Genomic DNA, 70614 nt, shown 5'->3' with positions numbered 1-70614 from the left:
GGGCACACTGCTGGCTCATGTTCAGGTGGGTATCAATCAGCACCCCCAGATCCCTCTCTGTCTGGCTGCTCTCAGCCACTCCGACCACTCTCCAGCCATCAGCTCTCCATCTGCAGGGACCCCAGCAGTGCGATTGGGCTGCCTGAGACAGCCCCCGTGGGGAAGAGGTGATAAAAGGCACTGCTGAAAGGGGCTGAGGAGGATTTGTCTGGCTGAGCAAGTGCTATAAAGGATTTTATTGCCACTTGTTGGGGAAGTGCCTTGCTCTTGACAGAGATGGAGTCCTCCTGAGCTGAAGATATTTACCCACAGGGATAAATCAAGACTTATTTTAGTGAAGAGCTGGGGCCTGATCTCAGAGCACAAAGCAACCAAGTGCTGCTCCCTGCTTCCCTCTCACACCAGCTCAAAACCTCCTCAAGCCCCCCCCCCACCCAGGAAAAGGATCTGCAGGGCAAACGACAGCACAGGGAGAGGGTCCTGGTGCTTGCGAGGCTCCAGGGGCAGGACCTCTGCCTTTAAGCCAGAACAGGACAAAGGTAGGAGCCCTTCAGATCACATCACACCAGCTCCTGGCACTTCACTTGCTCTTTTGTCTGCTGCTGATGCAAAGCATAGGATCATAGAAGCATAGAATGGTTTAGATTGGAAGGGACCTCAAAGCTCAGCCAGTTCCAACCTCTCCTGCCATAGGCAGGGACACCTCCCACTGGAACAGGTTGCTCAAGGACTCATCCAGCTTGGACTTGAACATCTCCAGGGAGGTTGTGGAGCACAGAAGCACCCAATGTGATCAAAGATCACATTGGGTGCTTCTGTGCTCCACAACCTCCCTGGGCAACCTGTGCCAGTGTCCCACCCCCCTCAACCTGTGCCAGTGTCTCACCACCCTCACTGCAAAGAACCCTTTCCTAACATCCACTTTCAATCTCCCCTCTGCCACTTCAAACCCATTCCTCCTCCTCCTCCTCTCATTCCCAGCCCTTGTCAATAGTCCCTCCCCAGCCCTCCTGGAGCTCCCTTCAGATCCTGCAAGGCTACTCTAAGGTCTCCTCAAAGCCTTCTCCTCTCCAGGCTGCACAGCCCCAACTCTCTCAGCCTGTGCTCACAGCAGAGCTGCTGCAGCCCTCTCAACATCTTGGTGGCCTCCTCTGCACTGCCTCCAACACTTCCATGTGCTGCTTGTGCTGGGGGCTGCAGAGCTGCACCCAGGAGTGCAGGTGGGGTGTGAGGAGAGCAGAGCCAAGGGGCAGAATCCCCTCCCTTGCCCTGTGCCCACACTGCTCTGGCTGCAGCCCAGCACAGGCTTGTGTCTGGGCTGCACTCACCCTGCAGGCTCCTGTGGAGCTTTGCATCAGCCCAGACCCCCAGGTCCTGTTCCTCAGGGCTGCTCTCACCAGTTACCCACTCAGCTTGGATTGGTACTTGGAGTTGTGCCCACCTAGATGCAGGACTTTACACTTGGCCTTGTTGAATGCCATGAGGTTGGCTTGGGCACAGCTCTGCAGACTGACCACCTCCAGCACCCAGGAGTCCTTGTCCAGGCCAGAAGCAAGAGACTGTCCTGGCCAGGAGGAACAGCTGCTCCTCTGCCCCAGAGCTCAGGAAGAGAACCCAGGAAGGTCCCACTGAGCTTCCTCAGTCCCACTGAAGCAGACTGGTCTCAGGCAGTCCCACTGAAGCAGACTGGTCCCACTGAGCCTGTTCAGTCCCACTGAAGCAGACTGGTCCCAGGCAGTCCCACTGAAGCAGACTGGTCCCACTGAGCCTGCTAAGTCCCACTGAAGCAGACTGGTCCCAGGCAGTCCCACTGAAGCAGACTGGTCCCACTGAGCCTGTTCAGTCCCACTGAAGCAGACTGGTCCCACTGAGCCTGCTAAGTCCCACTGAAGCAGACTGGTCCCATCAATCCTGGTCAAGCCCTCCAAGCCAGGCTGGTCCCACAGAAGCACAGTGTCATCAGGCTGGGAGGTGACTGCTGGAGAGCAGCCCCAAGGAGAGAGACCTGGAGGTCCTGGTGGCTAACAAGTTTCCCATGGGGCAGCAATGTGCCCTGCTGGCCAAGAAGGCCAATGGGATCCTGGGATGTAGTAGGAGGATTGTGTCAAGCAGAGCAAGGGAGGTTCTCCTGCCCCTCTGCACTGCCCTGCTGAGACCTCATCTTGAATACTGTGTTCAGTTTTGTGTTCAGTTGCAGAGGGACAGGGATCTGCTGGAGAGGGTCCAGAGGAGGGCTGTGAGGATGATGAGGGGACTGGAGGGCATGGCTGATGAGGAGAGGCTGAGGGCCCTGGGGCTGCTTAGGCTGGAGAAGAGAAGACTGAGAGGGGATTTGATAAATGTCTATATCTGTCTGAGGGCTGCCAGGAGTGGGGGGACAGACTCTGCTCACTGCTCCCTGGGGTAGGACAAGCAGCAATGGATGGAAGCTGCAGCACAGGAGGTTCTGCCTCAAGATAAGGGGGAACTTCTTGCCTGGAAGGGTCCCAGAGCCCTGGCACAGGCTGCCCAGAGAGGTTGTGGAGTCTCCTTCTGTGGAGCCTCTCAAGGCCTGTCTGGATGTGTTCCTCTGTGCTCTGTGTTAGATAGGATTGTCCTGCTCTGGCAGGGGGGTTGGACTCAGTGATCTCTTTGGGTCCCTTCCAACCCCTAACATCCTGTGAGCTGTGATCTCTGCTCTTTAGACAAAGCAGATTTAGGAGCAAGTCAGAGGCCAGAGCTGCTGAGGAGTTTGAGGCTGCTGTTGCTTGAGAGTCTTGATGCCAAGGACTTCACTGTGTGATATATAACCAGGATCAGACTCAGAGATCTCCACCCTCCTCCTCCTCCTCCTGCCTTCCCCTTCCCCCACTTTGGGGCTGAGACACTAAACTTGCTGAAAGGCAGCAAGTGGCAAACGCAGAAGTGCTGAATTGCAGCTGGAGAAAAGGACAGAGAGTGATTATTGCTGTCCAGGAGGGAAGGATTAATACATCAGCCCAACGTGAGCCTCATATCTCAGGCCAAGTATTTCCATACAGGCAAGAATCTACATCCATTTTCTCAGCTCCTTGACTCACAGAAAAACAGTGCTGAGGAAACAAGGGGGAGAAAAAGAAAACAGAGGCTCAGAGGATACTTTATCAGATGTTCTATTAGTGCATGCCAAGGTGCTGGTGGCAGGCAGGAGCTGGCATCTTGGAGCATGTGAATAAAAAGCACTGAGGATCTGTTGCTTATTCTCCTCTATCTCAGCCCAGCAGGAGAGGGGAGTCACAGAATTAACCAGGTTGGAAAAGACCTTTGAGATCATCCAGTCCAACCTATCACTTAGCACCTTCTCATTAACCCTGGCACCAAGTGCCTCACCCAGCCTCCCTTTAAACACCTCCAGGGATGGGTTTTTAGGATGGATATTAGAAGAAACTTCTTCACTGAAAGGGTTCTCAAGCACTGGCACAGATTGCCCAGGGAGGAAGTTGAATCCCCACCCCTGGAGGTGTTTCAAAGCAGCAGAGCTGTGGTGCTGAGGGCCATGGTTTGGCAGCAGCCTTGGTAGAGCTAGATAAAGGTTGGACTCAATGAGCCCAAAGGTCTTTTCCAACTGGAATGCTTCTGTGAGTCTCTAAGATGGAAGGTTGATGGAAAGTGTCTGGCACAGACCCCAGAAAGGCTGCTGCCATTTCACAGGTTCCACTGGTGGATCTACAGAGGCTCAAGGAGATGTGGGGTAACTGGGGGTATGCAGGGCCACAGCAAGACCTGGAGGTGGGAGAGTGTCATCAAACCAGCAGAATCCCTCTGCCACTCCAAATGCTACTTACACAGATGGATTGGGTGGGAAATGCCTGAGCTCTGTCCTCTAGTGCAGCAGATGTGTGGTTACAGAGTGCCTCAGTTACACTGATGCCCCAGCAGGCATCCACTGCCCTTTGGTGGAGCAAATGACCTTCTACAGCTCAGTGAATCATAGAATGGCATCATAGAATCAAGCAGGTTGGAAGAGACTTCAGCACAGCCTCAGGAGCTTGGGTTTATCATAGAATCAGAGAATCAAGCAGGTTGGAAGAGACCTCCAAGCTCATCCAGACCAACCTATCCCCCAGCTCTATCCAGTCAACCAGACCATGGCACTAAGTGCCCCAGCCAGGCTTTGCTTGAACACCTCCAGGGATGATGCCTCCACCACCTCCCTGGGCAGCCCATTCCAATGCCAATCACTCTCTCTGACAACAACTTCCTCCTAACATCCAGCCTAGACCTGCCCTGGCACAACTTGAGACTGTGTCCTCTTGTTCAGTTGCTGGTTGTCTGGCAGCAGAGCCCAACCCCACCTGGCTACAACCTCCCTGCAGGTAGTTGTAGACAGCAATGAGCTCTGCCCTGAGCCTCCTCTTCTCTAGGCTAGACAACCCCAGCTCCCTCAGCCTCTCCCCATAGGATTTGTGTTCCAGGCCTCTCCCCAGCCTTGCTGCCCTTCTCTGGACACCTTCCAGCACCTCAACATCTCTCTTGAATTGAGGAGCCCAGAACTGGACACAGCACTCAAGGTGTGGCCTGACCAGTGCTGAGTACAGGGGAAGATTAACCTCCCTCATCCTACTGGCCACACTGGTCCTGATCCAGGCCAGGATGCCATTGGCACAGCCTCAGGAGCTTGGGTTTATCACAGAATCACAGAATCAAGCAGGTTGGAAGAGAGCTCCAAGCTCAGCCAGCACAACCTAGCACCCAGCCCTGCCCAACCAACCAGACCATGGCACTAAGTGCCTCATCCAGGCTTGGCTGCAACACCTCCAGGGACAGTGACTCCACCACCTCCCCGGGCAGCCCATTCCGATGCTAATCACTCTTTAGCACTTCGCCTAATAGGAGGAGGGAAGAAGAGATCTGTCGAAGCTGGGGCGATGCTGCTGCTACTCAGCCAGCAGGAGGGTGATGGATGTGGTGGTTGCTCAGAGCCAGGCAGGGTGCAAAAGGGCCTCAGCAACATCTATTAGAGCAATCCATTTCCCCAGGCTCCTCTGGCACTCACTCTTTTGTCACCTCACTTGTTACCTTTCCCTGATGGCAAACGCTGGGGTAGGGGAACTTCAAGGTATCTGAAACAGTCAGAGGAGACAAATCCTCTCTAGGAAGAGAAGTGTAAAGCAGCAGGAGAAATGTGTTGGCCTTACCCTGAGTGAGCATTAAATACACTTCCCATTTGCCTAAGCAGACAGTGAATGGGGAGCTGGGCTCTTTAAGTGAGCAGGCTGAGAGGTTTGGGGCAGGATACACTTCCCATTTGCCTAAGCAGTGAATGGGGAGCTGGGCTCTTTAAGTGAGCAGGCTGAGAGGTTTGGGGCAGGATACACTTCCCATTTGCCTAAGCAGTGAATGGAGAGCTGGGCTCTGTAACTGAGCAGGCTGAGAGGTTTGGGGCAGGATACACTTCCCATTTGCCTAAGCAGACAGTTGATGGGGAGCTGGGTTCTAACTGAGCAGGCTGAGAGAATCATAGAATCATAGAATCAACCAGGTTGGAAGAGAGCTCCAAGATCATCCAGTCCAACCTAGCACCCAGCCCTATCCAGTCAACCAGACCATGGCACTAAGTGCCTCAGCCAGGCTTTGCTTGAACACCTTGAGGGATGGTGCCTCCACCACCTCCCTGGGCAGCCCATTCCAATGCCAATCACTCTCTCTGTGAAGAACTTCTTCCTAACATCCAGCCTAGACCTCCCCTGGCACAACTTGAGGCTGTGTCCCCTTGTTCTGTTACTGGTTACCTGGGAGAAGAGGCCACCCCCCACCTGGCTACAATGTCCCTTCAGGTAGTTGTAGACAGCAATGAGCTCTGCCCTGAGCCTCCTCTTCTCCAGGCTGCACACCCCCAGCTCCCTCAGCCTCTCCTTGTAGGATTTGTGTTCCAGGCCCCTCCCCAGCTTTGTTGCCCTTCTCTGGACACCTTCCAGCACCTCAACATCTCACTTGAATTGAGGGACCCAGAACTGGACACAGTACTCAAGGGGTGGCCTGAGCAGTGCTGAGTACAGGGGCAGAAGAACCTCCCTTGTCCTGCTGGCCACACTGCTCCTGAGCCAGCCCAGGATGCCATTGGCTCTGCTGCCCACCTGGGCACACTGCTGCCTCATCTTCAGCTTACTATCTATCAGCACCCCCAGCTCCCTTTCCTCCTGGCTGCTCTCAGCCACTCTGGCCCCAGCCTGGAGTGCTGCTTGGGGTTGTTGTGGCCAAAGTGCAGAACCCTGCACTTGGCCTTGTTCAGTCTCATCCCATTGGCCTCTGCCCACCCATGCAGCCTGGCCAGGTCCCTCTGCAGGGCTCTCCTACCCTCCAACAGCTCCACACTGCTCCTAGCTTGGTGTTATCTGCCAACTTACTGATGCTGGACTCAATCCCCTCGTCCAGGTCATCAATAAAGATATTGAACAGGACTGTGCCCAGCACTGATCCCTGGGGCACACCACTAGTGACAGCTACCAGCTGGATGTAGCACCATTCACCACCACTCTCTGGGCTCTGCCATCCAGCCAGTTCTTGATCCAGCACAGAGTGAATCTGTCCAAACCAGGAGCTGCCAGCTTGGCCAGGAGCTTCTTGTGGCAGACAGTGTCAAAGGCTTTGCTGAAGTCCAAGTAGAGGTTTGGGGCAGGATACACTTCCCATTTGCCTAAGCAGTGAATGGAGAGCTGGGCTCTGTAACTGAGCAGGCTGAGAGGTTTGGGGCAGGATACACTTCCCATTTGCCTAAGCAGACAGTGGCTGCCACACGACAAGAGCTCAAAGCTTTCACTGCATCCGTGCTGAAGAGCAGAGTCCTGTGTGTGCCCTCCAGCCCCTGGCGAGGCAGAAGGCTTCTGTCCATGTGTGCCTTGCTTTGCAGCTTAGTCCTAGTGCCTCCCTCAACCACTTCTGCTTTTCAAACCGCTGCAATTTGTGTCTGCTGCTTAATGAGAGCATCAGAAAGCAACCCTCCCCCCCCAACCAGGGCTGACCTCCACCCTCCAGCTGCCCACGGTCCCCACTAACAGCCCATAGTGAGGCACAAAGATGCTGAGGCAAATAAGGAATTAATGATGCTCAGAATTTTAGGTCCCACTGCTTTCCAGCAGGGTCATCTTTTCCTTATGTGGGATGTAAAAGTAGGGAATTAGTCTCTCCAAGGATCCTTCTCTGGGAATAAAGGAACAGCCTGAATGTGGCTGAGAACCTTCTGATCCTTCCTCTCATTTTAGCAGCATCAAATATTTGGGGTTCCTGTCCCAAAGCACTGTGAAGGGAGACAAAACCAGAGCTAAGAGCTGTCATTTTCAAGATGGACTCTTTAGAGCTGTCCCACACTGGGACACAGCAGAATCCCCCTAGAAAGGAAGACAGCATCAAACCCCAGAGATGTCTTTCCTGTGCCTTCTCTTCCAAGCCTGCAGCTGTGGTTGCATGACACAGCTGAGAGCAGTGAGTTGCCCTGGCCTGGCCTCACCTCTCAAGCTTGGCAACGTGTCCTAGACATGCTGCAGCCACAAATGGGACACTGCTAGGGGCAAAAAAAAAAGGACCAAAGGAGATTGCTTTTTGCAAATGGCCTTCAGTGGTGCAGAGTTTCAGCTGCCTCTGATTCATGAAGCAGCCTTGGCTGGCTGATGCCTTCCCATTAAACACTGGCTGGGTTCAGGCAGTTGTGTGGGGAAAAAAATAGAGAAAGCAAGGCAGAGGAAAGGGAAATAAATCCAGACAGATCCAACTTGGTCCTGCTCTTAGCTTTATTCTCTCCTATCTGGGCTATGTTTCAGCAGGCAGGCTTGCCAGCAGGCCACTGAGCCAAAGTCTGGCAGCCCTGCTGCTAAAAGATGGAAGGGAAGAGATAAATATTGGGGAATGGAAAGTCAAAGCAGAGGGACAGAAGAAGAGAGGTCAGGAGAGCTTGACATGGGCTGTGAATCATAGAATCATAGAATCAACCAGGCTGGAAGAGAGCTCCAAGATCATCCAGTCCAACCTAGCACCCAGCCCTCGCCAGTCAACTAGACCATGGCACTAAGTGCCTCAGCCAGGCTTGGCTGCAACACCTCCAGGGACGGTGCCTCCACCACCTCCCTGGGCAGCCCATTCCAATGCCAATCACTCTCTCTGGGAAGAACTTCCTCCTAACATCCAGCCTAGATCTGCTCTGGCACAGCTTGAGGCTGTGTCCCTTTGTTCTGTTGCTGGTTGCCTGAGAGAAGAGCCCAACCCCACCTGGCTACAACCTCCCTGCAGGTAGTTGTAGACAGTAATAAGATCACCCCTGAGCCTCCTCTGCTGCAGGCTGCACACCCCCAGCTCCCTCAGCCTCTCCTCATAGGGTTTGTGTTCCAGGCCCCTCACCAGCTTTGTTGCCCTTCTCCAAACACCTTCCAGCACCTCAACAGCTCTCTGCAATGGAGGAGCCCAGAACTGGACACAGCACTCCAGGTGTGACCTGAGCAGTGCTGAGCACAGGGGCACAAGAACCTCCCTTGTCCTGCTGGCCACACTGCTGCTGAGCAAGCCCAGGATGCCATTGGCTCTCTTGGCCACCTGGGCACAAGTGAAGTGAAAATGGATGAAGGGTTTGCCACTTGCAGTCGAGTTTTGGACCAGCAATTTTCTCCTGCTCACAGCCCAGGCTGCCTTTTAGCAAGACTTCATTTGCTGCCTGCTATGAGAGTCTCTCACACTGACAGAGGTTGGATTGGAGGGGCCTGAGTGCACCCAAAGAACAGGAATGAAGGTGATGCTTGAGGGAGCAGCTGCTTGTGTGGACAGGCTTGTGTGTGTGCTTCACTCAAGTGTGTGCTTCATGTTCACCCTGGGCACCTCAGTGTACTCCTCCAGCCAGGGAAAAGGTTCTTCCTAAAACCACTGCAGGATGTCCACAGCTGTCTACAACTACCTGAAGGGAGGTTGTAGCCAGGTGGGGTTGGGCTCTGCTGCCAGACAAACAGCAACAGAACAAGGAGACACAGCCTCAAGCTGTGCCAGGCCAGGTCTAAGCTGGATGTTAGGAGGAAATTATTCCTTCACTTCACAACTTCATCTGCCCCTGTGCTCAGCACTGCTCAGGCCACCCCTGGAGTGCTGTGTCCAGGTCTGGGCTCCTCCATTGCAGAGAGCTGTTGAGGTGCTGGGAGGTGTCTGGAGCAGGGCCAGCAAGGCTGGGGAGGGGCCTGATCTTTGATCACATTGGGTGCTTCTGTGCTCCACAACCTCCCTGAAGGTGTTCAGGACCAGGTTGACTGAGCCCTTGAGCAGCCTGTTCTAGTTGGAGGTGTCCCTGCCTATGGCAAGGGGGTTGGAACTGGCTGACCTTGAAGGTCCCTTCCTTTGTGTGGCTATGAATGCAGTGACCTGGTGGTGCTCTGAAACTGGCCTTTTCCTTTTGGAAAGCCTTTCCTCTGCTGGCTCTGCTGTGACCTGCACATTAGTATCCATTAATGCTTGAGCATGACCTGGGTGGTTTGCCATTAGACCTTGGGCTGAGCTATCCAAAGGGCTCTGTGCATTAGCTGCACTTGGAGCAGCTCTCAGCTGTGCCTATTGACCATTATAATGTAGCCTGAGGATCCTGAGCTTTCAAACCCACACTCCTGAAAAAGAAACAAGCCTGGATACAGCTTCATTTATCTCCCTGCAATGCTCCAGTCCCATTACACCATCCTGACAGGGCCAATTAGTCAGCAGCTCAGTTGAAGTGGTGTGTTATGAAGTCACAGGTGGAAAGGTCTGTGCTCCTGTCTCCCCTGTGCTCAGCACTGGGCAGGCAACACCTTGAGTGCTGTGTCCAGTTCTGGGCTCCTCCATTGCAGAGAGATGCTGAGGTGCTGGAAGGTGCTTGGAGAAGGGCAGCAAGGCTGGGGAGGGGCCTGGAGCACAGCCCTGTGAGGAGAGGCTGAGGGAGCTGGGGGTGTGCAGCCTGCAGCAGAGGAGGCTCAGGGCAGAGCTCATTGCTGCCTGCAGCTGCCTGCAGGGAGGATGGAGCCAGGTGGGGTTGGGCTCTGCTGCCAGGCAGCCAGCAACAGAACAAGGGGATACAACCTGAAGCTGTGCCAGGGCAGGTCTAGGCTGGATGTTGTTAGGAAGTTGCTGTCAGAGAGAGTGATTGGCATTGGAATGGGCTGCCCAGGGAGGTGGTGGAGTGGCCGTGGCTGGAGGTGTTGCAGCCAAGCCTGGCTGGGGCACTTAGTGCCATGGTGTGGTTGGTTGGGCAGGGCTGGGTGCTAGGTTGGGCTGGCTGAGCTTGGAGCTCTCTCCCAGCCTTGATTCTATGATGCTATGATTTCCTTCCCAGCAGCTGGTGTGGGGCTGTGATTTGGGTCTGTGCTGGAAACACTGCTGGCACCACTGGGATGGATTCCTTTCTGCTGAGCAGCACTTAGAGCCCAGGACCTGTCTGCTCCTCTGCCCCACAGCAGGGAGCAGGTGGGTAAGAGAGCTGGGGAAGGGGCTGGAGAAGAGGGCTGGGGAGGAGCAGCTGAGGGAGTTGGAGTGGGTTGGTATGGGGAAAAGAAAGCTGAGGGCAGACCTCACTGGTCTCTGCAGCACCCTGAGAGGAGGCTGCAGTGAGGTGGGATTGGGCACTTGTGTCTAGGATCAGGTGACAGAATGACACAAAATGGCCTGAAGCTGTGCTAGGGCAGGTATAGGTTGGAGATGAGGAGAAATGCCTTAGATGCCAGAGTGGTCAGGGATTGGCACAGGCTGCCCAGGGAGGAGGTGGAGTCCCCAGCCCTGGAGGTGTTAAAGAACTGTGTGGCCATGGCACTCTGGGACGTGGTTTGATGGCCATGGTGGGGCTGGGTTGAGAGCTGGACTGGAAGATCTCAGAGGCCTTTTCCAACCCAAGCAATTCCATGATTCTAGCTGTGCACAAAGACCTGGGAGAGGACACAGCTGACCCCAGCTGAGCAAAGGGCCACTGCAGACCATAGGATGCCAGGCTCAGCATACAAAGCTGGGGGAGGGGGAAGGAAGGAGCTGTGTTTGCCTGCCCAAGTCATCATTCCATGTGGTGCAGCCCTGCTCTCCTGGGCATGGCTGAGCAGCTGCCTGCTGGTGGGGAAGTGGTGAAGGAATTCCTTCCTGTGCTCTGCTTGCACCCCTGCCTTTGCTCTGCCTGTTCAACTGACTTCAGCTCAAGCCATGAGTTGTCTTGCTTTTACCCTTCTGATCCTCTTCCTTTTACCCTTCTGATTCTCTTGCATTTGCCCTTCAGATCCTCTTCCTTTTACCATTCTGATCCTCTTGCTTTTACTCCTCTGATCCTCTTGCTTTTACCCTTCTGATGCTCTTGCTTTTACCCTTCTGATCCTCTTGCTTTTACCCTTCAGATCCTCTTGCTTTTACCCTTCAGATCCTCTTGCTTTTACCCTTCAGATCCTCTTGCTTTTACCCTTCTGATTCTCTTGCATTTGCCCTTCAGATCCTCTTCCTTTTACTCCTCTGATCCTCTTCCTTTTACCATTCTGATCCTCTTCCTTTTACTCCTCTGATCCTCTTGCTTTTTCCCTTCTGATCCTTTTGCTTTTACCCTTCTGGTCCTCTTGCTTTTACCCTTCAGATCCTCTTCCTTTTACCCTTCTGATCCTCTTCCTTTTACCCTTCTGATTCTCTTGCATTTGCCCTTCAGATCCTCTTCCTTTTACCATTCTGATCCTCTTCCTTTTACTCCTCTGATCCTCTTGCTTTTACTCCTCTGATCCTCTTGCTTTTACCCTTCTGATCCTCTTCCTTTTACCCTTCTGATCCTCTTGCTTTTACCCTTCAGATCCTCTTCCTTTTACCCTTCTGGTCCTCTTGCTTTTACCCTTCAGATCCTCTTGCTTTTACCCTTCTGGTCCTCTTGCTTTTACCCTTCAGATCCTCTTGCTTCTACCCTTCTGGTCCTCTTGCTTTTACCCTTCAGATCCTCTTGCATTTACCCTTCTGGCTCTTTTCCCCATCCCACTGAGATGCAGTGAATGAGTGGCAGTGTGGGGCTGAGCTGCAGGCTGGGCTCAAACAGGACCAGAAGCAATGGTAGCAGCTGAGGCAGAGGAAGTTCCACGGCAACATGAGGAGGATTTTTTCCCTGTGAAGGTGCCAGACCCTTGGAACAGGCTGCCCAGGGGGGTTGTGGAGTCTCCCTCTCTGGAGCTATTCCAAGCCTACCTGGATGTGTCCCTGTGTGCTCTGCTGTGTGTGATGCTGCTCTGGCAGGGGGGTTGGACTGGCTGAGCTTTGGAGGTCCCTTCCAGCCCCTGGCACTCTGTGAGCTGTGAAACCACAGTGTAGTGAACATGCATTCAGTTGTTCTGCTCTGCTGTCTGCTATCCATGGTCATTCTAACCTGGCAGAGCTTTCTTACACGTTTTCAGCCTGCAGAAAGAAAGCTCTCCAAGGAGAATCTGTTCCCTCTCCAAGCAGGCTGCTTCCTCCCTGGCAGCAGGTCCAACTTTACAACCATCCAAAATTTGCACCAAACTTCTTTTCACAAACCCTCAGCAAGAAGAGAAATGTGGACAGGATACAAATATAGATGCAGAATGTTCCTGCTTGTAGTTGTCATATGTCTGCCTGGTTCTATTTCCAAACTTGCTCCTTTGCTGCTTCCCTGGGAGCATTTCAGCACAGCACAACAGCTTGAACCAAGAAGCTCAAAGCCAGCAGGGAAACAGAACTCTCAGGGTTGGAAGGGACCTCAAGGATCAGCCAGTTCCAACCCTCCCTGCCATGGGCAGGGACACCTCACTCTATGTCAGGTTGCTCAGAGCCACATCCAGCCTGGACTTAAACACCTCCAGGGATGAGCCTTCAAACACCTCCCTGGGCAACCTGTGCCAGGCTCTCACCATCCTTACAGTGAAGAACTTATTCCTAAAGCCTAATCTCAATCTCCTCTCCTCTAGCTTGGATCCATTCCCTCCACTCCAATCACTACCTGGCACCCTACAAAGTCCCTCCCCAGCTTTCTTGTAGCCCTCTTCAGATACTGGAAGGCCACAATAAGGTCTCCTCAGAGCCTTCTCTTCTCCAAACTGAACAGTCCCAAGTCCCTACAAAGAGGAACTTTGTAGGGGACAGAGGAAGACAACCCCAACACACAGGCAAAGTTCAGACTTTGGCCTTCTGTGACAGTGCAGCTTTGTCTTTTCTTACTTTATGCAAATCACAGAGGCACAGAATGTCAGGAGTTGGAAGGGACCTCAAGAGATCACCCAGTCTAACCCCTCCTGGTGAAGGTCACCACAGTGGGTAACTGCAAACACTCAGCCTGGCCCCATCTCTTTGCTCAGACCACTTGCCATGAGGTCACCCTGGGCTCTGTGAAGCAGCAAAGGCTGCCTCCATCCCTAGTTGGTCTGCTCCTGCTCACCACCACATCCATCCATCCTCTGATCCATCCATCCCCTGAGATGGCCATTCCTTTTGGCCTGGGAAGCTTACTCTAGCCCTCCACACATCCCCCCAGATATGGCAGCAGAACTGGGCACTGCCAGGGCAAAACAACCCCTGCAGACCCATAGAAACAGGTCCAGGTACCTACAGAGGGATCCATGATGATGCCAGAGCAAAACAACTCCTGTGGACCTTTGCATCAGCCCAGACCCCCAGGGCCTGTTCCTCAGGGCTGCTCTCAGCCATTCCCCACCCAGCCTGGAGCTCTGCTTGGGATTGCTCTGACCCAGGTGCAGGACTTTCCACTTGGTCTTGTTGGGTGCCATGAGGTTGGCCTGGGCACAGCTCTGCAGCCTGTGCAGCTCCCTCTGGATGGATCCCTGCCCTCTGGCAAGTCACCTGTGCCACACAGCTTGGTACCACCTGCAGACTTGCTGAGACTGCACTGATTGCTCTGCCCATGGCACTGACAAAGATGCTTCACAGCACTGGTGCCAGCACTGACCCCTGAGTTCCTGTGTGACCTGCCCTATGTGACCCTGCTTGGGCAGGAGGGTTGGACTGGGTGATCTGTGTCCAGAGCAGGGCAGCAAGGCTGGGGAGGGGCCTGGAGCACAGCCCTGTGAGGAGAGGCTGAGGGAGCTGGGGGGGTGCAGCCTGCAGCAGAGGAGGCTCAGGGCAGAGCTCATTGCTGCCTGCAGCTGCCTGCAGGGAGGCTGTAGCCAGGTGGGGTTGGGCTCTGCTGCCAGGCAGCCAGCAGCAGAACACGGGGACAGAGCCTGAAGCTGTGCCAGGGCAGGTCCAGGCTGGATGTTAGGAGGAAGTTGCTGGCAGAGAGAGTGATTGGCACTGGAATGGGCTGCCCAGGGAGGTGGTGGAGTGGCTGTGGCTGGAGGTGTTGCAGCCAAGCCTGGCTGGGGCACTTAGTGCCATGGTGTGGTTGGTTGGGCAGGGCTGGGTGCTAGGTTGGGCTGGCTGAGCTTGGAGCTCTCTTCCAGCCTGCTTCATTCTATGATTCTGTGACTCTATGATCTCCAGAGATGCCTTCCACCCCCTACCACTCCTTGGTACTCTCTCCATAACATGAAGACATCTCAGCAACAACTTTGCTCCACCTTGGCAGAGCAAACAAAACCAAAGCTTCCTGCTGAAGCAATTTTCTGGCCTCTTCCTGGGTGCCTTAAAAGCAGCATCAATGTTGGTCCTGTTCTTTGTTTAGTTATGGGCTGGGGGGGGGGGGGGGGGGGGGGGGATAGGGAGGGGGCAGTGTTTGGGCAGGCTGCAATCAGCCTAATTTAAATTGCTTTGGTCTTTTGCCTGGTGGCATCACCTCAGCAACTTGCTCTGCGACGGGGAGGGATGGTTTGATGAGAGATGCAGAGGCAGACACCTTGGATGCTTCTCAGTTTTCATTAATTTGATTCCTTCCAGGCAAGAACAAGGCTGTAATAATGTGATAAAATGAGAGGAGTGATGACATTTCATATCATAAAAGAGCAGTGAGGTGGGGGGGGGGGGGGGGGGGAGGGGGTAGCTTGGTGGGCTTTAAGTGTCACCAAGCAGATTTTTAGGTGCCTTGCCCAGCCCTGGGGAATCAGAGCAGTGAAATAATCCAATCTTTGCAGGAGAAAAGGAAAGGCTGGGAATAAGTCACTCCATGTCTTAGTGCAGAGAGACTCATTTGGGAGCTCATTATTTATTTGGCAAGTATTTAGCATAACAAATCCATTTCCAATGACACCTCGGCTGAGGTCATTTATACTGAAAGGCAGAAGAAGATGGGGGGTGGGGGGGGAGGAGGGAAAGGAAGCTTCGACTTTGTTGTTTTCTAAGCAGAGAGTGTTTGGGTCTCCCTGTGCTACCCAGGGCTGGCACTAGCAAGGGCAGAGGGGAGCTGGGACACTGCCTGGGGGGGCCTTCCAGTAGCTAAAGGGGTCATAGGATAGCCTGGGAGGGACACTGGGCAAGGGTTGGGAGTGATAGGATGAGGGACAGTGGCTTTGAGCTGGGAGAGGGGAGAGTGAGAGCAGAGAGGAGGAAGAGATTCTTTATAGTGAGGGTGGAGAAACACTGGCACAGGTTGCCCAGGGAGGCTGTGGATGCTCCCTCCTTGGAGGTGTTCAAGGCCAGGTTGGATGAGGCCTTGAGCAACCTGGGCAGGTGGGAGGTGTCCCTGCCCATGGCGGGGTTTGGAAGGAGGTGATCTTGAAGGTCCCTTCCAACCCAAACCAATCTGTCTCAGTGTCTCATTGCCCTCATAGCAAAGAGCTTCTTCCTAACAGAACCATAGAATCAGGCAGGCTGGAAGAGAGCTCCTGGACCATAGAATGATAGAATGAAGCAGGTTGGAAGAGAACTCCAAGCTCAGCCAGCACAACCTAGCACCCAGCCCTGCCCAACCAACCACACCATGGCACTAAGTGCCCCAGCCACGGCCACTCCACCACCTCCCTGGGCAGCCCATTCCAATGCCAATCACTCTCTCTGACAGCAACTTCCTCCTCACATCCAGCCTGAACCTGCCCTGGCACAGCTTGAGCCTCTGTCCCCTTCTTCTGCTGCTGGCTGCCTGGCAGCAGAGCCCAACCCCACCTGGCTACAGCCTCCCTGCAGGCAGCTGCAGACAGCAATGAGCTCTGCCCTGAACCTCCTCTGCTGCAGGCTGCACCCCCCCAGCTCCCTCAGCCTCTCCTCACAGGGCTCTGCTCCAGGCCCCTCCCCAGCCTTGCTGCCCTTCTCCAAACACCTTCCAGCACCTCAACATCTCTCTGCAATGGAGGAGCCCAGAACTGGACACAGCACTCCAGGGGTGTCCTGAGCAGTGCTGAGCACAGGGGCACAAGAACCTCCTGCTGGCTCTGCTCCAGTTTCAAAGGCCTTGCCCTTGTCCTATCACCATTGCCCCTAGTCCCTGCCCACCTCTCCTGTAGCCCCTTTCAGCTCTCCCTGCAGCCTTCTCTTCTCCAGGCTCAACATCCCCAACTCCCTCAGCCTGTCCTTGCAGGAGAGGTTCTTCAGCCCTCTAATCGCCTTTGTGGCCTCAGCTGGACCCTTTCCAACAGATCCAGGTCCCTCTTGTGCTGGGGGCTCCAGAGCAGGACACAGTACTCCAGTAACCTCGCTCAGATCCAGATTTCACTGCCTGTCTTGGCTGACTGCAGCACCCAAATGCAAGACACCCTCCAGCTCCCAGCAGAGTAACCCCCTTAGGGTGGGCAGAGTGGTCCCTGCTTGCCTGCAGGGACCCTGCTGGACTGTGCAGGATGGCAGAGGAGAAAGGATGCACCCCAAAAAAAACCCCCACCCCTGCCTGATCTTGCAGTCTGCAGCTTTGCCTTTGGTTGTTAATTAACAGCCATAAAAGCTCTGCAAACATTTAAACAGCCTTTAAACAGCCATGAAAACACAACTGCCATGTAAAGCATGCCCACCTCATTAATGTAATTAAAGTATCAATTGCCAAGCTGACACAGAGGCATACCACAGCTCCCCCCCATCCCTCTCCAACTGTGCCCAGAGCTCCCTCCCCCCGCCTCAGTCCCCTAAGCACACTCCAGCAGTGCTCACACTGCAGCTCTTGAGGGCTGGCTCAGTGGTGGCAGCCAGCCTGGGTTGCTGGCTTTGGGGATACCCAGCCTGGAGGGGGGCTCTGCTCAGCTGGGCTGTGCTGCTGAAACAGAGAGGCACAGCTCAAGGTCAGGGATTTGTCTCCTCCTCCCACTCCCAAGGGCTGCTGTGCTCCCAGTTTCCCACTCCTTGCCCCTGAGTTGACTTCTCCTTAAGCAGGAGCTGGTGATTGCCTGCTCCTGTCCTCCCCAGGCCTGGTAGTTAGGTGATCATAGAATCACAGCATGGTTTGGGTTGGAAAAGCTCTCTAAGGTCACCCATTCCAACTCCCAACCCAACCCCACCGTGGCCACCAAACCCTGTCCCCAAGTGCCATGGCCACAGCTTTCTTCAGCACCTCCAGGGCTGAGGACTCCACCACCTCCCTGGGCAGCCTGTGCCAATCCCTGACCACTCTTGCACCAAAGGAATTTGGCCTCATCTCCAACCTAACCTTACCCTGGCACAACTAAAGGCCATTTTGTGTCACTCTATCACTAGGGAGCAGAGCCCAACTCCCACCTCACTGCAGCCTCCTCTCAGGGAGCTGTAGAGAGCAATGAGCTCTCCACACCAAACACCCCCAGTTCCCTCAGCTGCTCCTCATAAGACCTTTTCTACAGACCCTTCCTCTGAATCAAGCAGGTTGGAAGAGAGCTCCAAGCTCAGCCAGCACAACCTAGCACCCAGCCCTGCCCAACCAACCACACCATGGCACTAAGTGCCCCAGCCAGGCTTGGCTGCAACACCTCCAGCCACGGCCACTCCACCACCTCCCTGGGCAGCCCATTCCAATGCCAATCACTCTCTCTGCCAGCAACTTCCTCCTCACATCCAGCCTCGACCTGCCCTGGCACAGCTTGAGCCTCTATCCCCTTCTTCTGTTGCTGGCTGCCTGGCAGCAGGGCCCAACCCCACCTGGCTACAGCCTCCCTGCAGGTAGTTGTAGAGGTGCTGTGAGCTGCAGGCAAGCCCTGAGCTTTGCTTTAAGTGCTGCTCAGCAACAAGGAACAGATCCCAACCTGGCACAATTCCAGGCAGTTTCCTCTGGTTCTACTACCTGATAGTAGAGTGAAGAGACCAACCCTCACTTCACTGCAACCTCCTTTAAGGTCAGACTCAAAGATCTTAAAAGTCTTTTCCAATCCAAAGGATTCTGTGGCTCCTTGGGAAGGATCCAAAGCTGCTCCCTTTAGTTCTGAAACCTCCAAATCCTGGGAAAACCTCCAGGGCTGGCTTAGCATTAAATGACCTCTTAATAAATGGGGATGGCCTAGAGGTGCCTCCATTTGTAGTTCTGGTTTTTAGTAGATACATATCTGGAGGTCCCTTCCAGCCTCTAATATTGTCTGATAGTACCAGATATAGATAGATTATGGTTTAGCTTGGAAGGGACCTCAAAGCTCAGCCAGTTCCAACCTCTCCTGCCATAGGCAGGGACACCTCCCACTAGAACAGGTTGCTCAAGGGCTCATCCAGCTTGGACTTGAACACCTCCAGGGAGGTTGTGGGTGACAGAAGCACAGAATGGGATCAAAGATCCCATTCTGTGCTTCTGTCACCCACAGCCTCCCTGGGAAACCTGTGCCAGTCTCTCACCACCCTCAACCTGTGCCAGTCTCTCACCACCCTCACTGCAAAGAGCTTCTTCCTAACATCCACCTTCAATCTCCCCTCTGCCACTTCAAACCCATTCCTCCTCCTCCTCTCATTCCCAGACCTTCTCAATAGTCCCTCTCCAGCCCTCCTGGAGCTCACTTCAGTTCCTGCAAGGCCACTCCAAGCTCTCCTCCAAGCCTTCTCCTCTCCAGCCTGCACAGCCCCAACTCTCTCAGCCTGTCCTCAGAGCAGAGCTGCTGCAGCCCTCTCAGCATCTTGGTGGCCTCCTCTGCACTGGCTCCAACACTTCAATGCCTTCTTGTGCTGGGATTCTGATTCTCTGACTGTGCCTTGGAGAGACCTTTTCCTGTGCCAGCCTGCCCCTAGCAGCAGCAGCAACTGCAGCAGCAGCAGCAGCAGCAGCAACAGCAGCAGCAGCAGCAGCAGCAGCAGCAACAGCAGCAGTAGCAATAACAGCAGCAGCAGCAGCAGCAGCAGCAACAGCAGCAACAGCAGCAGCAGCAGCAGCAGCAGCAGCAGCAACAGCAGCAGCAACAGCGGCAGCAGCAGCGGCAGCAGCAGCAACAGCAGCAGTAGCAATAACAGCAGCAGCAGCAGCAACAGCAGCAACAGCAGCAGCAGCAGCAACAGCAGCAGCAGCAGCAACAGCAGCAGCAGCAGCAACAGCAGCAGCAACAGCAACAGCAGCAGCAACAGCAACAGCAGCAGCAACAGCAGCAACAGCAGCAGCAGCAGCAACAGCAGCAACAGCAGCAGCAGCAGCAACAGCAGCAGCAGCAGGAGCTTTGCCAGCAGCACAGCCCCGTGCTGGAGCAGCTGCTCCCAGCACTCCCTGTGCTAGCAGCCATCACTGTGCTCCAGCCCCCCTGCTCCTCTGCCTTGCCAAGAGCACTTCATGTAAAGCCACTGAACATCCCCTCACAGGAAAAACATCCTTGTGCTCATCACTGCCTTGGATTAAGTTCAGACAGAAGACCTGAGGGACAAAGGCATCAGATTGAACTACCTCAAGTGAAGAAAACTCAGCCCTAGAGCTCATTGTTAGTCATCTGGATCACCCAATCCCTCCCAGCTCTGCAGACAAATCCATCACCCCAAAGCCCCCATGCCCCCCAGCAGGCAAGGGGAAGGGGGTCTGGAGAACTGCCTCAGTGCCATTATCCCTTTGAATCTCTTTGGGATTAAATGAACCTCTCCCATAATACTTTGGAGAGCTCTGTCTCTGCTTTAAGCCCTGTGCTATTTTCTCACTCATGTGTTTATTTGTTCAGTCCTCTAAATTCAGAAGACAAACTTCTGCCTTGGCACAGCCTCTCTGGCTCCAGCCCTGGGACATGGCCAGGGTGACAGTGTCCTGTAGAGGAGCAGAGCCAGAAGCTTTCCTGGGGCTCCATCCTCTGCCTGTGACAGACTGCTCCAGCAAAAGCAGGGCTAAGAAAAGTCCTGCAGATCAGCTCCTGTGCCAAATTCCCTGACAGAGCCAACAAATGCCTCTGACTGCTCTGTTCCACTGCCAGAATTTCCACTTCCCTTTTAAAGTGTGTGGAGCAGTTGGTAACCCCCAAACCTGCACTTCTCCTCCCTCTCTGGTGTCATAGAATCATAGAACGGGCTGGGTTGGAAGGGACCCTCCAAGTTCATCCACTCCAACCCCTCTACAGTCAGCAGGGACATCCTCAACTACAGCAGCTTGTCCACAGCCCTGTCCAGCCTCACCTGGAATATCCTCAGGGATGGGACCTCCACCATCCCCCTAGGCAACCTGTTCCAGCATCCCACTACCCTCATCTGCTGCTGCAGGTCACCCAGGGTGGCTACGTGGTGCAAGAGCCTGCAGAGAGCAGCCAGAAGAGACCAAGGGTTTAGACCTGAGCCAGAAAGGAGGCTCAGCTGTACACTCATTAACCTGCACACACATGGTAATTAATCACAGCAGGCATGAATAATTAAGACACACTAATCATTTGCCTCCTGACAGATGAGCACTCGTGCCCTCTGGGGCTGATTATGCCACCCCTGCTTTGGAGTAGGTGCACTGCCACCAGCAGTGTGACTGCAGGCATAGGCTGACTCCTTCCAGTGCAGTGAGACTGAACAGGGGCAAGTGCAGGGTTCTGCACTTTGGCCACAACAACCCCAAGCAGCACTACAGGCTGGGGCCAGAGTGGCTGAGAGCAGCCAGGCAGAGAGGGAGCTGGGGGTGGTGGGAGAGAGGAGCTGAAGAAGAGGCAGAAGTGCCCAGGTGGGCAGCAGAGCCAATGGCATCCTGGGCTGGCTCAGGAGCAGTGTGGGCAGCAGGACAAGGGAGGTTCTTGTGCCCCTGTGCTCTGCACTGCTCAGGCCACCCCTGGAGTGCTGTGTCCAGTTCTGGGCTCCTCCATTGCAGAGAGCTGTTGAGGTGCTGGAAGGTGTTTGGAGAAGGGCAGCAAGGCTGGGGAGGGGCCTGGAGCACAGCCCTGTGAGGAGAGGCTGAGGGAGCTGGGGGGGTGCAGCCTGCAGCAGAGGAGGCTGAGGGCAGAGCTCATTGCTGTCTGCAGCTGCCTGCAGGGAGGCTGTAGCCAGGTGGGGTTGGGCTCTGCTGCCAGGCAGCCAGCACCAGAAGAAGGGGACAGAGGCTCAAGCTGTGCCAGGGCAGGTCTAGGCTGAATGTGAGGAGGAAGTTGCTGTCAGAGAGAGTGATTGGCACTGGAATGGGCTGCCCAGGGAGGTGGTGGAGTGGCTGTGGCTGGAGGTGTTGCAGCCAAGCCTGGCTGGGGCACTTAGTGCCATGGTCTGGTTGGTTGGGCAGGGCTGGGTGCTAAGTTGTGCTGGCTGAGCTTGGAGCTCTCTTCCAGCCTGGCTGATTCTATAATTCTATGTCCTTCTTGTGTTGGAGGCTCCAGAGCTGCACACAGGACTCAGAATCACACAATTGTCAGGGTTGGAAGGGACCCCAAGGATCATCCAGCTCCAACCCCCCTGCCATGGGCAGGGACACCTCACACTGGATCAGGTTGCTCAGAGCCACATCCAGCCTGGCCTTAAAAACATCCAGGGATGAAGCTTCCACCACCCCCCTGGGCAACCTGTGCCAGAGTCTCACCACCCTCTGGGTGAAGAACTTCTTCCTAACATCTAATCTAAATCTCCCCTCCTCCAGCTTGGGCATTCCTGCTACCTAATACCTTCATCACAGCCCACAGCAGCGTTGTCCAGGCTTTGGGAGTTTGCTCCTTCAAGACTTAAAGAGACAAAATGAATTCAACTCTTACCCTCACCAAGTTGGACTGGATGATCTTGGAGGTCTCTTCCAACCTGGATGACACTCTAGGAGTTCTAATGCCCATCAGGAACCTTGGTGCTGCCTTCAACTCCATCAGTTCACCTTCAAGAGCGTAATGAACTCATCTGGGTTGTGAAATGTTTTATTCAAGGCAGCCTGACAGCATCACTGGAGATGTAAATCCTAAACTAATAGAAGGCCATAATGAAACAGCAATTAATGCACATTGAGGGTAACAAAAATTAACAAACAGCTGCTCAAATATTTATGGCAGGGCAGCTCTGCTGCTTGCACAGCCACAGCGTGCTGCAGGCTGACTTTGAAAGTACAAACAGCACTTGGATGCTGTGCAGAAGGATTCCCTTGGCAGGAGGGTTTGCTGCAGCAGGAGCAGCCTGAGTGACACCACCTGCCAGGATGGGGGTGAGTGGGATCATAGAATCACAGGACCAAGCAGGTTGGAAGAGAGCTCCAAGCTCATCCAGCCCAGCCTAGCACCCAGCCCTGGCTAAATCAAACCATCCCTCCCCGTCGCAGAGCAAGTTGCTGAGGTGATGCCACCAGGCAAAAGACCAAAGCAATTTAAATTAGGCTGATTGCAGCCTGCCCAAACACTGCCCCCTCCCTATCCCCCCCCACCCTCAGCCCATAACTAAACAAAGAACAGGACCAACATTGGTGCTGCTTTTAAGGCACCCAGAAAGAGGCCAGAAAATTGCTTCAGCAGGAAGCTTTGGTTTTGTTTGCTCTGCCAAGGTGGAGCAAGATTGTTGCTGAGATGTCTTCATGTTATGGAGAGAGTATCAAGGAGTGGTAGGGGGTGGAAGGCATCTCTGGAGATCATAGAGTCATAGAATCATAGAACCAAGCAGGTTGGAAGAGAGCTCCAAGCTCAGCCAGCACAACCTAGCACCCAGCCCTGCCCAACCAACCAGACCATGGCACTAAGTGCCCCAGCCAGGCTTGGCTGCAACACCTCCAGCCACAGCCACTCCACCACCTCCCTGGGCAGCCCATTCCAATGCCAATCACTCTCTCTGACAGCAACTTCCTAACAACATCCAGCCTAGACCTGCCCTGGCACAGCTTCAGGCTGTGTCCCCTTCTTCTGCTGCTGGCTGCCTGGCAGCAGAGCCCAACCCCACCTGGCTACAGCCTCCCTGCAGGCAGCTGCAGGCAGCAATGAGCTCTGCCCTCAGCCTCCTCTGCTGCAGGCTGCACCCCCCCAGCTCCCTCAGCCTCTCCTCACAGGGCTCTGCTCCAGGCCCCTCCCCAGCCTTGCTGCCCTTCTCCAAACACCTTCCAGCACCTCAACAGCTCTCTGCAATGGAGGAGCCCAGAACTGGACACAGCTAATCAACTAGACCATGGCACTAAGTGCCTCACCCAGTCTGTTCTTGAACACCTTTGGGATCTGTGGGAGCATTGATTCCCAGTCTTCCTAGCTTTCCTTCTGGTCTTTGCTATCCTAAATATTGAACCTCTTCTCCACTAGAGTTGGGGCAGGGAAATGATTCCCCAGAATGACAGAAGTGTTTCAGTTGGAAAGCTTCTCCTGGATCTGTGAGTCAGGCAGCCCAACACCACCATGGCTCCTAAACCATGTGGAGCTTTGCATCAGCCCAGACCCCCAGGGCCTGTTCCTCAGGGCTGCTCTCAGCCATTCCCCACCCAGCCTGGAGCTGTGCTTGGGATTGCACCCACCCAGGTGCAGGACCTTCCACGTGGCCTTGTTGAATGCCATGAGGTTGGCCTGGGCACAGCTCTGCAGCCTGTCCAGCTCCCTCTGGATGGATCCCTGCCCACACAGCTTGGTGCCACCTGCAGACTTGCTGAGGCTGCACTGATTGCTCTGCCCATGGCACTGACAAAGATGTTGCCCAGCACTGGTGCCAGCACTGACCCCTGAGGGAGCCACTTGGCACTGGGCTGCAGGTGGACATTGTGCCCTTGGTCACCACTCTCTGGGTGCCACCATCCAGCCAGTTCCTCACCCAGCAGTGCTCCACTCATCCCCTCTGTGTTTTGCCAGTTTGTGACCAGGATGCCATGTGGGACAGAGCCAGATCCTTACTCAGGCCCAGGTAGATGCTGTCATCTGCCCTTCCCCTGCCCACTGTTGCTGTGACTTCCCCATAAAAAGCCACTCAATTTGCCAGGCAGGATCTGCCCTGAGTGCAGCCACTGCTGGGTACCACCAATCACCTCTGCTTTGTTTTCCACTTGCCTTAGCAGAGCCTTCAGGAGGATCTGCTCCATGATCTCGAATATATTCATATATTTTCATCTTGAATACTGTGTTCAAGATTGGGCTCCCCAGTTGCAGAGGGACAGGGATCTGCTGGAGAGGGTCCAGTGGAAGGATAGAAGGATGATGAGGGGACAGGAGGGCTTCCTTATGAGGAGAGGCTGAGGGCCGTGGGGCTGCTTAGTCTGGAGAAGAGAAGACTGAGAGGGGATTGGATCAATGTCTATAATTATCTGAGGGCTGCCAGGAGGGGGGGGACAGGCTCTGCTCACTGCTCCCTGGCATGGGACAAGCAGCAATGGATGGAAGCTGCAGCACAGGAGGTTGCAGCTCAACACAAGGGGGAACTTCTTGCCTGGAAGGGTCCCAGAGCCCTGGCACAGGCTGCCCAGAGAGGTTGTGGAGTCTCCTTCTGTGGAGCATTTCCAGGCCTGTCTGGATATGTCCTGTGTGATCCTGCTCTGGCAGGGGGTTGGACTGGATGATCTCCTTGGGTCCCTTCCAACCCCTGACATGCTGTGGTGCTGTGAGCTTGCCAGGCACAGAGGTGAGGCTGCTCTGTAGTTCCAGGATCATCCTTTTTTCCTTTCTTGAAGCTGGGCCTTATGTTTGCCCTTCCAGTCAGCAGGAACTCCACCAACCTGCCAGGACCTTTCCAATATGATGGGCAGTGGTTTAGCAACACAATACACACATAGGTAGATGGACAGATTAATAGATAGATAGATGAAGAGATAGATTGATAGATAATAGATGGATAGATTGATAGATAGATGAATAGATAAACAGATAGATGAATAGATAGATTGATAGATAGATGATTAGATGGATAAACAGATTAATAGATAGATAGATGGATAAATAGGTGAATAGATAGATAGGTGGATAGATAGATTGATAGATGAATATACAGATAAATATATGAATAGATAGATGGATAAATAGGTGAATAGCTGCCCGGGGAGGTGGTGGAGTCGCCGTCCCTGGAGCTGTTCAAGGCAGGACTGGACGTGGCACTTGGTACCATGGTCTGGCCTTGAGCTCTGTGCTAAAGGGTTGGACTTGATGATCTGTGAGGTCTCTTCCAACCATGGTGATACTGTGATACTGAGATAGTTAAATATATGAGTAGAGAGATTGATAGATAGATAGATGAACAGATAGATAAACATATGAATAGATAGATGGATAGATAGTTAATAGATGAATAGAGAGACAAATAGATGAATAGAGAGATTGATATATAGATTAATAGATAGAGAAATAAATAGATAAACAGATGAATAGATAGATAAACAGATAGATGAATAGATAGATTGATATATAGATTAATAGATAGAGAAATAGATTAATAGATAGATTGATAGATGAATAGATAGATAACAGATGGATGGCTTGATAGATGAATAGATAAACAGCTAAATAGATAGATTGATAGATGAATAGATAAATATATGAATAGATAGATTGATAGGTGAATAGATAGATGAATAGATAGACTGATAGATGAATAGACAGATAAATAGATGAATAGATAGATAGATGGATGATCTTGGAGATTCCTTCCAACCTGGTTGATTCTATGATAGATGAATAGATAAATATATGAATAGATAGATAGATTGATAGATAGTAAAATATATGAATAGAGAGATTGGTAGATAGATGAATAGATAGATAAACATATTAATAGATAGATGGATAAATAGATGAATAGATAGATAAACAGATTAATAGATAGATAAACAGATAGATAGATGAATAGAGAGATTGATATATAAATAGATAGATAAATAGAGGAATAGATTGATAGATGGATAGATAACAGATGGATAGCTTGATAGATGAATAGATAAACAGCTGAATAGATAGATTGATAGATGAATAGATAAATATATGAATAGATAGATTGATAGATAGGTGAATAGATAGATGAATAGATAGACTGATAGATGAATAGACAGATAAATAGATAGATAGATAGATAGATAGATAGATAGATAGATAGATAGATAGATAGATAGATAGATGATCTTGGAGATCTCTTCCAAACTGGTTGATTCTACGATAGATTAATAGATAAATCTATGAATAGATAGAGTGATAGATAGTTAAATATATGAATAGAGAGACTGATAGATAAATGAATAAATAGATAAACATATGAATAGATAGATGGATAAATAGATGAATAGATAGATGGATAGATAGTTAAATAGATGAATAGATAGATAGATAGATAGATAGATAGATAGATAGATGGATGATCTTGGAGATCTCTTCCAACCTGGTTGATTCTATGATAGATGAATAGATAAATATATGAATAGATAGATTGATAGATAGTTAAATATATGAATAGAGAGATTGGTAGATGAATAGATAGATAAACATATGAATAGATAGATGGATAAATAGATGAATAGAGAGATAAAAAGATGAATAGAGAGATTGATATATAGATTAATAGGTAGATGAATAGATAAATACATAGATAGATAATAGATGGATAGCTTGATAGATGAATAGATAAACATTTGAATAGATAGATAAACAGATAAATAGATATATGAATAGATAAACACATAGATGGATAAATAGGTGAATAGATAGATGAATAGACTGATAGATGAATAGACAGATAAATAGATTAATAGATAGATAGATGAATAAACACATGAATAGATAGATAGATAGATGGATAAATAGATGAATAGATAGACAGATGAAGAGAGAGAGAGAGAGAGAGAGAGAGAGAGAGAGAGAGAGAGAGAGAGAGAACTAAGCAAGCAAGCAAGCAAATAAATAAATGACTGGGTTTTCCAAGAGGGAAGGAAGATGGGAGCAGAAGGTGAGAGCAAACACCTGCAGGAGGCTGCTCCCAACCCAGCAGGCATTTCTCTCCCTAGCCAAAGGGAAAAGGAAAGCTGGGCTGTCACTCTGCAAGGCAGATGTGTTTCATAATGCATGGCCAGGATATGTTTTATTAATCCTGGGGGTCTGGAGAGCTCTGCTTGCATAAGTTTCAGCCTGCCACGAAGCTGCTTGGCTCTGTGGGTTGGGTGTGGGTTATTTAACAGGATTTTGTTCTTCCTTCCCCCTCTCTGGGATGCTGTTACAGGCTGATGTGAGAGTCTGAGCAGATCCCACAGTGGGACAGAAGCAAAGGGATCCTTGGGACTGAGGTGAGAGGGTTCCAGCCTCGGAAATCAGGTGGTGAAGGTTGCTCTTCTGGTTGTGGAAGGCCTCTAGGTGCAGTCACCTCTGCTAAGCAGCCAGTTTGCAGTGCTCCCTCGATACCAACCTCAAAGCTCTTCCAGGGCTTTTAATATTTGCCTTCAACAAGCCTTTTGGAAGTTGTCATTTGCTTATGAGATCTAACTGCTGAAGGGAAACTAAAGCAGCATGGAGATTTCAGTGCTGCATGCTCCCTGTGCCTGCTGACACAGGTGTGGTGAACCTCAGCTCCTGCTGAGCCTGCTCTGCTCCCCCCACCCCTGCACAGCACCTTCAGCCTGTTCAGGCAGCTGGCAGTGGATCAGACGTGGAGACAGCAGAAGAGAAGCCAGGAAGAGGCACTGATGGGCTCAGAGGAGAGAATTTGGGTGGCTACTCAGCTCCACATGGCCATTGAGCTGCTCTTTGTGCCACTGCACTGCAGCACAGGCTCACACCCATGCATTTCTGGTGCTCCAGAGTTGCAGAGGTGTCCAAGCCAAGCCTGGCTGGGGCACTTAGTGCCATGGTCTGGTTGGTTGGGCAGGGCTGGGTGCTAGGCTGGGCTGGATGAGCTTGGAGCTCTCTTCCCACCTGGTTGATTCTATGATTCCTGTGCTGGGGACTCCAAATCTGGACACAGCATAGCAGGTGAGGTCTCAGCAGAGCAGAACAGCGCAGAGCAGAGCAGCGCAGCGCAGAGCAGAACAGCGCAGCGCAGAGCAGTGCAGAGCAGCGCAGAGCAGAGCAGCGCAAAGCAGCGCAGAGCAGAGCAGCGCAGAGCAGGGCAGAGCAGAGCAGCGCAGAGCAGCGCAGAGCAGAGCAGCGCAGAGCAGCGCAGAGCAGAGCAGCGCAGAGCAGAGCAGCGCAGTGCAGAGCAGTGCAGAGCAGCGCAGAGCAGAGCAGCGCAAAGCAGCGCAGAGCAGAGCAGCGCAGAGCAGCGCAGAGCAGAGCAGCGCAGAGCAGCGCAGAGCAGCGCAGAGCAGCGCAGAGCAGAGCAGCGCAGAGCAGCGCAGAGCAGCGCAGAGCAGCGCAGCGCAGAGCAGCGCAGAGCAGAGCAGCACAGAGCAGACCAGCGCAGCGCAGAGCAGCGCAGAGCAGAGCAGCGCAGCGCAGAGGGGCAGGATCTCCTCTCTCCATCCCTGCCCATGCTTCTTTAGATGCAGCCCAGACTGCTCTTGGCCTTTTGGGCTGCCAGTGCCCACTGCTGGCTCCTGTCCAGCTTCTCACCCACCAGCACCTCCAGGGCCTTTCCAGCAGGGCTGCAAGAGGACTCTCCAACAGCGTTTAAAGCTCAATCTAACTTCTCAGAGAGCAATGCTGGATGACAGCAGCGCTGAGGAGCATGACAGCGGCAGACAGAACAGACCCAAGGCTCCTCCAATGCTCCCTCTCAAACACAAGCACAGGGAGCCAAGAGCAAACCCATTTCAAGGCAAGGACAGGAATAAATAAAGCAGATGGATCATAACATTAATTAAACCTGCAGACAACTTCATAGGCTGAAATCGATGTCCACTGTGCAGAGAAACTTCACCTGAGCAAGAAGGAGGAGTGACAACAGGTTACACAAATCCATCATCCCTGCCAGCCTGTCCTCTGCCTCCTGGTGGATGGGAAATGAAAGCTTCCCTCTACTTGCTCTCAGCCCCACGGTGAGGCAGGGGAGGGCAAAGTCCTTGTCTGTCACAAGAGCTTCCAAGCGTGGCCCTGAGCAGTCAGAAGCTGTTTGAATCTTGGGGTTCTGCACTGCGCTGCGGATGCTGCAGAGGCAAGCAGAGGCTGCAGCTCTCACTGCTGTGAGCAGCACACTTCAGACACTCTGCACAGCTTCAGGATGCAAAATGCTTTTTTCTTTCACTGTTTAGTTTTCTTTTCCCCCTTTTTTTTTGGGGGGGGGAGTTTATTTTTTTTTTCAATGCAAAATCCTCTTGGCTAAGCTACTGTTCTGCCCCTGTGCTCTGCACTGCTCAGGACACACCTGCAGTGCTGTGTCCAGTGCTGGGCTCCTCCATTGCAGAGAGATGTTGAGGTGCTGGAAGGTGTTTGGAGAAGGGCAGCAAGGCTGGGGAGGGGCCTGGAGCAGAGCCCTGTGAGGAGAGGCTGAGGGAGCTGGGGGGGTGCAGCCTGCAGCAGAGGAGGCTCAGGGCAGAGCTCATTGCTGCCTGCAGCTGCCTGCAGGGAGGCTGTAGCCAGGTGGGGTTGGGCTCTGCTGCCAGGCAGCCAGCAGCAGAAGAAGAGGACAGAGGCTCAAGCTGTGCCAGGGCAGGTCTGGGCTGGATGTGAGAAGGAAGTTGCTGGCAGAGAGAGTGATTGGCATTGGAATGGGCTGCCCAGGGAGGTGGTGGAGTGGCCGTGGCTGGAGGTGTTGCAGCCAAGCCTGGCTGGGGCACTTAGTGCCATGGTCTGGTTGGTTGGGCAGGGCTGGGTGCTAGGTTGTGCTGGCTGAGCTTGGAGCTCTCTTCCAACCTGCTTGATTCTATGATTCTTGGCTTCCAGAGAAGCTTAACTAGACCCCTAAAAACAACAAGGTGAGACACTGGCACAGGTTGCCCAGGGAGGTTGTGGCTGCCCCATCCCTGGAAGAGTTCAAAGCCAGGTTGGATGAAGACTTGAGCAACCCGGAGGTGTCCCTGCCCAGGACTGGGGGGGTTGGAACTGGATGAGCTTTAAGGTCCCTTCCAACCCAAATCATTTCAGGATGCAGTGAGTCCAGGAGTCCACTACGAGTCCACTGCTGTGCTCAGCTCCACACCACTGTTCTCTTTAGTCAGAGTTCAGACATTCTTCTGCTCCCAAATGATTTAAAAACCAAATCACAGAACCACAAAATCACTAAGGCTGGAAAAGCCCTCTGAGGTGAGCACAAGGGGCAAGGGTGGAAGCTGAGGCAGAGGAAGTTCCATGGAAAGAGGAGGAGGAATTTTTTCCCTGTGAGGGTGCCAGAGCCCTGGCACAGGCTGCCCAGGGGGGCTGTGGAGTCTCCCTCTCTGGAACTACTCAAGTCCTGCCTGGATGTGTTCCTGTGTGACCTGCTCTGGGTGATGCTGCTGTGGCAGGGGGGTTGGACTGGCTGAGCTGTGGAGGTCCCTTCCAGCCCCTGACTTGCTGTGATTCTGACATCATCAAGTCCAGCCTTCAGCCAACACCTCCATGACCACTGGACCATGTCTTGAAGTGCCACAGCTACTCATTCCTTGAACACCTCCAGGCATGGGGACTCCACCACCTCCCTGGGCAGCCTCTTCCAATCCCTGACCATCCTTGCAGAAAAGAAATTCTTCCTCCTCTCCAATCAAAACCTCCTTTGGTGCAGCTTGAGACCACTTCCTCTTGTGCTGTTGTTAGTTACTTGGGTGAAGAGCTTCACTCCAGCCTCCTTTCAGGCAGCTGTGGAGAGCAATGAGCTCTCTCTGCCTCCTCTTCTTCAGCCTAAACCACCCCAGCTCCCTCAGCCTCTCCTCACCTCTCCTCCCCGTGCCCCTCACCAGCTTCATTGCTCTTCTCTGCACCCACTCCAGCGCCTCAACATCTTCCCTGTACTGCAGTGCCCAAAACTGGAGCCAGCATTTGAGCTGTGGCCTCAGCAGTGCCCAGCACTAGGGCAGGGTCTCTGCCCTGCTCCTGCAGCAGCACAGCTCCTGAGATTTACCCCCAGGCAAGGCTGAGATTCCCCCCAACCAGCCACTCCACTTCCATTTGCATGCTTAAATAAAGACCTTACCTGGACAATCCATGCCCCAAGCATTCTTCTCAGTCCAGGCTGAATCAATCCCTTGGCATTTCCCTGCCTTTCCTTGTGACCTGGTAAGAAAGGGGACCTTGTTTTCACAAGAGCCAGGTGCAGATGGGAACATCTTCCCCCCAGACAGCTTCAGCTGAGCTGTCAGCCACATCCACACAACCATTAACATGGGGATTTAATTTACTGCAAGGGCTATTTGGCAGGTGGAACAGGCATTAACAGCTCAACAGGACTATTTATGTGGTGATAAATGAGAAGTATTGATCAGTGTGGAGTTCCCTTAACAACTTTCTGACTGGTTTTCCCCTAATCTCCTTAAACTTCTGGCAGCTGTGAGAGCTCTGCTGGTGGAGTTGCCCAACAGGAGCATGGATGCCTCCTGATGAGGCTTCATGGGCTTGGTGCTGCCTGAGGAGCTGATGTTCCAACAGCAAAAAGAAGCAGGGAACCAAACAATGCATGAGGCTGGAAGGGACCCTCAAAGGTCATCTTAGCATTGAATCAAGCAGGTTGGAAGAGACCTCCAAGATCATAGAATGATAGAATCCAGCAGGTTGGAAGAGACCTCCAAGATCATAGAATGATAGAATCCAGCAGGTTGGAAGAGACCTACAGGATCATAGAATGATAGAATCCAGCAGGTTGGAAGAGAGCTCCAAGCTCAGCCAGCCCAACCTAGCATCCAGCCCTGCCCAACCAACCACACCATGGCACTAAGTGCCCCAGCCAGGCTTGGCTGCAACACCTCCAGCCATGGCCACTCCACCACCTCCCTGGGCAGCCCATTCCAATGCCAATCACTCTCTCTCACAGCAACTTCCTCCTCACATCCAGCCTAGACCTGCCCTGGCACAGCTTGAGCCTCTGTCCCCTTCTTCTGCTGCTGGCTGCCTGGCAGCAGAGCCCAACCCCCCCTGGCTACAGCCTCCCTGCAGGCAGCTGCAGGCAGCAATGAGCTCTGCCCTGAGCCTCCTCTGCTGCAGGCTGCACCCCCTCAGCTCCCTCAGCCTCTCCTCACAGGGCTGTGCTCCAGGCCCCTCCCCAGCCTTGCTGCCCTGCTCCAAACACCTTCCAGCACCTCAACAGCTCTCTGCAAAGGAGGAGCCCAGAACTGGACACAGCACTCATGCCCCCTCCCTGGAGGTGTTGGAGGCCAGGCTGGATGGAGCCTTGAGCATGCAGAACTCAGAATGGAGGTTGGAAAAGACCTCTAGGATCACAGAGTCCATCCTATCACCCAACCTTTCTACTTAACTAACCCATGGCTCTGAGTGCCATGAGCTTGACTCCCTTTGCTATCTATCAGACACAGCACCACTGCTGTCAGTGAGGCCAGGAGAGGACAGGGTGTGAAGAAGGAGGACTGAGAACCCACCCACCCCTGGCCACATTGTACTTGGCTTGCAGCAGCTAAACAAAGTGCAGGCAGCCACTGCTGCCCATCCCCTGCCTGCTGCCATGCAGCCACACAGGCAGTGGCATCCCCACGTCCTTCCTCTGCCTTTCACCACTTCTCTTGCCTGGGGGAGTGCTGGGAGGGAGGAGAACCTTCCCCAGCCCACTCACTCTTGTGTTCTGATGGCAGCAATTGCATCCAGTCAGCTTCATGCTCAATTTGGCATCATTTAAATGGCTGCAGGAGAAATAAACTGCTTGGAAATCCACCCTTTCCCCTGCCCTTCTTTGCTAACACCACTGTGCTGCACACACAAGGCAGCTCTAAGAGGCAAGCATTCATTACCTGACTTCAAGCTGCAGGATCTTCTGTGCTTATTGCCAGTCCCTTTGATTTCATCACTTTATTTCACTTTGGCCACGAGAGAAGCTGCAGAAAAGCAGCTCTTAATGACAGAGCCTTCAGCTCCCATTTGCCTTCATTGTCTGCCATTTGCCTTCACTGTCTCCCATTTGCCTTCATTGTCTCCCATTTGCCTTCACTGTCTCCCATTTGCCTTCACTGTCTCCCATTTGCCTTCACTGTCTCCCATTTGCCTTCATTGTCTCCCATTTGCCTTCTTTGTCTCCCATTTGCCTTCACTGTCTCCCATTTGCCTTCACTGTCTCCCATTTGCCTTCACTGTCTCCCATTTGCCATCTTTGTCTCCCATTTGCTTTCACTGTCTCCCATTTGCCTTCACTGTCTCCCATTTCCCTTCATTGTCAACATCCAGCCTATGGATCAAACCTCACAGCTCTCCACCACTGCAGCAGCCCCTTCTGGGCCCTGGAGGGTCCCAAGCAGAACACAGATGCAGACACAGTCAGGGAGCTGCTTAAGAGAGTCCAGCACAGAGCCACAAAGATGCTGAAGGGAATGCAGCAGCTCTGGTAGGAGGAGAGGCTGAGGGAGCTGGGGCTATGCTGCTGGCAGAGGAGGAGCTGAGAGGTGACCTCAGCAGTGGTTCTAAAGATGTGCAGGTGAGTGGCAGGAGGCTGAGCCAGGCTCTCATGGGTGATGCCAGGGACAGCACAAGGGGCAGTGGTGGCAGCTGAGGCAGAGGAAGTTCCATGGCAACATGAGGAGGATTTATTTTCCCTGGGAGGGTGCCAGAGCCCTGGCACAGGCTGCCCAGGGGGGCTGTGGAGTCTCCCTCTCTGGAGCTATTCAAGCCCTGCCTGGATGTGTTCCTGTGTGATCTGCTCTGGGTGATCCTGCTCTGGCAGGGGGGGCTGGACCAGATGAACATTCGAGGTCCCTTCCAGCTCCTGACATTCTGTGGTTCTATGATTCCATGAGTCTATGATTCCAAGATTCTATGATTCTATAGTTCCAATATTCTATAACTCCATGATTCCATGATTCTATGAGTCTATAATGCCAAGATTCCATGATTCCATGATTCCATGATACTCTGACTGCTGAGCAGTGCAAGCATTCTCAGCAGGAGGGGGCGAGGGTTGGTGCCTCCAAAGCAAGGCAAGACAAAGGGTCTGGAAGAAGCCTCTTGTGCAGGCAGGGAAAGAGAGCAGAGAGGAATGGTGTGAGCTGGGAGTGTGTTTCCATCTCGGTATCTGCAGCTAAAATAAGAAGCTATTAGCAAGGCTGCCAAACTGAGGAGTGAAGCAGGGAGGGAGGAGAGGCTTGAAGGAGCTGCTCAGAGTAGGAAGCAGCTCATCAGTGAGGAACTGGGGATTGAGTCCAGCAGCAGTAAGTTTGCAGATGACACCAAGCTAGGAGCAGTGTGGAGCTGTTGGAGGGTAGCAGAGCCCTGCAGAGGGACCTGGCCAGGCTGCATGGGTGGGCAGAGGCCAATGGGATGAGACTGAACAAGGCCAAGGGCAGGGTGCTGCACTTTGGCTACAATGACCCCAAGCAGCTCAGGACAGAGTGGCTGAGAGCAGCCAGGCAGAGAGGGAGCTGGGGGTGCTGGCAGAGAGGAGCTGCAGAGGAGGCAGCAGTGCCCAGGTGGGCAGCAGAGCCAGTGGCATCCTGGGCTGGCTCAGGAGCAGTGTGGGCAGCAGGACAAGGGAGGTCCTTCTGCACCTGTGCTCAGCACTGCTCAGGCCACACCTTGAGTGCTTGTTGTGGAGGGCCTGTTGGCCCAAAAGCAGGCTTATCTATGCCAGCTCTGCCTGGCCATGTCTCTCTGCCTGCACCAGGGGTAAAGAGCACAAAGGGGCACAACAGACCAGGGCCATAAAGTCAGTTGCCCAGGACACCTGATGGTGCAAGTCCCCACACGCCCAGCTCCTGTCTCCCTGGTGTAAGCCCATGTGATCCCCATATTTGGGACAGTCCAGGCCTGTGGGTTTTGCCTGGGATGGTGAGGTTTGGCTGATTGGTCATTCCAGTGGCCAATGAGCCCATTAACTCTCTGCCCACAGTTCATAAATAGGGGTGCACAGGCTCACCTGCAGCCTGCCCAGCATCACTTGCTGGGCTAGTTTGAAGCAGGGTGGAATGTTTTGGTGAGAAAAAGTAGATCATAGGCTGTGAAAGGGAAACAATGGTGATGTCTGCTCCCCTCAGAGTGGAGGTCTTCAAGAAAAGACTGGATAAGGCACTTAGTCTGGTTGATTGGATAGGGCTGGGTGCTAGGTTGGACTGGATGATCTTGGAGGTCTCTTCCAACCTGCTTGATTCTATGATTCTATGATTCTATGATTCTATGATCAGAGAGCACTCTGGTCATTTTGTGGCACTCTGCTTTGGGCTTCTGACTGAGCTGCAGCTCCCTGACCTCACCTTCCACTCACCTTTGCTTCTTAACCTCTTGGCTGAACCTCTGTTCTTCTTTGGGACTGGGGTAAGGTTGAGAGGGGCAGGGGGAAGGTGAGAGGTGGTTGAGAGCCCCTCCTGGGGACTCAGGTTTCTGGGAGGGGAGCTGTGCTTCTGTATTACCTTTTCCCTTGTCTCTTTCTGTCTATAACTGTATATACTGTAAATATCTGCTTGTATATGGTGCCAGCTGTAAATAAATAGCTTCATTTATATTCCCAGAGCTGGCTGAGACTAGTCTGAGTAAATTCTAAAGTGTGGGGGGCAGGGAACACCCAAACCATCACACTTGGGGCTCCACCACATGCTTGCTTGCCTGCCTGCATACTCCTGGAGAGAGCAGCCAGCAGAAATCAGCAGCACAGTGTCAGAAACTGCCCTTTCCCCTGAAGCTGGAGGATTCCAGCCTTAAAGTCCACAGGCAGAGACCCTGAAGAATTGGACACTTGCAATAGGCTGAGACATAGCTCTGGAGGGTGATTTCTGATTAATCTGAATTGTGAGTGAACACTTGAATGCCTCTGCAATTTCTGTTACCTCTGTGTGAGAGTCTGAATCCTCTCTCTCGTGTTCATCAATCTTGTTACTTCTGGGACTCACACTAGGTGCTTGCCCAAAGCTCAGGGATGCAAATCAACAGACAACACCTTTGAAACTCCTGGACCTCACCCTGGCTGGAATGCCCAGGAGGCCTACATCTTATCTGAGCTACCCCCGAGGGAAAAGGTTTATGTGTATGCAGGGTGTGGACAGGTACAGCCAGAGAGAGGGTGGAGGCCCTCAGACCCCTGTGAATGCGTGAGAATGCACAGGAAGATGCCCTGGGGGGGGGGGGGGGGGGGGGGGGGGGGGGCTGCAGCTGGACACTGAGCAGAAAACTGTATAAAAAGGCAGGAGAAATGCCTGCCAAAGTGTGGCATTCCCAGCAGACCAAGAGTGGCATTCCCACCAGACCAGGAGTGGCATTTCCATCAGACCACCAGTGGCATTCCCAGCGGACCACCAGTGGCATCTCCATCGGACCACCAGTGGCACCTCCACTGGACCACCGAGGGCAGACCACCACCAGAGCACCAGAGCTGCACATCACCCAAAGAAACTCTGATAGACTCCACAGAAGATCACCCCTGGGCCACGCACCCATCTCTCTCTCCCCTCCATCTGCGACTGAGGGTAATATGATCACAGCTTTTTTCCCTTCCCTGCCCCTTCTTTTCTTCTCCATCGTTCTCTTTATCTTTCTCTCTCCCCTTCTCCCCTCTCTCCCTCTGTTCTGATCTTTCTCTCTCCCCCTTCTCCCCTCTCTCCCTCTGTTCTGCTCTTTCTCTCTCCCCTTCTCCCCTCTCTCCCTCTGTTCTGATCTTTCTCTCTCCCCTTCTCCCCTCTCTCCCTCTGTTCTGATCTTTCTCTCTCCCCTTCTCCCCTCTCTCCCTCTGTTCTGATCTTTCTCTCTCCCCCTTCTCCCCTCTCTCCCTCTGTTCTGATCTTTCTCTCTCCCCCTTCTCCCCTCTCTCCCTCTGTTCTGATCTTTCTCTCTCCCCTTCTCCCCTCTCTCCCTCTGTTCTGATCTTTCTCTCTCCCCCTTCTCCCCTCTCTCCCTCTGTTCTGATCTCTCTCTCTCCCCCTTCTCCCCTCTCTCCCTCTGTTCTGATCTTTCTCTCTCCCCCTTCTCCCCTCTCTCCCTCTGTTCTGATCTCTCTCTCTCCCCCTTCTCCCCTCTCTCCCTCTGTTCTGATCTTTCTCCCCCTTCTCCCCTCTCTCCCTCTGTTCTCATCTTTCTCTCTCCCCCTTCTCCCCTCTCTCCCTCTGTTCTCATCTTTCTCTCTCCCCCTTCTCCCCTCTCTCCCTCTGTTCTCATCTTTCTCTCTCCCCCTTCTCCCCTCTCTCCCTCTGTTCTCATCTTTCTCTCTCCCCCTTCTCCCCTCTCTCCCTCTGTTCTCATCTTTCTCTCTCCCCCTTCTCCCCTCTCTCCCTCTGTTCTCATCTTTCTCTCTCCCCCTTCTCCCCTCTCTCCCTCTGTTCTCATCTTTCTCTCTCCCCCTTCTCCCCTCTCTCCCTCTGTTCTCATCTTTCTCTCTCCCCCTTCTCCCCTCTCTCCCTCTGTTCTCATCTTTCTCTCTCCCCCTTCTCCCCTCTCTCCCTCTGTTTTGCCCAACCTTATCCTTTAATAAACAGTTCCATGGTGGTATCTGGTCTCGTTTGCACCTTAATTCCACAGCACAGAATCCATAAGAGCTGGTCTTGCTCCTCTGGACAGAGATGCTGTTCATCTCTGTTCCACTGGACCTTGACACTCTGCCATAAAGCAGAGAGCAGCTTTCAGCTCAGCTCTGCTGGGCAAACAGTGTAAGACCCCAGGTGGCAGTAAGCCATGGGGGAAACTCTCTCTCTGTTAACAGTTTGAACTGTTTGCTAGTTAGTAATATGTTTCTGTAGATGTCTATTCCCATAATGTCTTCCTAACCATGTAAGAAGGAATATTAATGTTAAAGTTGAGTGGTTGGGGGTGGCAGAGTTGGAATATTGGAAGTTAATAAATATATATGCTTTTATAAACATCCTCTCTCTTTAATTGTCTTCTCCCCTCGGCTTAATCGGCACAGGGCACAGAATGCCTCATCCACTGCATATTTCCCCTGCTGCTGTCTGATGTGAGCAGCAGGAAGTCTGTTCCCATGGTTAGAAGCATGGAATCATAGAATCCAGCAGGTTGGAAGAGAGCTCCAAGCTCAGCCAGCCCAACCTAGCACCCAGCCCTGCCCAACCAACCACACCATGGCACTAAGTGCCCCAGCCAGGCTTGGCTGCAACACCTCCAGCCACGGCCACTCCACCACCTCCCTGGGCAGCCCATTCCAATGCCAATCACTCTCTCTGCCAGCAACTTCCTAACAACATCCAGCCTAGACCTGCCCTGGCACAGCTTGAGCCTCTGTCCCCTTCCTCTGGTGCTGGCTGCCTGGCAGCAGAGCCCAACCCCACCTGGCTACAGCCTCCCTGCAGGCAGCTGCAGGCAGCAATGAGCTCTGCCCTCAGCCTCCTCTGCTGCAGGCTGCACCCCCCCAGCTCCCTCAGCCTCTCCTCACAGGGCTCTGCTCCAGGCCCCTCCCCAGCCTTGCTGCCCTTCTCCAAACACCTTCCAGCACCTCAACAGCTCTCTGCAATGGAGGAGCCCAGAACTGGACACAGCACTCCAGGGGTGGCCTGAGCAGTGCTGAGCACAGGGGCACAAGAACCTCCCTTGTCCTGCTGGCCACACTGCTCCTGAGCCAGCCCAGGATGCCATTGGCTCTGCTGCCCACCTGGGCACACTGCTGCCTCCTCTTCAGCTCCTCTCTCCCACCACCCCCAGCTCCTTCTCTGCCTGGCTGCTCTCAGCCACTGGCCCCAGCTTCTAGTGCTGCTTGGGATTGTTGTGGCCAGAATAAAACCTTAAGATACACTCTTGGAGCTGGCATTTCCATGGCTGCCAGCACCAGACTTGCCCTCCAATGGCTCAAGGATTTAAGGTGTGCTGATTCCATCACAGGGCCTCGAGAGAATCCTGTCCCTGGGTCAGGAGTGGGTTATTTGTGCTCCTGCTGCCTTGCTAAGATATAGCAAGCACTTCTCAGGCTCCCTCTCCAGATTCCAAGCCGGTTCCTTGCCACCCATGGTCACCACAGTGGGCACTGACAGCACCATGGCAGGTTGACAGGGCAGAGGCTCGCCTGGGCCATAGCCACCACGGGGGTGTGCGATGGGCTCCAGCTCATCTAGGGGCACCAAAGCTACCTGCCAGGCTCAGCTTGGCCATGGCCTGGTGTGTGCAGGTGTCCCTGCAGCTGAGCACTTGTCAGCCTGTGTCAGCTCTGCAGCTACCACACAGGGAGCCAAGGAAGAATCACAGAATCAGTCAGAATCAGTCAGGGTTGGAAGGGAGCACAAGGAGCAGGCAGTTCCAATCCCCTGCCATGCCCAGGGACACCCTACCCTAGAGCAGGCTGCCCACAGCCTCAGCCAGCCTGGCCTCAAACACCTCCAGCCATGGGGCCTCAACCACCTCCCTGGGCAACCCATTCCAGCCTCTCACCACTCTCCTGCTCAACAACTTCCTCCTCACCTCCAGCCTCACTCTCCCCACCTCCAGCTCTGCTCCATCCCCCCCACTCCTGCCACTCCCTCACAGCCTCAGAAGTCCCTCCCCAGCTTTTTTGGAGCCCCCTTCAGACCCTGGCAGGCCACAAGAAGGTCCCCTGGGAGCCTCCACTGCTCCAGCCTGCACAGCCCCAACTCTTTCAGGCTGTGCTCACAGCAGAGCTGCTGCAGCCTCTCAGCATCCTCCTGGCCCTGCTCTGGACACTCTCCAGCATCTCCACAGCCCTCTTGTCCCAGGGGCTCCAGAGCTGGATGCAGGACTCCAGGTGGGGTCTCAGCAGAGCAGAGCAGAGGGGGAGAATCCCCTCCCTGGCCCTGCTGGCCACACTGCTGCTGCTGCAGCCCAGGCTCTGCTTGGCTTTCTGGGCTGCAAGTGCACACTGCTGGCTGCTGCTGAGCTTCTCCTCCAGCAGCACCCCAAAGTCCCTCTCCTCAAGGCTGCTTTCCCACATATAAGACCATTATATATCCACCAGCCTCAAGCCCTGGGGTCAATGAGGGCTCTGTGGCAAGTGCAGCAGGCAGAGGCTCCATTCCTCTCACTAGAGGGACATACAAGGCTCATTCCACCTGGTTTTGGAGACAACTTTTTGGCCTGGGTGCAACCAAACTGTGACACAAATGAGCACAGAAATGAGCTCTTGCAGAGTGCCCAGGCTCTGAGGAATTGGGGATTTCACTGCCTCTCTCTGGTGTGGGGGGATTGGTTCAGGGCGTGGTGTGCAGCTCAGGCTGGCAGCTCTTTGCCAGGCAGCACATTCCTCCCCTCCTCCCCCCAAGAGAGAGCAGCCACATGGACCACAGCAATTGACTCGGTGGAAAAAGGGACCTGGGCCACAACTCAGCCTTTATTGATGGCAAAGTCAATCTTGCTGCCCTGGGAAAGATTTATGATGTGGTTTGAGCTACCTCAAGCTGCTCTTACCTTTCCCTCATGTCAATTTACAACCCCAAGGACACTTGTTAGGATGAGTGGAAGTAAGAAAGGAAAGTCATAATTCCTGATCTGAGTCTGCCTTATAGCTCTTAGAATCACAGAATCAGGCAGGTTGGAAGAGAGCTCCAAGCTCAGCCAGCCAAACCTAGCACCCAGCCCTGCCCAACCAACCACACCATGGCACTAAGTGCCCCAGCCAGGCTTGGCTGCAACACCTCCAGCCACAGCCACTCCACCACCTCCCTGGGCAGCCCATTCCAGTGCCAATCACTCTCTCTGACAACAACTTCCTCCTCACATCCAGCCTAGACCTGCCCTGGCACAGCTCCAGGCTGTGTCCCCTTCTTCTGCTGCTGGCTGCCTAGCAGCTAGAGCCCAACCCCACCTGGCTACAGCCTCCCTGCAGGCAGCTGCAGGCAGCAATGAGCTCTGCCCTGAGGAGAGCTGTGTGTGAGTTTCATGACCATGTCACAGAACAAGGCTCTCTCCAGCTCAAAGGGCTGCTACCACCCAAAGAATCACCAAAAAAAAGGAAGATGCTAAGAGGATAAGACACAAAGAGAACACAAATGCAAGGTGTGGGCAGACTTGGCCTTTGATGGAGCCTGGGGATAAGCAGAGCTCTGCTGTGCATCTGTGAAGAAAAGCATCCATGGGGAAAGTCTGGGCAGCCTCCTGCTTGGTTTTACCCCCAAAAGCTCAGTCCTAAGAGAGCACTCAGCTGTGCCACCTTCCAGGTTCACTCCATAGCCCACACTCCTCACTGCAGTAATTCCACATCTGACAAAGGCTGCAGACCCTCACTTTCCTGGGCTCTACTTGGTGTAGAGCTGGAGGCTTCCATCTGGAAAGCCAGGATGGTCTGGAGCACAGCCCTGTGAGGAGAGGCTGAGGGAGCTGGGGGGGTGCAGCCTGCAGCAGAGGAGGCTCAGGGCAGAGCTCATTGCTGCCTGCAGCTGCCTGCAGGGAGGCTGTAGCCAGGTGGGGTTGGGCTCTGCTGCCAGGCAGCCAGCAGCAGAAGAAGGGGACAGAGCCTCAAGCTGTGCCAGGGCAGGTCTAGGCTGGATGTGAGGAGGAAGTTGCTGGCAGAGAGAGTGATTGGCATTGGAATGGGCTGCCCAGGGAGGTGGTGGAGTGGCTGTGGCTGGAGGTGTTGCAGCCAAGCCTGGCTGGGGCACTTAGTGCCATGGTGTGGTTGGTTGGGCAGGGCTGGGTGCTAGGTTGGGCTGGCTGAGCTTGGAGCTCTCTTCCAGCCTGCCTGATTCTATGACTATCTGATTCTCTTGGGCAGGCAGCCAGGACAAGTCTGCTACCTGTATGGCCAGAAAATGGCTCTCCAGAAGCACTTCTTTGTCACCAGAGACTGTAACACTGCTGCCCCTCAACAGCAAGTTTTACACCAGTGCAGCAGTGCCCCACGAGCAAACCTGCCAGCTCAAGGCCTCAGAGGACTTGGCACACCTGGAAATGATAGAACCACAGAAAGGTTTGGGCTGGGAGGGACCTCCAAAGCTCATCCAGTCCAACCTCCTGCAGTCAGCAGGGACATAGTCAACTAGAGCAGGATGCCCACAGCCCTGTCCAGCCTCACCTTGAACATCTCCAGGCATGAGGCCTTAACCACCTCCCTGGGCAGCCTGTTGCAGTGTTTCACCACCCTCATGGCACAGAACTTGTCCCTAACATCCAACCTAAATCTACTCTTTAGCTTGAAGCCATTACCCCTCATCCTCTCACTACAGATCTCTCTCCACCCTTCTTGTAGCCCTCTTCAGGTCTCCCCAGAGCCTCTTCCTCTCAACAGCTCCTTCAGCCTGTCCTAATAGCAGAAGTGCTCCAACCCCCTGATCATTGCACCCACTCCATCAGGTCCATGTCCTTCCTGTGTTGAAGGCTCCTGAGCTGGACACAGCATTCAAGGTGAGGTCTCAGCACAGCAAAGTGGATGACCCTATGGGAGATGTTGATACAGGGTTATGAAATGCTTGTGCCAGCTCTGGCCTTGGTACCTGAGTGGCTAATGTGGCACTGATGCCAGGTGGCTTCAGGGAAGGCAGAGGGGGCAAGGGCAGGACAGACAGCCCAGGCAGACACACACACACTGGAGATGCTGCCAGGAACTTCAGAAGGGCTTCAGCTGAGTGAAGCATGAGAAGAGCTCATTCTAAGCTCCTCTCTTTCAAGCATCTCCCCAGGAAGCACAAGGACAGGGGTGGTGGGTGCAGGGAGCCTGGCAGAAAGCCAGAGGAGTGCCCAGGGCTGGCAGCATCAGCAAGCCTGGCATGGCAGGCTCAGGCTCAGCAGCTCTCTTCCTAATGCAAGATGATGGTCCCAGAAGCTCCTAACTAATTTTCTGCTGCTCCTCCACTCCTGTACCCTGCAGGCTACATCTTCAGATAGGATGAAAGATGCTTCCCTCAGTTTAATCTTGCTCTGAGAGAAGGCAGAGCCAGCAGAGCAGCCCAGGCAAGCTCTCCTGCTGCAGATAAATGACAGAGCTGGGCTGGCTGGAAGCACACAACTCACAGGAGCTCTCCTGCAGGCCAAAGCACAGCTTCATTTTCCAGGAGGAAGCTGCTGAGAAGCACTTTGGGGAAGATGCAGGGCAGGAAAGGTTTCTGAAGTCACTTGGGTTTTCCTTTTCCCTTCTCTGGTTGTTGGATGCCTCCCCAAGAACCTCCTCTTTGCCCTCCTCTCTGCCAAGGAGGGCAAGCAAGCTGCTGAGGGGTCTTGAGCACAAGACCTGTGAGGAGCAGCTGAGGGAGCTGGGGATGTTCAGCCTGGAGAAGAGGGAGTTGAGGGGAGAAATCATTGCTCCATACAACTCCCTGAAGTCACTCCAAACTCACCTGGATGTGTTCCTCTGGGCCCTTCTCCAGCTGACCCTGCCTTGGCTGGGGGGTTGGACTCAATCATCTGGGACCAGGCTTTGTCCAGTGGTGCCCAGTGACAGGACAAGGGGCAATGGGCACAGACCTGAACATCAGAAGTTCCACCCAAAGAGGAGGAGGAACTTGTTGAATTTAAAGGTGCCTGAGCCCTGGAGCAGGCTGTGCAGAGAGGTGGTGGAGTCTCCATCTCTGAAGTCACTCCAAGCTCACCTGGATATGTTCCTCTGGGCCCTTCTCTAGCTGACCCTGCCTTGCAGGGGGGTTGGGCTCAATCATCTCTAGAGCTCCCTTCCAACCCCTACCAGTCTGTGATGCTGTGAACAGCACAGAAAGCTCTTCTCCAGTTTACCACAGGAGCAAGGGAGATCCTCTGCCACATTTGCCCCCTTTATCAGTGGTGTTCTCCAGCACATGCAGCCAGTTCCAGGTTGCCAGGGAGCAGCAGGAGTGAGCTGTGCCACAGGCAAACAGGGGGCAGGAGCCACTGTGGCAACTTGGACTTGCAAGGAGGCTGCAGTGAGGTGGGGCTGGGCTCTTCTCCTTAGGCACAGGTGATAGAAGGAGAGCAAACAGCCTGAAGTTGTGCCAGAGAAGGGTTAGGTTGGAGGTGAGGGCAAATTTCTTTGCTGCCAGAGTGGTCAGGGACTGGCACAGGCTGCCCAGGGAGGTGGTGGAGTCCTCATGGCTGGAGGTGCTGAAGAAAGCTGTGGCCATGGCACTTGGGGCCAGGGTTTAGTGGCCATGGTGGGGTTGGGTTGCTGCTTGGCCTGGATGATCTTAGAGGGCTTTGCCAGCCCAAACAATTCCATGACCCTATGACAAACCTCCTCTCTCCACCAGCTCACACTACATGTGCCAGCCTGCCTGATACAGCACTGCTCACACTCCAGCACCTATTTACACATAGACTCACAGAATCAAGCAGGTTGGAAGAGAGCTCCAAGCTCAGCCAGCCCAACCTAGCACCCAGCCCTGCCCAACCAACCAGACCATGGCACTAAGTGCCCCAGCCAGGCTTGGCTGCAACACCTCCAGCCACGGCCACTCCACCACCTCCCTGGGCAGCCCATTCCAATGCCAATCACTCTCTCTGCCAGCAACTTCCTAACAACATCCAGCCTAGACCTGCCCTGGCACAGCTTGAGCCTCTGTCCCCTTGTTCTGGTGCTGGCTGCCTGGCAGCAGAGCCCAACCCCACCTGGCTACAGCCTCCCTGCAGGCAGCTGCAGGCAGCAATGAGCTCTGCCCTGAGCCTCCTCTGCTGCAGGCTGCACCCCCAAGCTCCCTCAGCCTCTCCTCACAGGGCTCTGCTCCAGGCCCCTCCCCAGCCTTGCTGCCTTCCCTTGCTGGGGAAAGACTTTTTAGGCTCTCAGAGAGTGGCAGGAGTGGGGGGAATGGAGCAAAGGTGGAGGTGGGGAGAGTGTGGCTGGAGGTGAGGAGGAAGTTGTTGAGCAGGAGAGTGGTGAGAGGCTGGAATGGGTTGCCCAGGGAGGTGGTTGAGGCCCCATGGTTGGAGGTGTTTGAGGCCAGGCTGGCTGAGGCTGTGTGCAGCCTGCTCTAGGGTAGGGTGTCCCTGGGCATGGCAGGGGGTTGGGACTGGCTGCTCCTTGTGCTCCCTTTCAGCCCTGCCTGGTTCTGTGATTCTCTGAGGAGCTTCAGCCAGGGCTGTACAGGAGGTCCAGTTGCCTGCAGGTGACCAAACACAGACTGCAGGGAAATTGCTTTACAGAAACCTGAACAATCATCAGAGTTTGGGTGCAAAGAGAGATGCCAAAGCAGGGCAAACTGGTCCAGTTGTCACAGATTCAAACATGGCATGGGGTTGGAAGGGACTTTCCAAGGTCATCCTCTCCAACCCTGTCCAGGTTGGCAGTGACTCCTCCAACTAGATCAGGCTGCTCAGGGCCACATTGAGCCTCCTCTTGAATGTCTTCAGGGGTGAGGCTTCAACAACCTCCCTGGGCAGCCTGCTTCAGTGTCTCACCACCCTCACTGTGCACAGCTTCCTCCTGATCTCCAACCTAAACCTCTCCTGCTCCAGTTCCAAACCAGTGTCCCTCATCCTATCCCCACAGGCCCTTCTAAGCAGTCCCTCCCCAGCCTGCCTGCAGCTCCCCTTCAGACACTGAAATGCAGCTCTAAGGTCTCCCTGCAGCCTTCTCTTCTCCAGGCTGCACAGCTCCATCTCTCACTCTGTCCCCACAGGAGAGGTTCTCCAGCCCTCTGATCATCTCTGTGGCTCACTCTGGACCTGCTCCAGCAGCTCCATGTCCCTCTTGTGTTGGGGGACCCACACCTGGACACAGCCCTGCAGGTGAGGTCTCCCCAGAGCAGAGCAGAGGGGCAGGATCTCCTCTCTCCATCCCTGCCCACACTGCTTTGGATGCAGCCCAGGCTGCCCTTGGCCTTCTGTGCTGCCAGTGCCCATTGCTGGCTCCTGTCCAGCTTCTCCCCCACCAGCACCCCCAAGGCCTTCTCTGCAGGGCTGCTCTCACCTCCTCATGCCCCAGCCTGGATGCTTATGGAGGACTGCCCTGCCCTAGGTCCCCTCTGTGTACTCCACCATGAGAGGCTGTTTAAAGCTAACCAATCTGTTACCTCACTAACCAAGGTGCTTTAACAATTGCCTCTGCTGCAGGCTTTCATTTTCCTTTCAGCCCATCCCATCAGCACAGCTCCAGGTGGACATTTTGCCAGGGATGCTTTTTTTTGCACACTCTCAAATGTATCTTCACTTCCAAAGAAGCCCAGAGGATGTTAGGAGGGTCCAGCTTCATCCTGAGGGGTCCCTCTCTGTCTGCCAGTCACAGGATCACAGAAGCAGCCAGGTGGACAAAGCCCCTCAGGAGCACCAAGGCCAACCTGGAACCCTAAAGATTCACCTTAAACCATAGCCCCAAGCACCACATCCAAACCACCCTTAAATACACCCAGGCTGGCTGACTCCAGCCCCTCCCTGGGAAGCTCATGCCAGTCCCTGACCACTCTCTCCATGAAAAACCTTTTCCTGATGTCCAACCTAACCCTCCCCAGCCTCAGCTTGAGGCCATTCCCCCTTGTTCTGTCTCCAACTACCTGTGAGCAGAGCCCAGCTCCAGCATTGCAGGGCTTCTGCAGAGGGTGGACTCCAAAGTCCAAGGGTACCTCCTGAAAGGTTCTGCTGGCTTGGGAGACCTCTGGAAAGCTGCAGTAGATCTCCTCTTGCTGGCAGCCATTGCCTGCTGCAGTGCCATGCTGCACAGCCTTATTGATGCTCTTATTAATGGCTTTGTTCTTCCATTTCTCCAGCTGACAGTTCATTTTCCCTCCTCCAGGCTCCTGCCATCACACAACAGAGTATTTACAGCTGCCTCTAGCCTGCACCCATGCATCCTGCCAGACAGCTGCTCCATGGCATACTTGCCCTCACTGGAAGGAGAGGCAGAGGAGTGTGATTTGCACTGAGGAAGAGGCTAAGAGGGTGCAGCCTCCTTGGGGTTCCCTCAGTTTACTCCCAGCCTCTGCAATGTGCTGAGACCCTGCTGAGAAAGCAGAGACCCTGCAATAAAAAGCTCAAAAGCTGTCTCTAAAACAACAGCCTACAAGGGCCCTGATGCTGCTACTCAACAGCCAGACCTCATAGAATCACAGAGTCAACCAGGCTGGAAGAGAGTTCCAAGCTCAGCCAGCACAACCTAGCACCCAGCCCTGCCCAACCAACCAGACCATGGCACTAAGTGCCCCAGCCAGGCTTGGCTGCAACACCTCCAGCCACAGCCACTCCACCACCTCCCTGGGCAGCCCATTCCAATGCCAATCACTCTCTCTGCCAGCAACTTCCTCCTCACATCCAGCCTAGACCTGCCCTGGCAAATCTCTCTTGAGCTGAGGAGCCCAGAACTGGACACAGCACTCCAGGGGTGGCCTGAGCAGTGCTGAGCACAGGGGCACAAGAACCTCCCTTGTCCTGCTGCCCACACTGCTCCTGAGCCAGCCCAGGATGCCATTGGCTCTGCTGCCCACCTGGGCACTGCTGCCTCCTCTGCAGCTCCTCTCTCCCACCACCCCCAGCTCCCTCTCTGCCTGGCTGCTCTCAGCCACTCTGGCCCCAGCCTGCAGTGCTGCTTGGGGTTGTTGTGGCCAAAGTGCAGAACCCTGCCCTTGGCCTTGTTAAATCTCATCCCATTGGCCTCTGCCCACCCATGCAGCCTGGCCAGGTCCCTCTGCAGGGCTCTCCTCCCCTCCAACAGCTCCACACTGCTCCTAGCTTGGTGTCATCTGCAAACTCAATGCTGCTGGACTCAATCCCCTGCTCCAGATCATCAGTGAAGATACTGAACAGGACTGTGCCCAGCACTGATCCCTGGGGCACACCACTGGTGCCAGCTGCCAGCTGGATGTGGCACCATTCACCACCACTCTCATTCACCGCCTGATGTGGTGCAGCTGCTGGGAGAGCTCCCCTGCTAGAGCCAACAATTTCCAGAGACTCACAGAACCTTAGAGGCTGGAAGGGACCTCCAGAGCTCATCCAGTCCAACCTCCCTGCCAGGCAGCAGCACCCAGGGCAGTGCACACAGGAATGCACACAGGTGGGTGTGGAAAGGCTCCAGAGAAGGAGACTGCACAACCTCTCTGGGCAGCCTGCTCCAGGGCTCTGCCACCCTCACATCAAAGAAGTTTCTCCTCATGTTGAGCTGAAGCCTTCTCTGTTCCAGTTTGGATCCATTGCTCCTTGCCTTATTGCTGCTGAGCACCCAAAAGAGCTTGGCCCCAGCCACTGCCCCCCACCCCTCAGAGATCTGTACACATTGCTCAGATCTCCTCTCAGCCTTCTCTCCTCCAGACTAAGCAGCCCCAGGGCTCTCAGGCTCTCTCCACAGGGGAGATGCTCAAGTGCCCCAATCACCCTCTTGGCTCTCTGCTGGACTCTCTCCAGCAGGTCTCTGTCCCTCCTGAACTGGGGAGCCCCACACTGGACACAGCCTTGCAGGTATGGTCTCAGCAGGGCAGAGCAGAGGGAGAGAAGAACCTCCCTAGTCCTGCATTAACCACTTCTCCTGATGCCCCCCAGGCTGCCATTGGCTCTGGGCCACAAAGGAGCTTAGTTTTGCTCATGCCTTTGACTCTTTGGTCCTAACTACAGATAGTTCTGAGCTTGACCTCATGTCTTTCTGATCCTGACTTGGCTCCTTGGCTAGAGCAAGGATCTGTCACTATGAGCCTGTCTGGCAATGAGTGCCTGACCCACTCCTCTCCTTCAGGCCCTGAGACACTGCAGTAGGACACTGCTCCATGCCTGCATTCTTACAAGCATGGAACTGTTTGGGCTGGCAAAGCCCTCTGAGATCATCCAGGCCAAGCAGCAACCCAACCCCACTATGACCACTAAACCCTGGCCCCAAGTGCCATGGCCACAGCTTTCTTCAGCACCTCCAGCCATGAGGACTCCACCACCTCCCTGGGCAGCCTGTGCCAGTCCCTGACCACTCTGGCAGCAAAGAAATTTGCCCTCACCTCCAACCTAACCCTTCTCTGGCACATCTTCAGGCTGTTTGCTCTCCTTCTATCACCTGTGCCTAAGGAGAAGAGCCCAGCCCCACCTCACTGCAGCCTCCTTGCAAGTCGAGGTTGCCACAGTGGCTCCTGCCTCCTGTTTGCCTGTGGCACAGCTCACTCCTGCTGCTCCCTGGCAACCTGGAACTGGCTGCATGTGCTGGAGAACACCACTGATAAAGGGGGCAAATGTGGCAGAGGATCTCCCTTGCTCCTGTGGTAAACTGGAGAAGAGCTTTCTGTGCTGTTCACAGCATCACAGACTGGTAGGGGTTGGAAGGGAGCTCTAGAGGTGATTGAGCCCAACCCCCCTGCAAGGCAGGGTCAGCTAGAGAAGGGCCCAGAGGAACACATCCAGGTGAGCTTGGAGTGACTTCAGAGGTGGAGTCTCCACCACCTCTCTGCACAGCCTGCTCCAGGGCTCAGGCACCTTTAAATTCAACAAGATCCTCCTCCTCTTTGGGTGGAACTTCTGATGTTCAGGTCTGTGCCCATTGCCCCTTGTCCTGTCACTGGGCACCACTGGACATAGCCTGGTCCCAGATGATTGAGTCCAACCCCCCTGCAAGGCAGGGTCAGCTGGAGAAGGGCCCAGAGGAACACATCCAGGTGAGTTTGGAGTGAGTTCAGAGATGGAGACTCCACCACCCCTCTGCACAGCCTGCTCCAGGGCTCTGCCAACGAAGCCTGGTCCCATTCTCCTGCCACCCATCCTTGAAGTATTGATCAGCACTGATCAGATCCCTCTCAACCTGCTGTTTCCCAGCCTAAATATCCCCAATCCCCTCCATCCTTCCTCACAGGAGAGATGTTCCAGTCCCCTCAGCACCTTTTTGTGCAGAGCTTGCTGCTAATCCTTTCCTTCCCTTGCTTTCCCCTTGTGCTCCTCTATTCACACCAAAGCTGTCAACCATTTGGTTGGAGAGGAGCCAAGTGCTGGGTGAACCCTGCCTGTAGATTCACACTTAGCTCTCTCTGTCACTCTGTTGTTGCCTTTCTAACTTGCTAATTGGGGTGTGCCAGCTCTAATGCAAGGGAACCTTGCAGAAGGCCCTTTCTGCTTGCTGCTGGCATCCAGCTCCCTTCTCACTTGTCAAACCCCCTCAGCCCACACCCTAACCCCTCTGTTTCTGCAGATGGGAAGGGCTGATCTGATGCTTTGTGCAAATGGAACATCAATTTTGCTGGCAGGCTAATAACAAGGCTACTAAATCAGTCCCAGGCTCTTGCTGCTCTGTACACTACTGAAATGGTAGCTTCAGCAGCAGGCAGTTGGGGATGGGACCAGCCAGATGTTCCCACCTGACATCTGCAAGTGAGACTTTCCAGCCACAGAATCACACAACCACAGAGTATGATTGCAAACAGCCTCTCCGCAGCCTGCTTGTAGCCCTCTTCAGGTACTGGCAGGCAGCTCTAAGGTCTCCCCAGAGCCTTCTCTTCTCCAGGCTGCACACCCCCAGCTCCCTCAGCCTGTCCTCATAGCAGAGCTGCTCCAACCCCCTGAGCATTTTTGTGGCCTCCTCTGGACCCTCTCCATCAGCTCCAGGTCCTTCCTGTATTGAGGGCTCCAGAGCTGGACACAGTACCCCAGGTGAGGTCTCAGCAGAGCAGAGCAAAGTGGCAGAATCACCTCTCTGGAGAAGCCAACAGACCCTGGGACTCAGCACTGAGTTCAAAGCAGCATCTTCAGATCCACAACCAGGATTTCATAGATGTCTTCATTCTTCACAACTGGGAATGATCTCAGCCAATGTTTTCCACTTACACAGAGTGTCAGGGGCTGGAAGGGACCTGCAAAGCTCAGCCAGTCCAACCAGCATCACCCAGAGCAGACCCCACAGGAACACATCCAGGCAGCTCTTGACTATCTCCAGAGAAGGAGACTCCACAGCCCCCCTGGGCAGCCTGTGAGAAAAAGTTTCCCTCATGCTTCCATGGAACTTCCTCTGCCCTTGTGCTGGCATTGGGCATCACCCAGCAGAGCCTGGCTCCAGCCTCTGGGCACTCACCTGCACATCTTTAGAACCACTGCTGAGGTCACCTCTCAGCTCCTCCTCTCCAAGCTTTAGCTCCTATCTCCTCATAAGGAAGCTGTTCCACTGCCTGCAGCACCTTTGTGGCTCAGGGCTGGACTCCCTGAGGTCATTCTTGAGCTGAGGAGCCCACAATATTCCAGAGGGGCAGGAGAACCTCTCCTGACCTACTCACCACAGCCCTTCTAATCCACCCCAGGATGCCCTTGGTCTTCTTGGCCATCAGAGCATGTTGCTAGCTCATGGTCAACCTCCCACCCACTAGGACCTCCCAGGTGCTTTTCCCCTTCACTGCTCTCCAACAAGTGGCCTTCCTGAAGAGGGGAAAAAAGAGCTAGACAGTGAGAGTGCTCAAAATACAAGAGTGAGGCACTAGGAAACTCCCTCCCACTGAATAGGAGCTGTCTCTTCTGAAGTGCAGCCATGCTAACATCAAAAGAGGATCTGCTGAGCCAGACTCTAAGCTGCAGCAAAAGATGGTAACTATGAGGGTAGATCATAGGAAATATTTCTGCCTTGGAAGGGGTCTCAAGCATTGGAATGAGCTGCCCATGGCAGGGCAGCAGTCACCATCCCTGGAGCTTAGGGACATGGTTTAGTGTTGACTCTTCAGTGCTGGTTTGAGTATTGGACTGGGTAGGATCTGCTGAGCCAGACTCCAAGCTGCAGCAAAAGATGTTAACTATTAGGGTAGATCACAGGAAACATTTCTGCCTTGGAAGGGCTCTCAAGCATTGGAATGAGCTGCCCAGGGCAGCAGTCACCATCCCTGGGGATGTTCTATGTGCACCTGGAGCTTAGGGACATGGTTGAGTGTTGATCCTTCAGTGCTGAGTTGAGGGTTGGACTGGGTAGGATCTGCTGAGCCAGAGTCTAAGCTGCAGCAAAAGATGGCAACTATGAGGGTAGATCACAGGAAATATTTCTGCCTTGGAAGGGCTCTCAAACATTGCAATGAGCTGCTCAGGGCAGGACAGCAGTCACCATCCCTGGGGCTGTTCAAGCACTATGTGGACCTGGAGCTCAGGGACATGGCTTAGTGTTGACTCTTCAGTGCTGATTCAAGAGTTGGACTGGGTAGGATCTGCTGAGCCAGACTCTAAGCTGCAGCAAAAGATGTTAACTATTAGGATAGATCATAGGAAATATTTCTGCCCTGGACAGGTTCTCAAGCATTGGAATGAGCTGCCCAGGGCAGGGCAGCAGCCACCATCCCTGGGGATGTTCAAGCACTGTCTGGACCTGGAGCTCAGGGACATGGTTTAGTGTTGACTCTTCAGTGCTGGGTCAAGAGTTGGACTGGGTAGGATCTGCTGAGCCAGACTCTAAGCTGCAGCAAAAGATGGTAACTATTAGGGTAGATCACAGGAAATATTTCTGCCTTGGAAGGGCTCTCAAGCATTGGAATGAGCTGCCCAGGGCAGGGCAGCAGTCACCACCCCTGGGGATGTTCAAGCACTATGTGGACCTGGAGCTTAGGGACATGGTTTAGTATTGATCCTTCAGTGCTGGTTTGAGTGTTGGACTGGGTAGGATCTGCTGAGCCAGACTCTAAGCTGCAGCAAAAGATGGTAACTATTAGGGTAGATCACAGGAAATATTTCTGCCTTGGAAGGGCTCTCAAGCATTGGAATGAGCTGCCCAGGGCAGGGCAGCAGTCACCATCCCTGGAGCTGTTCAAGCACTATGTGGACCTGGAGCTTAGGGACATGGTTTAGTATTGATCCTTCAGTGCTGGTTTGAGTGTTGGACTGGGTAGGATCTGCTGAGCCAGACTCTAAGCTGCAGCAAAAGATGGTAACTATTAGGGTAGATCACAGGAAATATTTCTGCCTTGGAAGGGCTCTCAAACATTGCAATGAGCTGCTCAGGGCAGGGCAGCAGTCACCATCCCTGGGGCTGTTCAAGCACTATGTGGACCTGGAGCTTAGGGCCATGGTTTAGTGTTGACCCTTCAGTGCTGGGTCGAGGGTTGGACTGGATGAGCTTGGAGTTATCTTCCAACCAGATAGATTCTGTGATGGAAATATGCTTAGGGATCCTCCTTTTTGCACCTGGAAGCTCACAGAGCTCAGAGCATCTGGCCACAAGAGCTCTTCTCTCTAGTATCAAGTTGTCAGAGCAAGAGGAAATGGCCAAGATCAGAAGGGTCATCAGGCACTGGAACAGGCTGCTCAGGAAGGAGATGGAGTCACCATCCCTGGAGGTGTTTAAGGTGGGGGTTGGGCTCTGCTCCCTAGGATATGGTGACAGAAGGAAAGGAAATGGCCTGAAATTGTGCCAGGGCAAGGTTAGGTTGGGGATGAGGACAAATACCTTCAGAGCCCTTTCCTGTGTCTTCAAAGCATTTTTCTGTATCTTCAGCCCTTTTCTGTACCTCCAGAGCATTTTTCTGTACTTTCAGAGCCTTTTCCTGCACCTTCAGCCCTTTCCTGCACCTCCAGAGCCCTTTCCTGTACCTCCAGACTCCTTTCCTGCACCTTCAGCCCTTTCCTGCACCTCCAGAGCCCTTTCCTGTACCTCCAGACTCATTTCCTGCACCTTCAGCCCTTTCCTGAACCTCCAGAGCCCTTTCCTGTACCTCCAGACTCATTTCCTGCACCTTCAGCCCTTTCCTGCACCTCCAGAGCCCTTTCCTGTACCTCCAGACTCCTTTCCTGCACCTTCAGCCCTTTCCTGCACCTCCAGAGCCCTTTCCTGTACCTCCAGACTCATTTCCTGCACCTTCAGCCCTTTCCTGAACCTTCAGAGCCTTTCCTGTACATCCAGACTCCTTTCCTGTACCTCCACAACCTTTCCCTGCACCTTCAGAGCCATTTTCCTGTATCTTCAGCCCTTTCCTGCATCTTCAGAGCCCTTTCCAATGCCTTCAGAGCCCTTTCTTCCACCTTCAGAGCCCTTTCCTGCACCTCCAGACTCCTTTCCTGTACCTCCACAACCTTTTCCTGCACCTTCAGAGCCCTTTTCCTGTACCTTCAGCCCTTTCCTGCATCTTCAGAGCCCTTTGCTATACCTTCAGAGCCCTTTCTTGTACCTTCAGAGCCCTTTCCCATTGTACATCCAAACAATTCACTCCCTGGACAAGGACTGCCCCAAACAGGCTTCACTATGGGGACTGAGTCTTACAAGACAGAGCCTCTGGCTGCCCGTGGGCAAACCATTACTCTGGGAACCACTTGCTGGTGCCTCTCTTTGCCACTTTAACAGATCCTTACACAGCTCTGCCTCTTCTGAGGGAGAGGAAGCTGCCAAAGTGACTCAGATGATGGATTGATATGGGCTCTGCACGGATGACCTTGCTGCTTTGCTACCCACTTCAACTCTGTCTCTATATTAAGCTGCACATCTTTGCTTCAGCTTTGATTCCTGGGAGCTTTTCCAAGGAGATTTCTTCCTTCTAGGCTTGTGCTATGGCAGCATTCCTGTGCCCAGCCAGAAAGGTTTTGGAGTTCAGGACAAGGTGAACTCAACACAACCTGTATTAAAATACCACCAGAGCAGTAAGAAGCTCTGCTCTTGGAGTCTCAAAGACAACCACTCACTTCACTGCTAGGAGAATGCCCTGCTTAAGTTCTCTGGCTGCACATGCCTGAGCCCCTGGTGTTCATCCCTAGCCCTCTCCAAGCCTGGATTTCAGCTCCTTGCTACCTCTGGCACTTCACACAGAAAGCCTGCAGTGACTTTGGATGTTAAGGAGGATTTCTTTGCTGCAAGGGATTGGCACAGGCTGCCCAGGGAGGTGATGGAGTCACCACCCCTGGAGGTGTTCAGGACATGAACATAAGTCCCTTCCTGCCTGGTTAATTCTATGGTCTAGCAGTCGTGGGGGTGCTGGGTAGAAGGTTGGGCTTGAGGTTCTTAAAGGTCTGCAGCTCTCCTGTGGGGACAGGCTGAGAGAGTTGGGACTGTTCAGCCTGGAGAGGGCTCCAGAGACACCTCAGAGCAGCCTTCCAGTCCCTGACGGGGATACAGGAGAGCAGGGGAGGGATCTTTTATCAGGGTTTGTAGTGACAGGATGAGGGACAGTGGAAGCTTGAGGAGGAGAGGTTGAGGGTGGAGATGAGGAAGAAACTCTTTAGAGTGAGGGTGAGGAAATAGTGGTACAGGTTGCAGAGGGAGGTTGTGGATGCTCTCTTCCTGGAGGTGTTCAGGGCCAGGTTGGATGAGGCCTTGACCTGCCTGTTCTAGTGGGAGGTGTCCCTGCCCATGGCAGGGGAGCTGGAACTGGATGATCTTGAAGGTCCCTTCCAACCCAGCCCATTCTGTGGTTCTGTGACTTCAACACTCTCACTGGAAGGGAGTTCTCCTGATGCCCAACCTAAATCTCCCCTGCTCAGGTCTCAAGCTACTGCCTCTCATCCTATCCCCATAGGCACTTCCACTGAGCCCCTTCCCAGTCTTCTTGTAGCTGCCCTTCAGATACTGAAATGCAGCTCTAAGGCTTCCCTGCAGCCTTCTGCAGCACAGATGATCTGTAAGGTCCCTTCCACTCTGAGCCACTCTATTCTATGCTGATGATTTCCTTTCTTCTTCCTCACTTCTCTTGCGTGCAGCTGTTCAGCAAACTCTGCACAGCCTGTGCCTTTCACAGCACCCAGCTCTGCCCAGCTCAGCTCTGCCCAGCTCAGCCCAGCTTAGCTCAGCTCAGCTCAGCCCAGCTCAGCCCAGCTCTGCCTAGCTCAGCTCTACCCAGCTCAGCTTAGCTTTACCCAGCTCTGCCCAGCTCTGCCTAGCTCAGCTTAGCACACCTCTGCCCAGCTCAGCTCTGCCCAGTTCAGCCCAGCTCTGCCCAGCTCAGCTCATCTCACCTCTGCTTAGTCCAGCTCAGCTTACCTCTGCCAATCTCAGCTCAGTCCAGCTCTGCCCAGCTCAGCTCAGCCCAGCTCTGCCCAGCTCAGCTCATCTCTGCTCTGCCCAGCTCAGCTCATCTTTGTTCTGCCCAGTCCAGCTCTGCCCAGCTCAGCTCAGCCCAGCTCTGCCCAGCTCAGCTCACCTCTGCTCTGCCCAGCTCAGCTCTGCCCAGCTCAACTTTGCCCAGCTCAGCCTATCTCTGCCCAGCTCAGCTCTGCCTAGCTCAGGCCCAGCTCAACTCTGCCCAGCTCAGACCCAGCTCAACCCAGCTCTGCCCAGCTCAGCTTTGCCCAGCTCAACTTTGCCCAGTTCAGCCTATCTCTGCCCCACTCAGTTCTGCCCAGCTCTGCCCAGCTCAGCCTAGCTCATCTCTGCCCAGCTCAACTTTGCCCACCTCTGCCCAGCTCAGCTGATCTCTGCTCTGCCCAGCTCAGCCTAGCTCATCTCTGCCCAGCTCTGCCCAGCCCAGCTCTGCCCACTTCAGCCCAGCTCCCTCCCTCGTGTGGCATTTCTCAGCTCTCCCTCTGCTGCCAACTGCTCCCTGCACCCAGACTCACACATTGCCTGGCATGAACTGGGCTGTGGCTGCCAGGAGCATCATGTTACAGGCATCTGCAATGGGCCCACTGGCACCTCAGCTGTTGCTGGCTTAAAATAAGCCAAGCTGCTAGGTCTGATGGCTCTGCAGCTTCTGGTGCCAGTGGCATGCCAAAGAGAAGCTCCCAACAAGGCTTTTGACTCTGCCCTCAGCAAAACACTGCAGAAGAGCTAAACTTAGGCATCATTTAAACACAGCTTTACAGACCTCTTAAAGCAGTATGAAAGAAATGCCTCCCACAGCCAAGGCAGTGCACTTCATGATGCTCATCCAACAGCATAACCTTAACTTAGCTCTAGGTTAATGGGACTTATGGTAGTCCTGGAGGCACAGCAACTGCCAGTGAGGAAAAGGAATCCTAAATCCTGAACTTTAGAAGCCAGGGACCTACAAAAATGCTGGGGAAGGATCCCACCTGGAGTACTGCATCCAGCTCTGGAGCCCCTGGGACAAGAGGGCTGTGGAGATGCTGGAGAGTGTCCAGAGCAGGGCCAGGAGGATGCTCAGAGGGCTGCAGCAGCTCTGCTGTGAGCACAGACTGAAAGAGTTGGGGCTGTGCAGGCTGGAGCAGAGGAGGCTCCCAGGGGACCTTCTTGTGGCCTGCCAGGATCTGAAGGGGGCAACTGAAAAGCTTGGGAGGGACTTTTGAGGCTGTAAGGGAGTGCCAGGAGTGGGGGGAATGGAGCAAAGGTGGAGGTGGAGAGAGTGAGGCTGGAGGTGAGGAGGAAGTTGTTGAGCAGGAGAGTGGTGAGAGGCTGGAATGGGTTGCCCAGGGAGGTGGTTGAGGCCCCATGGCTGGAGGTGTTTGAGGCCAGGCTGGCTGAGGCTGTGTGCAGCCTGCTCTAGGGTAGGGTGTCCCTGGGCATGGCAGGGGGGTTGGGACTGGCTGCTCCTTGTGGTCCCTTCCAACCCTGCCTGATTCTGTGATTCCAAGGTTCTAACCCAGGGAAGGTTGTGCAACCTGAGATTTGACCTGAGGAGCAGAGGTGCAAACTGTCTGTGAAGAGCCCAAAATGCTGCTGAGTGCTGTGGGGGCTCTTGGGCACAGACTCATCTCCCCTTCTTCAACAAAGAGTTCACAGCCAAAGACTCACAGAATTGATTGAGCTAAGATCATCAGCTCCAACCACCAACCCAACACCACCATGGCCCCAGGAGCCAGGGCCACACATGTCCTGAACCCCTCCAGGGATGGGGACTCCTCCACCTCCCTGGGCAGCCTGTTCAGTGCCTGAGAGCCCTTACTGGGAAGAAATGTTTCCTAATATTGAACCTCAGCCTCTTCTGGCACAACCTGAGGCTGTTTTCTCTTGGCCTGTCACTTGGTGCATGTGAGAAGAGGTTGATCCTCACCTGGCTCCTACTTCCTCTGAGGCAGCTGTAGGTCTCTCCTGAGCCTCCTCTTCTCCAGACTAAACAACCTCAAGTTCCTCAGCTGCTCCTCACCAATGCTGTTCTCCAGACCTCCTCTGGACGTGCTCCAGCACCTCAGAGTCCTTGCAGCAAGAGCTCAAGATGTAGCTGTTCTCCAGACCCTTCCCCAGCTTGATTGCCCTCCTCTGGATGTGCTCCAGCACCTCAATGTCCCTGGAGTAAGAGCTCAAGATGTAGCCTCAGCAGTGCTGAATAGAAGAGGCCAATCACAGCCTTAGATCTGCTGGCCTGATGCAAGCCAGGATGTCCTTTGCCTTCTTGGCTACTTGACTCCTCAGATCCCCCTTCCTCCAGTCCCAGAAAATCAACTCCTTGGCCACCATGGAACTCAAATTCACAGAATCACAGCATGGCAGGGGCTGGAAGGGACCTCCACAGCTCAGCCAGTCCAATCCCCCTGCCACAGCAGCATCACCCAGAGCAGATCACACAGGAACACATCCAGGCAGGGCTTGAATAGCTCCAGAGAGGGAGACTCCACAGCCCCCCTGGGCAGCCTGTGCCAGGGCTCTGGCACCCTCACAGGGAAGAAATTCCTCCTCATGTTTAAATGAAGCTTCCTATGCCTCAGCTGCCACCACTGCCCCTTGTGCTGTCCCTGGCATCACCCAGCAGAGCCTGGCTCAGCCTCCTGCCACTCACCTGCACATCTTTAGAACCACTGCTGAGGTCACCTCTCAGCTCCTCCTCTGCCAGCAGCACAGCCCCAGCTCCCTCAGCCTCTCCTCCTATCAGAGATGTGCCATACTCTTATCATCAAATCCATCAGCAAAGTTATCACCTCAGCTCCACCCCAGAGCTACTCCTGCCCTCCTCTTCTGGCTGCCACCACTGTTGCCTGCACCTGGACCCGTGCCCATGCGACTCTGGGCACTCAGCACCAGCATCAGCTCAGCTGCACAGCTGCACCCCCCTCTGAGGGGCAGGATGGTGATGGTCTCCTTTATGTTGGGCCACAAGGAGAGCCTGTGTAGGAAGGGAGCTTGAAATCTGGCTTGAGCTGATGTCCCCTGGGCTGGCTGACAGTGAGTGCCACTTGGTTCTCCCCTGCTGTGACACTCACTGAGCACTGCAGGAGTGCACAGCAGCTCTCTGCCCTCGGCTGCACTCACCAGGCTGGGCAGGAGGTGTGAGAGGACGTTTCTGACTGGGGATTCCTGCAGAGGATGGAAAGGAAAGGAAGAAAACAGGGAGAGAGAAGAGTTTCTGCCCAGTTCCTAGGCAGAGGCAGAGCCAGAGTGGTCTTTCTCTGATGGTGAGCAGAAGGGAGCAGAAAGGGAGTCCAGACCTGATGTGAAAGATGCTCTGCTGAGCTCTGCCATGCTGTATATGAGGAGAGGCTGAGGGAGCTGAGGCTGTTCAGCTTGGAGAGGAGAAGGCTCTGAGGTGACCTTATTGTGACCTTATTGTGACCTTTCAGTATCTGAAGGGAGCTACAAGAAAGCTGGGGAGGGACTTCTGAGGCTGCCAGGTAGTGATAGGACTGGGGGGGATGGAACCAAGCTAGAAATGGGTAGATTCAGCCTGGATGTTAGGAAGAAGTTCTTCAGCATGAGGGTGGTGAGAGCCTGGCACAGGTAGCCCAGGGAGGTAGTTCAAGCCTCATCCCTGGGTGTTTTTAAGGCCAGGCTGGATGAGGCTCTGCACAGCCTGATCTAGTGGGAGGTGTCCCTGGGCATGGCAGAGGGGTTGGCACTGACTGATCCTTGTGGTCCCTTCCAACCCTGACTGATTCTGTGATGATTCTACATGCAAGCAAAATCCCTTCACAGCCCAGGGGATGCCTTCAGGACGTTTTCTTTCTCTTCACACTAACTTCTTTTGGCCAGGGATTGGCACAGGCTGCCCAGGGAGGGGATGGAGTCCCTACCCCTGCAGGTGTTTAAGAAACCTGTGGCCATGGTCCTTTGGGCTGTGGTTTAATGGCCATGGTGGGGTTGGGCTGCTGGTTGGACTGGATGATCTTGGAGGGCTTTCCCAACCCAAACCATTCTGTGATTCTATGATCTTTGTTCCTCTATCATCAGACTCACTACAACCCTCTCTGGGTAATGAGTAAATAGGAACCATCCAAGCTTTCCTGTTCAGGATGCATGATCTGCTCAGTGGTGAGGAAACACAGCTTGGCAAAGCAGAGGGTTGAGCTGTCACAGCCACCTGGCCTCCTGGCAGGCAGCAATCTCACCCCACTGTGCCACTGTGGGACTCTTGGGGTCCCAGTGAGAGCACAGGCCAGACACTGTGCCATGGCACCAACAGGGACCCACTGCTCCTGGCACAGAGTGCAGGGCAAGAGGCTGGGCAACTTCAAGAGGGTCCTGTGAGCACTTCTGCACACAAAACAGTTAAAGCCTGCATGGAGATATCACTCCTGTGGGTTGGCAGCATCTGTGAGCAGGAGCCAAGCCACAGCTCTAAAGAGCACAGCTGGTGAAAGCCTCATCCCTGGAGGTGTTTAAGGCCAGGCTGGATGTGACCCTGGGCAACCTGATCTAGTGTGAGGTGTTCCTGCTCATGGCAGTGGGGTTGCAACTGGATGATCCTCGTGGGCACTTCCAACCCTGACCATGCTGTGATTCTCTGTCTGCTTTCTCCTGTGGCTTTTGATTCTGTCCAAAATGCTGTTTAGAATCATAGAATCAGCCAGGTTGGAAGAGACCTCCAAGGGCATCCAGTCCAACCATTAGCCAAGGCCATTGCTAAGCCATGTCCCTCAGAACCACACCTACAGAGAGCTTCTCAGCCCTTCCTGGCATGAGGACTCCACCCAGGAAGGTGTCCAGGTCTTGACAACTCTTTCAGTGAAGAAATTATTCCTCATATCCAAACTAAGCTTCTCCTGGGACAACTTGAGGCTGTTTCCTCTCATTCTGACACTTTTTGGTAGGGAGAAGAGACCAAACCCCACCTGAGTGAGGGAGGTGGTGGAGTGGCTGTGGCTGGAGGTGTTGCAGCCAAGCCTGGCTGGGGCACTTAGTGCCATGGTCTGGTTGGTTGGGCAGGGCTGGGTGCTAGGTTGGGCTGGCTGAGCTTGGAGCTCTCTTCCAACCTGATTGATTCTATGATCCTGGAGGTCTCTTCCAGTCTGATTGATTCTATCATTCTATGATCTCAGAGGTCTCTTCCAACCTGGTTGATTCTATGATTCTGTGATCCTGGAGGTCTCTTCCAACCTGATTGATTCTATGATCTTGGAGGTCTCTTCCAGTCTGATTGATTCTATCATTCTATGATCTCAGAGGTTGATTCCATGATTCTATGATTCTTGGCTTCCAGAGAAGCTTAACTAGACCCCAAAAAACAACAAGGTGAGACACTGGCACAGGTTGCCCAGGGAGGTTGTGGCTGCCCCATCCCTGGAAGAGTTCAAAGCCAGGTTGGATGAAGACTTGAGCAACCTGGAGGTGTCCCTGCCCAGGACTGGGGAGTTGGAACTGGATGAGCTTTAAGGTCCCTTCCAACCCAAATCATTTCAGGATGCAGTGAGTCCAGGAGTCCACTATGAGTCCAACCTGCTTGGTTCCATGATTCTATGATTCTGTGACTCCAACCTCCTTTCAGAGAGCTGGAAATAGCAAGAAGGTCTCTTCTCAACCTCCTGTTCTCCAAGCTAAACAACTCCAGTTCACTCAGTTCCCCATGAAGTCCTTCATAGGACTTCTTTTCCAGACCCTCCTCCACCTTCACTGCCCTTCTCTGGAGCTGTTTTCTTTTCTTTCAGGGAATGGGAGTCAACTTTTACCTTTTTTTGCTCCCATACATGAGCAGTGTAAGAAATTTGCCATCCAGCTGAGGTGCTGCATCTGGGGGGCTGGCCACAGGTTATGGTCACCTTCAAACTACAGCATGCAAACAAACTCAGGCTAACAGCAAGAAACAAACCCTGTCACACAGGCTGACAGGCTGACAGGGTGTTAGGGGTTGGAAGGGACCCAAGGAGGTCATTGAGTCCAACCCCCCTGCCAGAGCAGGACAATCCTATCTAACACAGAGCACAGAGGAACACATCCAGACAGCCCTGGAAAGGCTCCTTAGTAGGTGATCCCACAACCTCTCTGGGCAGCCTGTGCCAGGACTCTGGGACCCTCACAGTAAAGAAGTTCCCCCTTGTGTTGAGCTGCAACCTCCTGTGCTGCAGCTTCCATCCATTGCTCCTTGTCCTATCCCAAGGAGCAGTGAGCAAAGCCTGTCCCCCCCTCCTGACCCCCAGCCCTCAGATAGAATCATAGAATCAAGCAGGTTGGAAGAGAGCTCCAAGCTCAGCCAGCCCAACCTAGCACCCAGCCCTGCCCAACCAACCACACCATGGCACTAAGTGCCCCAGCCAGGCTTGGCCTCAACACCTCCAGCCACGGCCACTCCACCACCTCCCTGGGCAGCCCATTCCAATGCCAATCACTCTCTCTGCCAGCAACTTCCTCCTCACATCCAGCCTAGACCTGCCCTGGCACAGCTTGAGCCTCTGTCCCCTTCTTCTGGTGCTGGCTGCCTGGCAGCAGAGCCCAACCCCACCTGGCTACAGCCTCCCTGCAGGCAGCTGCAGGCAGCAATGAGCTCTGCCCTGAGCCTCCTCTGCTGCAGGCTGCACACCCCCAGCTCAGCCCTCCATTGGACCCTCTCCAGCAGGTCTCTGTCCCTCTGCAAATGGGGAGCCCAAACCTGAAGGCAGTGCTCAAGATGAGGTCTCAGCAGGGCAGAGCAGAGGGGCAGGAGAACCTCCCTGGCTCTGCTGGACTCATCCTCCTAATGCACCCCAGGATCCCATTGGCCTCTTGGCCCCCAGGGCACATTGCTGTGCCATGGGGAACTGTTAGCCACCAGCACCCCCAGGGCCCTCTCCTTGGGGCTGCTCTCCAGCAGTCACCTCCCAGCCTGGACTGCTGCACTTTGTTATCCCTCCCCAGGGGCAGGACTCTGCTCTTGTCCTTGGTGAACCTCATCTGGCTCCTCTGTGCCCAGCTCTGTGCCCAGGGCTCTCTGGATGGCCTCACAGCCTGCAGCTGTCTCAGCCAAGCCTCCCAGCTTGGTGTCAGCAGCAAACTTGCTGAGCAGCCTCTGTCTGTCTGTGCCCTCAGCAAGGGCACTGATGAAGATGTTGAACAGGACTGGCCCAGCACTGAGCCCTGGGGGACTCCACTGGTCACAGCTCTCCAGCTGGACCTGGCACCATTGAGCACCACCCTCTGAACTCTGTCTTGTGACTAGTTCCTGACCCACCTCACTGCCTGCTCTTCCATCCCACACTTCCTCAGCTTGCTCAGTAGAATATCACAGCAGACAGTGACAAAGGCCTTGCTAAGGTCAAGGCAGACTACATCCACTGCTCCCCCTGAATCTACCCCTTCATTTCTGGCATCACAGAATGCTATCAGGTTAACTGCACCCGGGGAGAGCTGCAAGGAAACTGCACCCAGCCAGATCCAGAGAGCCCTTTGATTGTGGCTGAGGTGTGACACACAGCAGCCAGGAAAAATCACCCCTGAGGACTCTCTGGTTAAGTGCCCTTTAGCTTTGGATCTAACCAAAGCAGCTCCTGGGGCAGAAGGGGAGGCAGTGAACCTATCTGAAGCAGGAAATCTGAAAATAGAGCATTCTGAGGGGGTTTTATTTAGAGAGCTTCTTGCCACTGTTGTAGGCTCTGCTGGTCTATTTTTATGCCTTTGTTTAGGTGGCAAAGAGAACACAGGATTCCAGCTGCCCTCTGACTAGCAAAGATGGTTAGGGAAAAGAAAAAGGAATGCTGCAGATCCTCCCCCTCTCAGCCAAGGGCTTTGCTTGTTCTAACAATGGGTGGGAACTGAACAGATCTGAACAAAGCAGGCATCTGCTGAACGTGGGGTGGCATCTCCTGAGCTCCTTTTAGCATCAGGTTCCCTGCCTGGTGAATGTGGGGCAGGTTCTGGATGGAGTCTGCCTGCACTGCAGCAAAGCCTTTGGCACCTCTGCCACAGCAAACTCCCGGCACAGCTGGCAGCCCACGGCTTGGGCAGAGTCACTCTGATATGGGTCAAGAACTGGCTGGAGGGCAGGGCCCAGAGAGTAGTGGTGAATGGTGCCACAGCCAGCTGGAAGCTGGCATCAGTGGTGTGCCCCAGGGATCAGTGCTGGGCACAGTCCTGTTCAATGTCTTTGCTGATGATCTGGAGCAGGGGATTGAGTCCAGCAGCAGTGAGTTTGCAGATGACACCAAGCTAGGAGCAGTGTGGAGCTGTTGGAGGAGAGCAGAGCCCTGCAGAGGGACCTGGCCAGGCTGCATGGGTGGGCAGAGGCCAAGGGGATGAGACTGAACAAGGCCAAGTGCAGATCAACCTAGCACCCAGCCCTGCCCAACCAACCACACCATGGCACTAAGTGCCCCAGCCAGGCTTGGCTGCAACACCTCCAGCCACAGCCACTCCACCACCTCCCTGGGCAGCCCATTCCAGTGCCAATCACTCTCTCTGCCAGCAACTTCCTAACAACATCCAGCCTAGACCTGCCCTGGCACAGCTTCAGGCTCTGTCCCCTTCTTCTGCTGCTGGCTGCCTGGCAGCAGAGCCCAACCCCACCTGGCTACAGCCTCCCTGCAGGCAGCTGCAGGCAGCAATGAGCTCTGCCCTGAGCCTCCTCTGCTGCAGGCTGCACCCCCCCAGCTCCCTCAGCCTCTCCTCACAGGGCTCTGCTCCAGGTTATCTTCTGTTATCAATGGTCACAAATATCTGAGGGGTGAGTGCCAAGAAGCAGGGGCCAGGCCCTTGTCAGTAGTGCCCTGGAATAGGCCAAGGGGCAATGGACACAAACTGGAACCCAGGAAGTTCCAACTCAACAGGAGGAGAAACTTCTTTGGTGTGAGGGTGATGGAGCCTTGGAGCAGGCTGCCCACAGAGGTTGTGGAGTCTCCTTTCCAGGCTTTCAAGCCCCACCTGGCTGGGTTCCTGTGTGCTCTACCTTAGGTGACCCTGCTTTGGCAGGGGAGGTTGGACTGGCTGATCTCCAGAGTTGCCTTCCAACCCTTACCCACTCTGTGGTCCCTTTGTGTGGTTTCTACAGAGCTCAAAGCCACACTACAAGTTTTAGTCTGACGTTTTACAGCCTTGGCTCTGTTGCCAGGAGGGATTTAGTGCACGTAAGGAGCAGCAAATACTACAGAGCAGTGCAGTGCTCCCATGCAAAGCAGCATCTTCCCCTCACCAGGAGCTGCCTGCTGCCCACCAAGCCCCACAGAGTAGCTGCCACAGGCCTGGCAGAGATTCATGCAGCAGTCATGGGAATTATTTCTTCCCTTCTCCTACTGAGAGAGAACAAAGCTATGAATTTGGCTGCAGGAGGCAAGGAGCAGCAGGTTAGGCAGAGTGCTAGGAAATGGAGAGCAAGGAGTTGGCTCTGCTGCTTCTCAACCCAGGAGCGAGGTAAAAACTCAGTGAAACACTAACTCAGGAGGAGTCTGATCTCAGGGATCAGTGCTGGGCCCCATCCTCTTTAACATCTTCATAGATGATCAGGATGAGGGCATGGAGTCAGTCATCAGCAAGTTTGCAGGTGACACCAAGCTGGGGGCAGATGTGGCTGGGTTGGAGGGCAGAAGGGCTCTGCAGCAGGACCTTGACCTCCTGCACAGATGGGCAGAGTCCAATGGGATGGAGTTCAATAGCTCCAAGTGCAGGGTGCTGCACTTTGGCCAAAACAACCCCATGCAGAGATACAGGCTGGGGTCGGAGTGGCTGAGAGCAGCCAGACAGAGAGGGATCTGGGGGTGCTGATTGATACCTGCCTGAACATGAGCCAGCAGTGTGCCCAGGTGGCCAAGAGAGCCAGTGGCATCCTGGCCTGCATCAGCAATGGCGTGGCCAGCAGGAGCAGGGAGGTCATTCTGCCCCTGTGCTCTGCACTGGTTAGACCTCACCTTGAGTGCTGTGTTCAGTTCTGGGCCCCCCAGTTTAGAAGGGACATTGAGATGCTTGAGTGTGTCCAGAGAAGGGCAACGAGGCTGGGGAGAGGCCTTGAGCACAGCCCTAGGAGGAGAGGCTGAGGGAGCTGGGATTGGTTAGCCTGGAGAAGAGGAGGCTCAGGGCAGACCTTATTGCTGTCTGCAACTACCTGAGGGGAGGTTGTGGCCAGGAGGAGGTTGCTCTCTTCTCTCAGGTGGCCAGCACCAGAACAAGAGGACACAGCCTCAGGCTGTGCCAGGGGAGATTTAGGCTGGAGGTGAGGAGAAAGTTCTTCCCTGAGAGAGTCATTGGGCACTGGAATGGGCTGCCCGGGGAGGTGGTGGAGTCGCCGTCCCTGGAGCTGTTCAAGGCAGGACTGGACGTGGCACTTGGTGCCATGGTCTGGCCTTGAGCTCTGTGCTAAAGGGTTGGACTTGATGATCTGTGAGCTCTCTTCCAACCCTGATGATACTGTGAGACTGTGATAACCAAGTGAGAGGGGGCTACAAGGATCAATGGCAGCCCAGGCTGCATCCACAGCAGCGTTGCCACCAGATCCAGCTGAGTTGTGTGGCTGGTTAAGACTGAAGGATGGGATGGACTCCATCCAGAGGGACCTGGACAGGCTCCAACAGCACCACACTGCTCCTAGGTTGGTGCCATCTGCAAACCCACTGATGCTGGACTCAATGCCCTGGTCCATGTCATCAGTGTGGGAATTAGTCTCTGTGCCATACCCTGCAAGCATCCCAAGGGTCCTGTGGTTGCTCTCCTCTGCTGACCAGCAGAGCAGATGCTGATGTTTGGACTTTCTCTAGCCAGAAGCAGCTCTGCCCAGCTGATGTGACCTGCAGTGTGTGCAGAGCTGCAGATGGTGAGTGTGGTACAGAGCTTAGCACCAGCAGCACAGCCAGGAGGGCTCCCACAGCAGGCACAGCCCTGCCTGCCCCCTGCTTCTGTACACAGTGCAAAGCCCATGTACTGCCTTTGTGCTACCTGCAGACAGTGTCTGCTGCTTTCTCACTCTTCCCTCAATAGGTGCAATACCTGCCCTAGGTGACCCTGCTTTGGCAGGACTTGACCTCTGGAGGTCCCTTCCATCCCCTACCATGCTCTGATTCTATGATTCAATGATTCCATGAACCTGTGGTGCTATGAATCTGATTTCATGATGCTATGAATCTGTGATGCTGTGATTTGATGGTTCTATCAACCTGTGAACCTGTGGTGCTAGGATGCTGTGATTTGATGGTTCTATCAACCTGTGAACCTGTGGTGCTAGGATGCTGTGATTTGATGGTTCTATCAACCTGTGATTCTGTGCATCTGTGTCTAGAGGCTGGGGCCAGGCTCTTCTCAGTGGTCAGCAGCAATAAGCCAAGGAGCAATGGAAACAAACTGCAACAGAGAAGGTTTCAGCTCAACATGAGGAGAAACTTCTTTGGTGTGAGGGTGGCAGAGCCCTGGAGCAGGCTGCCCAGAGAGGTACTGTGTATGGTTCTGGGCTCCTCCATTGCAGAGAGCTGTTGAGGTGCTGGAAGGTGTTTGGAGAAGGGCAGCAAGGCTGGGGAGGGGCCTGGAGCAGAGCCCTGTGAGGAGAGGCTGAGGGAGCTGGGGAGGTGCAGCCTGCAGCAGAGGAGGCTCAGGGCAGAGCTCATTGCTGCCTGCAGCTGCCTGCAGGGAGGCTGTAGCCAGGTGGGGTTGGGCTCTGCTGCCAGGCAGCCAGCAGCAGAAGAAGGGGACACAGCCTCAAGCTGTGCCAGGGCAGGTTCAGGCTGGATGTGAGGAGGAAGTTGCTGGCAGAGAGAGTGATTGGCATTGGAATGGGCTGCCCAGGGAGGTGGTGGAGTGGCTGTGGCTGGAGGTGTTGCAGCCAAGGCTGGCTGGGGCACTTAGTGCCATGGTCTGGTTGGTTAGACAGGGCTGGGTGCTAGGTTGGGCTGGCTGAGCTTGGAGCTCTCTTCCAACCTGGCTCATTCTATGACTCTATGGAGTCTCCTCTGGAGACTTTCCAGACCCACCTGGATGTGTTCCTGCATGACCTGGTGCAGGTGAACCTGGTTTAGCAGGGAGGTTGGACTCAATGGTCTCCAGAGATCACTTCCAAGCTCTATGACTCTATGATTCTGTGACTTCCAAACTTAGGGCTTGCAGCTCTTTAGCTTTTGTTTGGATGAATTATTACCCCTCCTTACAACCATGATGTCCCTCTCATGACTTAGCAGGCCACCCAAGGCTCTCAGTGACCCAGTGGGAGTTCTTGAAGGAGCTCTGACTTGTCTGCACCCTACTAGGGGGAAGTGGGCAGCAGTTTGAGGTGTTCCTGTTCAACATATTGATCAATGGCATTGATGAGGGGATAGAGAGTCTGCTCAGTAGGTTTGCTGCTGACACCAAGCTGGGAGGCTTGGCTGAGACAGCTGCAGGCTGTGAGGCCATCCAGAGAGCCCTGGGCACAGAGCTGGGCACAGAGGAGCCAGATGAGGTTCACCAAGGACAAGAGCAGAGTCCTGCCCCTGGGGAGGGATAACAAAGTGCAGCAGTCCAGGCTGGGAGGTGACTGCTGGAGAGCAGCCCCAAGGAGAGGGCCCTGGGGGTGCTGGTGGCTAACAGTTCCCCATGGCACAGCAATGTGCCCTGGGGGCCAAGAGGCCAATGGGATCCTGGGGTGCATTAGGAGGATGTGTCCAGCAGAGCCAGGGAGGTTCTCCTGCCCCTCTGCTCTGCCCTGCTGAGACCTCATCTTGAGCACTGCCTTCAGGTTTGGGCTCCCCAGTTGCAGAGGGACAGGGATCTGCTGGAGAGGGTCCAGTGGAGGGCTGTGAGGATGATGAGGGGACAGGAGCACTGCCTGGTGAGGAGAGGCTGAGGGCCCTGGGGCTGCTTAGTCTGCAGAAGAGAAGACTGAGAGGGGATTCAATCAATGTCTATAATTCTCTGAGGGCTGGGGGTCAGGAGGGGGGGACAGGCTCTGCTCACTGCTCCCTGGGATAGGACAAGCAGCAATGGATGGAAGCTGCAGCACAGGAGGTTGCAGCACAACACAAGGGGGAACTTCTTGGCTGGAAGGGTCCCAGAGCCCTGGCACAGGCTGCCCAGAGAGGTTGTGGAGTCTCCTTCTCTGGAGCCTTTCCAGCCCTGTCTGGATGTGTTCCTGTGTGCCCTGAGCTGGATTGTGTGGTCCTGCTCTGGCAGGGGGGTTGGACTGGATGATCTCCTCGGGTCCCTTTGAACCCCTGACACCCTGTGATCCTGTGATCCAGTGATGCAGCTGTCTCCATTGCTGGCCACTGCTGTTAAAGCACTGCTGCACTTCTCTCAATGATCTCTTTGGGTCCCTGACATCCTGTGACCTGTGATCCTTTAGTGCTCATTATCCTGGGCTTGGCTGGAGACTGAGAACATCAAGCTGGGGTGTGGTAGACAACAGGGAGCTTTAGCTTTTAAACTTGGGCAGCTGCATTGGTTTGGCTTCTTCCTCTCCAGCTCTGCAGCTGAAGTGGCTTCTCCTGTGTCCTGAGAGAAAATGATTTCCCAAACTCCAGTTCTTGTGCTTGTAGGGCTGGAAACTTCTGGTGCTGTCTCTGCCTGTTCCAAAGAGGCAGGCATGCAGGCAGACAAGAGCCTTGATGCTTTCTCCATGGCTCTGCTCAGCACTTCTTTCCTCCATCTCTTTACAGCAGCTGTGCAGAGGAAAGGTCAAGAAATGCTTCACTTGAATCCTTCCCCAGCCTCAATCTCTCTCTTGCTGCCCACGGGTGATGTGATGGGACAGATGTCACTTCATGACTAGCCCTTGCTCTGATCTCCTCTGGAGAAAGTTAGGCCATGCATCAGAAAAAGAAAGCTCTGAGCTCTTTGCACTCACAGAGCACTCAGGAGTTGCCTTCTGTCAGCAGCTGTGCTCGTGGGGGTCTGCTGCAGGTGCTGAGCTCATTCTGCCTGCGCCTTGTGCTTTCCATTGGCTCCTTTGTGCGCTGTCCCCTGCTCAGGATTATCTTCTGGCATCTCCATCTCCCTCATTTGCAGTCATGGGAAGCTGCTGGGAGGGTGTCTGTGAAGATGCCTGGGTGTCAATAAGCTGCCATGGTGATGGAGTAGAGAACGAGCTGGGCTGTGCGCAGCAAATAAACAGTGCTCATGGAAGCTCTGCAGAGCTGATCACTCACCTCTCTCCTCTGCCATGCTGACATCTGTCCAGGCTGTTCAAGCCAGCTCTCTTTGAAATGACTTGCAGGCCTCTGCAGAATGATAACTGCTTTGGGGAGAAAGGAAAAAACCCAAGAAAAGGCAAGCAGAGGAGAAAGGCTGCCTGGACATCCCATGCCAGGCTTCTCACAAACAAACTGGGTGGCAATGCTGGACCCAGAGGTTCCTCAGAGGATGTGCACAACGTGGCTAGGCAAAGCTGAAGGGCTGCCTTGCACAAAGAGACTCTATCCAATAATGGCTCTATCCAAGGGATCTGTCACAGGGCAAAAAAAACCTTCCTCATGTTGCAATGAAACTTCCTATGCCTCAGCTTCCACTTTATCCTTAACAAAAGGATTTGGGATTCTTGGATTAAGCTCCCAAAAGCTGTTTGGTTCTGAACACTTCATCTGGGAGGCAAGTGAAGAGGAGCACTCAGTGCAGATTTTACTTGAAGCCTACCTGCTCCAGACAAATGTCTTAAGTGTCCAAATCCATGTTCAAAAGGCCACCTTGGCACTCTGTGAAGCAGAGGAGGAACTACAGATCAGGACATGGGTTAGAAAGAGGACCTGCCAAAGTCAGAGGCCCTCAATTCATGACATGCCCCCAAGGGAGGCTTTGTCAGCTCTGGTTTTGCCAAAGCCCACAGTGAAATCCTCTTTCAGAGGTTTTTAAAGTCAGGGTAGTTTATCACAGCCTCCCAACAACATTTGGCCTGCCACTGCTGCTTGCTCCTGGGCAATTGCACTGTGGAGCCCAGGATGCTCTTCTGTGGACAGTCTGGTTCACAGAATTAACAAT

This window comes from Pogoniulus pusillus, chromosome 29, assembly GCF_015220805.1.
Source record: "Pogoniulus pusillus isolate bPogPus1 chromosome 29, bPogPus1.pri, whole genome shotgun sequence".
Classification (NCBI taxonomy): domain Eukaryota; kingdom Metazoa; phylum Chordata; class Aves; order Piciformes; family Lybiidae; genus Pogoniulus; species Pogoniulus pusillus.
This window is presented reverse-complemented; position numbering follows the sequence as displayed.